Source organism: Capra hircus, chromosome 3 (genome assembly GCF_001704415.2).
Source record: "Capra hircus breed San Clemente chromosome 3, ASM170441v1, whole genome shotgun sequence".
Lineage (NCBI taxonomy): Eukaryota > Metazoa > Chordata > Mammalia > Artiodactyla > Bovidae > Capra > Capra hircus.
The window spans coordinates 79,567,913-79,640,001 of record NC_030810.1 but is presented as its reverse complement, the minus strand read 5'-3'; the positions used below and the strand labels follow the sequence as shown (position 1 = coordinate 79,640,001).

The 72,089-nt window shown below is 36.0% G+C and overlaps 1 pseudogene; it reads left to right on the top strand.

Annotated features, from left to right (window-relative positions):
* On the top strand, positions 31,373–68,238 carry LOC102175640 (annotated as a pseudogene).

The following is a 72,089-nucleotide window of genomic DNA, read 5'->3' as shown; positions in this document are numbered from 1 at the left end:
GTTTTCCCATCTTTTTCCAGTTATTCTCAGTGGATTCATTGATTTTTGAACTTACTCCAGTCTGCCTAGAAACAAAAGTCCTTCCGCATTCATTCACATTTCCTAGCATATAGATATGGAGATAGAGACAGATTGATATTTTTCAGACAAATATGAAACATGATATTTCCCTTAATGTTTTTGCACTGGTACTTTAAAAAATTTTTACTTAAATTCTTCAAATAAATTCACGACATGCTTACAAACTCAGGTATATTTTCAACTTTGTTTAGTTTCACTCATATGCCTGAAAAAAAAGTTACACGCTTCATCCTATATATGTTTCATACTTCTTAAGATATGTTTCATTGTTTGTTCTCATTTTTCTCCTTCTTCTTTATTGTAATTTGCATAAATATATATATTTATATATATATACACACATATTTGAAGACAAATATTTCTTCCAGTGTCTAAAATTAAATAATAATGTAAAACCATTATGTTACTTTTGGCACTAATTCCATACTCCATACACATTGTTTGAAAGTCTTGTGATTTTAGATGCAGATTATTATAGTAAATTTGATTTTAATATTATATACCTTACATTAAGTAATTATATCTTAACATACGCATTAATTATCATACTGAAAAAATAATTTAAATATTAACTTCAAGTTTTACTGGTTTTAATGTTTACATCATTTCTTTGATATGTTGTTGTTGTTCAGTTGCTCAGGCCTGTCAGACTCTTTGCAACTCCATAACTGCAGCAAGCCAGGGTTCTCTGCACTTCACCATCTCCTGGAGCTTGCTCAAACTCATGTTTATTGAGTCAGTGATGCCATCCAATCATCTCATCCTCTATTGTCCCCTTCTCCTATGCCTTCAATCCTTTCCAACATCAGAATCTTTTCAAATGAGTCAGCTCTTTGCATCAGATGGCCAAAGTATTGGAGTTTCAGATTTAGCATCAATCCTGCCAATGAATATTTAAGATTGATTTCCTTTAGGATTGACTGGTTTGATTTCCTGGCAGTCCAAAAGACTCTCAAGAGTCTTCTCCAACACCACAGTTCAAAAGCATCAATTCTGCAGTGCTCAGCTTTCTTTATAGTCCAATTCTCATATCCACATGTGACTACTGTAAAAACCATGACTTTGAATAGATAAACCTTTGTCAGCAAAGTAACATCTCTGCTTTTTAATATGCTGTCTAGGTTGGTCATAGCTTTTCTTCCAAGGAGCAAGTGTCTTTTAATTTTGTGGCTTCTGTCACCATCTGCAGTGATTTTGGAGCCCAAGAAAACAGTCTCTCACTGTTTCCATTGTTTTTCCATCTATTTGCCATGAACTGATGGGACTGGATGCCATGATTTTTGTTTTTTGAATGTTGAGTTTTAAGCCAGCTTTTTCACTCTCATCCTTCATCTTCATCAAGAGGCTCTTTAGTTCTTAGCTTTCTACCATAAGGGTGGTGTCATCTGCACATCTGAGGTTATTAGTATTTCTCCTGGCAATCTTGATTCCATCTTGTGCTTAATCCATCCCAGCATTTTGCATAATGTGCTCTGCATAGAATTTAAACAAGCAGGGTGACCATAGACAGCCTTGACGTACTCCTTTTCTGATTTGGAACCAATTCGTTGTTCCATGTCTGGTTCTAACTGTTGTTTCTTGATCTGCATACAGGTTTCACAGGAGACAAGTAAGGTGGTGTGGTATTCCTATCCCTTTAAGAATTTTCCACAGTTTGTTGTGATCCACACAAAGGCTTTAACATAATCTATGAAACAGAAGTAGATGTTTTTCTGAAACACTCTTGCTTTATCAGTGATCCAATAGATGCTGGGAATTTGATCTCTGCTTCCTCTGCATTTTGTAAATCCAGCTTAAACATTTGGGAGTTCTTGGTTTACATAGTGTTGAAGCCTGGTTTGGAGAATTTTGAGCATTACTTTGCTAGCATGTGAAATGAGTGCAATTGTGGGGTAGTTTCAACATTTTTTTGGCATTGCCCTTCTTTTGGATTGGAATGAAAGCTGAATTTTTCCAGTCCTGTGGCCACTGTTGCCTTTTCCATATTTCCTGGCATATTGTGTGCAGCACCTTAACAGCATCTTCTTTTAGGATTTGAAATAGCTCAGCTAGTGTTTCACCACTTCCACCTGCTTAGTTTGTAGTGATGTTTCCTAAGGCCCACTTGACTTTGCACTCCAAGATGTCTGGCTCTAGGTTAGTGATCACACCGTCGTGGTTATTGGTCATTAAGAGCTTTTTTTTTGTATAGGTCTTGTATTCTTGTCACCTCTTCCCTATATCTTCTGCTTTTATATGTAACATTCCTTAGTGTTGAGTTTTCTATGTGATTTATTCCTCAAAATACTAGCATTTTTCAAATACTATTTGACATTTTTATTTATCAGAAGTGTAATGATTCCTAGTCTTTTGTATTAACTTGTTTCACAAATGTATATTAGCCTGGCTGCATATATAATATTTTCCACAGTATTTTATAGGGGGAAGAAATGTTGTAGATATATGGCTCTGAAGTGCTCCCTGTGCACCATTCACCACCCTGGATTTCCTGAATATTTGAAGGATATTTACCCTGCATTAACAGCAGTGGTACCTAATTGCAGTGGCTTTCTAATGCTAAATTTCTACATAGAGGATAATTCATTAGCTATCGTGGGAGAGTTGAGCTTAGTGTAATTTCCCAGGAGTTTTACTTATGTTCCCTTTTGATGTTTGAAGAAAGGAAAAATAATTGTTATGGCTTACTTACTATGGATTTGTATTTACAAAGAAGAAAATTGGGGTGTGTCAGAGCAAGGGAGTTACATATGGATATCTTTTTAATCTATATGCTTGTCACTAAGCAACATTTCAATTCATTTTACAAATTAGTGCTTTCTTCTGTAAGATAATGACCTGATTTATTTCATATTACTTATTGGAACAAATCTCTTAAAGACTATGTGATCTTTCTTTAGAAAGAGCCACTGCCCAAATTTGGACTCTAGTGACACACTCTGGCTATGCATTCTGTAACGCTATGTAAGTGAAGTACAGAGAGGATCAGATGGTGTCAGCAGGTCATTGCAGAGTGAGCAAGCCATGGTGTAAGTGCTGATGGCATTTGCTTTACCTTCCAAAAAAGGTCTTTGCTTCACCACTGAATGCATGTATTGTTTCTCGGAGCCTGCGGTTTTGGTAGCAGCAGTGGTGGAGGGGTGGTTCTGCTGGGGAAGGATTTCATCTTCTCAATTCCCAGGCAATTTTTTTTTAAGCAAGTAATTTGGTTAGTATTTCACACTATGCATTTCCATGTGAAATGCATAAGCCTGTCTTAAAATTTCTGGCATGTTTTGTCATCTCTCAGTTTTTCACTATATTCAGCTTGAAGTGACTGAAGTTAAATATGTAGGTTCAAATAGAAATCCTAAATATAATCATACACCTTGAAAATAACTAGATATTAATAAACTTTCCTACATATGGTTAGGTTTTGGGGGGGAGTTATTTTGTGATCATTTTATTTCTGCTTAGATTTGATGTTAAAATACATACCAGTATCTAAAGAATAATGATTATATCCTTTCCACTTACATGTAGGAAAAGATAGAAAGTAAATCCATGGTTTTCAAAGGAGTAAAGAAAAACTACAGTGGTCTTACTATAATGATTACACATTATAGAAGTTGATTAACTGATCAATTAATTCCACCAACATTTATTGCATACTTTATGTATGGAGCACATTATAAAGTGCTGAAATACAGAGATAATAATATACATGATTAACTTTGGCACTGTTATTCAACATGTACATTGTTCATTGTCATTTAACTGCTTCTTTCATGTACTGTAAAATTTTAGATTTTAGCTTCAGAATATTATAATTATATTAAGAATATTTTGTTTAATATTTTTCATTATTTTGACTGCTTCATTTTCAGAAATAAGGTGTGTTTTTTTTTAATACTAACCAGTCAACACTCTAGTAACATTCTTTATGACTTTTACTTTGAATGTTACTTGCTACACTAAAGGCAATGAAGACTTTTCAGATAGAAATTAAATATTTTACATTTTCACTTCCAAGTGGACTAGGATGAATTTTTTTCAAGAATATTGGTTTTTATTACAATTTCAGATGTCCAATAATTAGAGCAGACTAATTTTTTATAAAATGCCTTCAACGTTTATTAGCTTTTGTGAGATACTCAGGAAGAAAAATTTGTCTCCTTTAACATAGAATCAAGAAGGATTGATATGTTCACCTGAAAAATCAGAGTAATCTGATTGTCTACTGTATTGAACACTTGATTAATGTGAAACTTTACATAGTGTCATTAAAGTGAGACAATATGATTGATTAGATCAGGACAACTATGCATTTCACCAGTCTGTGCCATTTATGGAGTAGTGGGTGTATGAATGAATGGTGAATGAAAGCAATTAATGTCACAGGTAAATAAATTTCAGCTGGAAATCTAGATTGATATAACATTTATAGAAACTGATAGATGTGATGAAATTTGAATTAAAACGCAAAAAAATGGAACATTGAAAATTTTGGGGACTTTAAATAGAGGTAAATACATCACTAATAGTTGGCAAACTATTTGGAAAATATTTCAGATTTATGAAAGCTACTTGAAAGATATTCCTGCATTTGAATTATGAAAAATCACATGTAGATACTGAAACATTTTGCTATTATTTACTTCAATTTAAGCTATCATGGATGTTAGATAGCATTCTGAGCTAACTGGCAAAGAGTCAATGACAAATGAATCAATGAAGTATTCATTAGAGGAATTCAGTAGGAATCCTTAACCATCTCCAACCCTATTAAAATTTGCAAAATACTTCTGTGCTCTACTTCCAATCCTTTCAAAAGGTTATGAAAAACATCAATTTTAAATTAGGACATGGCTGCTAAGATTTCATGATTGCTCAGAGCAATATTGGTCTTTATGGTGTCTAACAATGTCATGAGAGCAGCAACAGTATGATCCCAAAGTAAATCACAAGATTAAACTTTTGCTCAGGACTTTTGGGTTGCTCCATCATGTTGCATAGAGTATCTTGTCTATTTAATCATCAAATGACCACAAATCTTTAAGGGATAAAATTATTATAAAACAAGCATAAGAAAGCTATCTCATTTCTTTCCTTACTTTCTTCATTTATGAGAAAAAAAAAGTCCATTTATTTATAGAGTGTACATTCCATTCTAGGTTTTGTTGTTACTGTTATTACTGGTAATTCATTCATAATAATTCAGAATGTTAAAAAAGAACTTCTATCCTGATGGGACTCCTTACAGAAAGAGATAGAAACATATGTATTCTATTAAATATTGGCAAGTGGTGAGAAGAAAAGGAATGCATCAGCAAAGAAGTATGTATGGGTTGAAAGGTTAGTATAGGCAAGAAAAGTTTCTCTAAAAAGCGAATTTCTCATAAATCTTAAATATAAGTTCCCTCTCACAAGTCTGGCATGTTCAATGAAAATGAGAATGTCTGCCTGGGTGCAGACTGTGAGACTGGAGTAGAAGAAATGAGACTAGAGAAATAAGAGAGCGAGGGAGCAACCAGAGGAGCTCTAGAGATGTTGTAAGGACTTTGTTCTTTACTCTGAGCAAAAACAAAACAAAACAAACAAACAAAAAAAACAAACTATTATTAGCAGCTTTCAAGCAAAGAGTGACACAGTGTGACGTGTATACTACTCTCCCCGTGGAGAGTTCTTCTCACTTTGGGTTTATGAAATCATTCATTTATACAGTTAAATCTTTAGATTTACATGCATGTGTGCTCTCTTCAGTTGTGTCTGACTCTGTGACCATGTGGACTCTCCATGGGATTCTCTAGGCAAGAACACTGGAGTGGGTCTCCAAGGCCTCCTCCAGGGGATCTTCTCAACCCAAGGACTGAACCCACATCTCTTATGTCTTCTGCACTGGCAGACAGGTCCTTTACTACTAGCACCACCATAGATCTTCCAAATTCTTGATGCCAGTCGTATATATCTCAAATTTATTAACATATAATACATCCAGTGTTTCTAGAATTTACATGTCTTACTTATATGATCAACACTGTTACAGAATTTCTGTGCAGAAAAAAAGATAAAGTTTAAAGAATGTAGTCTTAAGAAACTAAGTTAATTAGTTTAATGCTGCAGGGCAAAGTTAACCAGAAAGCTAGAAAAACCATGAATTACAGAAATTTTGTAAATGCAAAACAAAAATCTTGAGAAATCAAGCCAACATCTATTATTAAATCCTTAATAATGTATACAGGCTGCCATTAATTTCTATAAACTTTTTCTTCAGTTTTACTTTTATACTTAGTGCTTTTTTGTGCACTAAGAAATCTTTGCCACATGATAGTGAAATTTTATCCTATGCCATTTTCCTACAACCTTTATAGCATTAGCTTGCTTTTAGGTCTTGTAATTATGTATGTGAGAGTGTGTGTGAGTGTATCGTGAGGTAAGGTTCAAATCTATTTTTTTTTCTTGAATATATCCAGTTGTTTAAGCTCCATTTATTGAAAATCTCTTTTCTCACATTAAATTGCATTGGTTATTTTATTGAGAAATGATTGCCACATATATTCATTTGTTAATGGACACTCTATTCTCTTCCCTTCCATTGATTTATTTATACCATGTCAGCATACTTGTCTTGAGAACCCCATGAATGGTATGAAAAGGCAAAAAGATAGAACACTGAAAGATGAACTCCCAAGGTTGGTAGGTGCCCAGTATGCTACTGGAGATCAGTGAAGAAATAATTCCAGAAAGAACGAAGAGTTGTGGTCAAAGCAAAAACAATACCTGGTTGTGAATGTGACTAAAGTGGATGGAAGTAAAGTCCGATGCTGTAAAGAGCAATATTGCATAGGAGCCTGGAATGGTTAGGTCCATGAATCAAGGCAAATTGGAAGTGATCAATCAGGAGATGGTAAGAGTGAACATCAACATTTTAGGAATCAGCAAACTAAAATGGACTAAAATGGGTGAAATTAACTCAGATGACCATTGTATCTACTACTGTGGGCAAGAATCCCTTAAAAGAAATGCAGTAGCCTTCACAGTCAACAAAAGAGTCTGAAAGGCAGTACTTGGATGCAATCTCAAAAACAACAGAATGATCTCTTTTCATTTCCAAGGCAAATCATTCAACATCATGATAATCCAAGTCTATGCCCCAACAAGTAATGCTGAAGAAGCTGAAATTGAATGGTAATATGAAGACCTACAAAACCTTCTAAAACTAACACCCCCAAAAGATGTCCTTTTCATTATAGGCAACTGGAATGCAAAAGTAGGAAGTCAAGAAACACCTGGAGTAATGGGCAAATTTGGCCTTGGAGTACAGAATGAAGGGCAAAGGCTAATAGAGTTTTGCCAAGAGAACACACTGGTCATAGCAAACACCCTCGTCAGCTCTATACAGTCAGCAAAAACAAGACTAGAAGCTGACCGTGGCTCAGATCATGAATTCCTTATTTGTTAAATTCAAACTTAAATTGAAGAAAATAGGGAAAACCATGAGACCATTCAGGTATGACCTCAATCAAATCACCTATGATTATACAATGGAAGTGAGAAATAGATTTAAAGCATAGATCTGATAGACAGGATACCTGCACAACTATGGATGGAGATTTGTGACACTGTACAGGAGGTAGTGATCAAGATCATCCCCAAGACAAAGAAATGCAAAAAGGCAAAATGGTTGTCCAAGGAAGCCTTACAAATAGCTGTGAAAAGAAGAGAAGTGAAAGGCAAAGGAGAAAAGAAGAGTATACCCATTTGAATGCAGAGTTCCAAAGAATAGCAAAGAGAGATAAGAAAGCCTTCCTAAGGGATCAATGCAAAGAAACAGAGGAAAACAATAGAATGAGAAAGACTAGAGACCTCTTCAAGAAAATTAAAGATACCAAGGGAGCATTTCATGCAAAGATGGGTTCAATAAAGGATAGAAATGGTATGAACCTAACATAAGCAGAAGATATTAAGAAGAGGTGACAAGAATACACAGAAGAACTATACATAAAAGATCTTAATGACCCAGATAACGACTATGGTGTAATCACTAACCTAGAATCAGACATCCTGCAATGTGAAGTCAAGTGGGCATTAGAAAACATCACTACGAACAAAGCTAGTGGAGGTGACGCAATTCCAATTGAGCTATTTCAAATCATAAAAGATGATGCTGTGAAAGTGTTGCACTCAATATGCCAGCAAGTTTGGAAAACCCAGCAGAGGCCACAAGACTGGAAAAGGTCAGTTTTCATTCTAATCCCAAAGAAGGGCAATGCCAAAGAATAATCAAACTACCTCACAATTGCACTAATCTTACAAGCTAGCAAAGCAGTGCTCAAAATTCTCCAAGCCAGGCTTCAACAATACGTGAAACATGATCTTCCAGATGTTCAAGGTGGTTTTAGAAAAAGCAGGAGAACTCTAGGTCAAATGCCAACATCTGCTGGATTATCAAAAAACAAAAGAGTTCCAGAAAAACATCTGTTTCTGCTTTATTGACTATGCCAAAGCCTTTCACTGTGTGGATCACAAAAAATTGTGGAAATTTCTGAAAGAGATGGGCATACTAGACCAGCTGATCTGCCTCTTGAGAAATCTGTATGCAGGACAGGAAGTAAGAGTTAGAAGTGGACATGGAACAACAGACTGGTTCCAAATAGGAAAAGGAGTACGTCAAGGCTGTATATTGTCACCCTTCTTATTTAACTTATATGCAGATTACATCATGAGAAAAACCTGGGCTGGGGGAAGCACAAGCTGGAATCAAGATTGCCGGGAGAAATATCAATAACCTAAGATATGCAGATGACACCACACTAATGGAAGAAAGTGAATAAGAAATAAAGAGCCTTTTGATGAAAGTGAAAGAAGAGAATGAAAATGTTAGCTTAAAACTCAACATTCAGAAAACTAAGGTCATGGCATCTGGTCCTATCACTTCATGGCAAATACATGGAGAAACAATGAAAACAGTGAGAGACTTTATTTTGGGGGGGCTCCAAATCACTGCACATGGTGACTGCAGCCATGAAATTAAAAAGCTGCAGCCAGCTTACTCCCAGAAGAAAAGCTATGACCAAACTAGACAGCGTTTTTAAAAGCCGAGACTTTACTTCGCTAACAAACGCCCATCTAGTCAAGGCTATGCTTTTTCCAGCGGTCATGTATGGGTGTGAGAGTTGGACTATAAAGAAAACTGTGCACCAAAGAATTGATGCTTTTGAACTGTGGTTGTTGGAGAAGACCCTTGAAGGTCCCTTTGACTGAAAAGACATCCAACCAGTCTATCCTAAAGGAGATCAGTCCTGAGTGTTCATTGGAAGGACTGATGCTAAACCTGAAACTCCAATACTTTGGCCATCTGTTGCGAAGAACTGACTTATTTAAAAAGACACTGATGCTGAGAAATATTGAAGGTGAGAGGAGAAGGGGATGACAGAGGATGAGATGGTTCGATTGCATCACTTGCTCAGTGGAAATGAGTTTGAGTAAACTGCATGTCAGGAAACAACAGTTAGAACTGGACATGGAACAACAGACTGGTTCTAAATAGGAAAAGGAGTGCATCAAGGCTGTATATTGCCACCCTGCTTATTCAACTTATATGCAGAATACATCATGAAAAATGCTGGACTGGAAGAAGCACAAGCTGGGATCAAGATTGCCGGGAGAAATCTCAATAACCTCAGATATGCAGATGACATCACCCTTAAGGCAGAAAGTGAAGAAGAACTAAAAAGCCTCTTGATGAAAGTGAAAGAGGAGAGTGAAAAAGTTGACTTAAAGCTCAACATTCAGAAAATGAAGATCATGGCATCTGGTCCCATCACTTCATGGGAAATAAATAGGGAAACAGTGGAAACAGTGTCAGACTTTATTTTTTGGGGCTCCAAAATCACTGCAGATGGTGACTGCAGCCATGAAATTAAAAGACGCTTACTCCTTGGAAGAAAAGTTGTGAGCAACCTAGATAGCATATTCAAAAGCAGAGACATTACTTTGCCGACGAAGGTCCGTCTAGTCAAGGCTATGATTTTTCCAGTGGTCATGTATGGATGTGAGAGTTGGACTGTAAAGAAAGCTGAGCACTGAAGAACTGATGCTGTTGAACTGTGGTGTTGGAGAAGACTCTTGAGGGTCCCTTGGACTGCAAGGAGATCCAACCAGTCCATTCTGAAGGAGATCAGCCCTAGGATTTCTTTGGAAGGAATGATGCTAAAGCTGAAACTCCAGTACTTTGGCCACCTCATGAGAAGAGTTGACTCATTGGAAAAGACTGATGCTGGGAGGGATTGGGGGCAGGAGGAGAAGGGGACGACAGAGGGTGAGATGGCTGGATGGCATCACTGACTCGATGGATGTGAATCTGAGTGAACTCCGGGAGTTGGTGCTGGACAGGGAAGCCTGGTGTGCTGTGATTCATGGGGTCGCTAAGTGTCAGACACGACTGAGAGACTGAACTGAAGCTCCGGGAGTTGGTGATACACAGGGAAGTCTGGCATGCTGCAGTCCATGGGATTGCAAAGAGTCAGACACAAATGAGCGACTGAACTGAACTGATGACAATACTAAGATATCTTGATTATTGAAGGTATATAGTATTTCTGAAACATTAGTTGAGTCCTCCTAAGTTTTTTTCATCTTTTTGCTTATTATTTGTTTATTTAGGATTTTTGCAATTCTATTTGGAAAATGTAGTAGTTTATGTTTGGATTGGTAGGATTGAAGGATCTTTATTTGGCCTAAGTAGGGGATATTCTGTGGGGTTATGCAATTGCATTCAAAAGGATGAGGTGAGCAGGTGACTGAAAAAGAATACAGGATGTTTTTATATATGTGTTATCATGTATTGAGGCTTCCCTGGTGGCTCAGACAGTAAAGAATCTGCCTGCAATGTGGGGGACCCTGGTTCTATCCCCTGGAGAAGGGAATGGCAACCCACTCCCATATTCTTGCCTGAAAAATTCCATGGACAGAGGAGCCTGGTGGGCTACAGTCCTTAGGATTGCAAAGAGTCAGACACAACTGAAGCAACTGAGCACAGGGCAAAGTAGTGATTATGTGATTTAAGACTAGCATAAGATATGCTTCAGCAGTTGAGTGACAAACACATTATTATGTAATACATTCACATGTTTTAGAGGTACTTACATTTTTTGTCAGTTGTTTTTCTTAGGTTCAGTTCTAGGTATGTGCTGTTGTTTGATATAATGTACACGTATCTTTACATAAAAGGCATATTCTAAATCTTTTGTTATAAACATAGACTGATACAAATTTATATAAACAAGTTGATTTTAAATGACCTTCTGGCTAGCCAGTGAAGTTATCTGGATCAAAAGGTTTCTTTGAGGATATTTGAATTACAGTTTCAGTTTCCTTAATAGCTTTAGAAAAAAATTTTGTTTTCCATTTCTTGTAACAATTTTGATAAATTGTGTTTATTGGGAACTTGTATTTGAAAAACATATTTACTTAAATGTGCTTATATGTTGATATAAACTATCCCTAATATATACTCATGACTTTTTAAAAGTCTAAATAATCTGTAACATTACCATTTTCTAAACCTGTTACTGGCAACATACATTCCTCTTTTCTTATGATTAGTCTTGGGAGGTATTTTTAATTATGTATTATTTATACAGAGCACTATGTATATATATGTATATATGTATAATTAAAATCAATTTTCTTTAAAACTAATTTTCTGGGCATCACTATATATATATATTATACAGGGATCAAGCCATCTCCAAGAAAAACAAATGCAAAAAAGCAAAATGGCTCTCTGTAGAGGCCTTACAAATAGCTGTGAAAAGAAGAGAAGTGAAAAGCAAAGGAGAGAAGGAAAGATATACCCATTTGTATGCAGATCCAAAGAATAACAAGGAGAGATAAGAAAGCCTTCCTCAATGATCAGTACAAAGAAAAAGAGGAAAACAATAGAATGGGAAAGAAACACTAGAGATCTTTTCAAGAAAATTAGAGATTCCAAGGGAACTTTTCATGCAAAGATGGGCTCAATAAAGGACAAAAATGGTACGAACTTAACAGAAACAGAAGATATTAAAAAGAGGTGGCAAGAACACAGAAGAACTGTACAAATAAGATCTTCACAACCCAGATAATCAGGATGGTTATCACTAGAGCCAGACATCCTGGAATGTAAAGTCAACTGAGCCTTAGGAAGCATCACTACGAACAAACCTAGTGGAGGCGGTGGAATTCCACTTGAGCTATTTCAGTTCCTAAAAGACGATGCGATGAAAGTGCTGCACTCAATATGCCAGCAAATTTGGAAAACTCAGCAGTGGCCACAAGACTGGAAAAGGTCAGTTTTCATTCCAATCTCAAAGAAAGGCAATGCCAAAGAATGCTCAAACTGCCACACAATTACACTCATCTCACACGCTAGTAATGTAATGCTCAAAATTCTCCAAACCCGGCTTCAACAATATGTGAATCATGAACTACCATGTGTTCAAGCTGGTTTTAGAAAAGGGAGAGGAACCAGAGATCAAATCATCAAATCTGCTGGAACTGTGGTGTTAGAGAAGACTCTTGAGAGTCCCTTGGACTGCAAGGAGATCCAACCAGTCCATCATAAAGGAGATCAGTACTGGGTGTTCATTGGAAGGACTGATGCTGACGCTGAAACTCCAATACTTTGGCAGCCTCATGCACAGAGTTGACTCATTGGAAAAGACTCTGATGCTGGGAGGGATTGGGGGCAGGAGGAGAAGGGAACAACAGAGGATGAGATGGCTGGATGGCATCACTGACTCGATGGACATGAGTTTGAGTGAACTCCGGGAGTTGGTGATGGACAGGGAGGCCTGACTTGCTGTGATTCATGGGGTTGCAAGGATTCGGACATGACTGAGCGACTGAACTGAACTGAGCCAATATTTTTGTATTTCCTTCAATAATAATTAATCAGAAAAGACTAATTTTGTCATGATTTGTTGAAACACTTAAAGAAAATGTTTATTAGCCGATTTTGAAAAAATAACTCATTTTCATGCAGATTACCACTAATTTATCAGAATAAATTGTAGGACTTAAATATGCCTCTGTGTTGCTTCATCAGAGCTATAAGCACATCAACTGAAAGTACTTAAAATGAATTAGTTTGATTTTTTTGTCATTTTCCTATGGCATTTAAACATTTGATATTTTTTTAAATATACATTATCAAACACATATATAAATATGTTATACTAAAGATTTTGTTTATTTCATACTAGCAAAACAATATTTATATTATAGCATTATGCTGATTATACTTCATACATGACTTTGCATTGTTATAGTTATGATGACTTGTAAATAGGACCTAATACACTATTCTTGCCTCTAAAATTCCATGGACAGAGGAGCCTGGCAGACTATAGTCCATGGGGTCACAAAAGAGTCAGACACAACTTAGTGACCAAACAACAACAAATAAAAATAGGCATATAGATCAATCATTGGAATATTTATTTTCCAAATATGTATTATAGATATTCTTTTGAACCATAGGTCCTACCCTTTGAAGACTTTCCAGATTCAATCTTTAAATGATTTTACATTACTTTTAATAGATGTAGATTAAAGATCATTTGCAAAGCTCCTTTGTTTGAGGCACTGCCAAAGTGCTGGAAGTTCAGTTGTGAAAATAAAATGTCTCCAAAATATTGGGGGTAGACAGGTAATAAACAAGTAAATGCATAAAGTAAATTTTAGGTGGAAATAAAAGCCACAGAATAACAGGATGATATGGTAAAAAGCATCATGGTTTGGGGTGAGGTTATCTGAGATAGATACTCAAGAAATGTCATCTGAAAAGGCAATATTGAACGGAGGATAGAATAATAGAAAAAGAAAAACTGTCCAGTAAAGAATTAGGAATAAGTCAGCAAATTTTGGGTTCATAGTGAAGGACATTGTAGGCATAGGGAGAGATAGATATGAGGTAAGAGTGGAAAGCTAGACAAGAGATGCACAATTTTTACACCATCATAAGCTAAAACAATTTAATACCATAGTTAAGTATACACAGTGCGGTTGTCAGTAGGTGATTGTTTAACAAGACTGGAGTCACTAGCATAAGTCAGTGTGAAACCACAGGGCTAACTAAGATTCTCAGGGGATACTACACAAACAGAGGGAAAAGAAAAGGGTCCAGATTTCATTCTTTAAACTAAGATATTATATTAAAAGCTATATAGACACAATGAATTCTGAGTAGTATCTGAAATTTATCAAATTGCCATTGACCTAATATATGTAATACTGCCTCTTGAACAATAATAATTGCTAAAATACACTAATTATGTGCCCAACACTGTTTTAAGTGTTTTATTTATTTAAACTAAACACAAGTATGTGGTATGTTCTAAAGTCAACTGCATTTAAAGGATGGATGAAGCCAGGCTAAGGAGGATAAATCACTTCAAATATGCTCAGCTTGTAAGTTTTAGAAACAGGACTAGAATCCAGGCAGTTTGACACCAGAGCTCACTATCTAATTCTACTTCAAAAGACATGTATATATATTGGGCTTATCTTTCCAAAGGCCTAGCATTAAATTTCCTGGAGACATGAAGATTTTTGGTGAACTGGTTAAAAATCTGGAGCAAATTTTCTACCTATATCCATGTTGAAATGTGACTGTTGAAATGTGACTGTTGAAATATGACTTTGTAACTTAATTCCTCACATCAAGAGTCTATCTCTCTTGAAACTGTGAGGTTCATGTGATTGTGAATCAGGAAAATATAAACAGAATATCACTCTTCACAAATATTAGGGCAATGGCAATCTGATTAATTTCAGATCTTACTGAGAAAACATTCTGCCTATAAGCTCTTAAGGTTGTTGTTTACTTGCTAAGTCATGTCTGACTTTTTTGAGACCCCCATGTACTGTAGATCACCAGACTCCTCTGTCCATGGGATTTCCCAGGCAAGGATGCTACAGTGGGTCACCATTTCCTTTTCCAGGGCATCTTCCCAACCCAAGGATAGAACCTGTGTCTCCTGCATTGGCAGGCAGATTGTTTTTAACCACTGAGCCACATCCGAGGCCCATAAGCTCTTAATATAGAAAAGCAAATTAAAGAGAGGTATTCTTTCTCTGTGTGCTTTTATAGATGGCTGGTGCTGGCAGAAGTGACTGGGTAACAGATCAGGCCTCAGGAGTCCTGGCATACTTCTACTCTCTCAGGACTTTGCCACCAACAAACAGCAAGTCTGTACTCATCAGGTGGAGGATGAGAAAACAGATGGAGGCAAACCCAACAGTTCACACTGAGGTCACTCTAAATCACTCAAAGGCAGTGGAAAATGTAAGTTTAACATTTGAAATGTAAATTATTTAACTATACTATCAATATTGGGGGAGAAAATCACAGGATCATCTCAGAGGAAAAAATCTTGATGAAACCTTTTAGCAAGTCTATGGAAAGGGAACTTACTTTTATAAACTGTACCTATAAAATGTAAACAAAATTTGAAAAATGAACAACATATTTTATCACTAACTTTTTAAGGGTTAGCAAGAATAAATCAATAAGGTACATATAAAAATAAGATAAAAATGACTTATTTTTACCAATTCTGCCACATTTAGATAAAAGCCTTAGTTAACATAATAGGGCACACAAAATGAAAAGTCATATGAAATGGATGATAATAAATAAAAGTCTTATTTTATGTAGATTGTATGTGTTGAAGATGTGAAAGTATCCAAAAGACACTTAGACTTATAAGGCTAAGTAAGTGAGTACAGCGCAAGCATTGGTTGTGGTCTTGGCAGGAAAGACTTGGCAGTTTCACAAGTGGTAACTGAAAAGTTTAATGAAGAAACTATCTCAATGGCTGCAAGCAACCTCAAGAGAAGTTAACAAGATATGGGCTTCCCTTGTGGTTCAGCTGGTAAAAATCTGCTGATATGGTGAAACTTGCAGTGAGGGACAAGAGTAGGAAGCCTAACTTGAAGGGGCCAAAGAATGGGAAATATTACCAGTATCTGAGAACTGCAGCTGTAGTGTAGGGCCACTACACATTATCTGTTTTCTTTAGTAAGGGAATATGGCTACATTTAAACCATAGCTTAAAAGGGATAGAGCCTATAAGATAAATCCCCATGCCTGTGTTTCCTCCTGCTCTCCTCTCTCCTGATAGCGCCTCCTATGAGTGGGTCCCCCAAAGGTAAAGGGATTAGGAAACCAGTTAATGCTATCCATGAATATCAGATTTTAAAAACAAAGAAATGGGAGTTTGGGATGTATATTGGATCTGTAAGGGCAGAATTTGTCAGAGAATATGCAACAACATGGGGCTTCTCTGATAGTTCAGCTGGTAAAGAACACTTCTGCAATGCAGGAGACCTCAGTTTGATTTCTGGGATGGGAGGATCCCCTAGAGAAGGGATAGGCTACCCACTCGAGTACTCTTGGGCTTCCCCTGTGGCTCAGATGGTAAAGAATCTGCCTGCAATAAGTAAGACCTGGGCTTGATCCCTGGGTTGGAAGATCCCCTGGAGGAGGTCATGGCAACCCACTCCAGTTTTCTTGCCTGGAGAAATCCCATGGACAGAGGATCCTGGTGGATTCCAGTCCATGGAGTCACAAAGAATAGGATGTGACTGAGTGACTAAGCACAGCACAGCACGTTCAACATCAACAACAAAAGTACATTCATTTTCTGTAAAAGTCCAATATAAAAAGATAGTTGTATTTTTATATCTATCAGTGATGGGTTAAATAGTGTCCCCCAAAATTCATGTCCACCTAGAATCTCAGAGTGACACTTTATTTGGAAATGTCTTTGGAGGTGAATTAAAGATCTTGAGACAGTATCATACTAGATTTATGGTGGGCCCTAAATTCAATAACTGCTGTTGCTGCTGCTGCTAAGTCGCTTCAGTCGTGTCCAACTCTGTGCGACCCCATAGACCACAGCCCACCAAGCTCCGCCATCCCTGGGATTCTCCAGGTAAGAACACTGAAGTGGGTTGCCATTTCCTTCTCCAATGCGTGAAAATGAAGTCGCTCAGTTGTGCCTGACTCTTAGCGACCCCATGGACTGCAGGCTACCGGGCTCCTCCATCCATGAGATTTTCCAGGCAAGAGTACTGGAGTGGGTTGCCATTAGTGTCCTTCTAAGAAGAGGAAAGGAAACAGAGAGACATAGGGAAAGAGGCCCTGTAAAGACAGACGTAGAGACTGAAGCTATGCTTCCACAAGCCAACGTACACCAGGAGCCATCAGATATTGGAAAAGGCAAGTAAGGGATTATCTCCCAAGCCTCTCATTAGTCCTGCCAACACTTCGATTTTGTCCTTCTGATCTCCAGAATTCTAAGAGAATAAATTGCTCTTTTTTTTAATTAAACAGCCCAGTTTGGGGTAATTTGGTTTTTCACCCGTGAAAAAATAATAAATGTACCAAGAGTTATATTTGAAACTGAAATTGAGAATGAAATTAATCAATTGAATGCCCAACTAAACTTCTAAATAGAAAGCTATAAAGGTAAATTTAAAAATAAAATTTAAAAATTAAGTAAATGGAGGGACACAGAGAAAAATGGGTTAAAATCTTAACTTTTGTAAAAACACCAATTTCCCTCTAAGTTATATCGATTTTAAACATATTACCAAGCAAAATTTCAGTAGATATCTTTGTTGAACTAGATAAACCCTTCACAAACCTTGCATGTAAATGATCAAGAATAGCAAAGACACTTTGAAAAAATTGGAGCAAAACAGGAGCAATTTCTCTACTGAATTTCAATAATTATAAACCTGCTAATTAGGTCATGTGATATTAATACTGATTAAATACATTCAAGAATAAACCAATAGACCATTGAAAAATAATTGAGGGCCTAAGAAAGACTTATATACAAATAAATTCTTGATTTACAGTCAATGGAGTATTGTTCAATAGAGTAGTGAGATAATAATTGTTATTTCAATAAACTGTGCTGCCTATATTGACATCCTTCTGCATGATTAAAAACAAAAAAAACCAAAAAACTGGCTTTGAGCTTCCAAAATTTGCAAAATCAATTTCAGTTTGATTGGATCCTTAAGTGTGAAAGGCAAAAAAATAATATATATATGTATATACATATATATACACACATATATATACATGCTGCTGCTGCTGCTAAGTCGCTTCAGTCATGTCCGACTCTGTGTGACCCCATAAGATGGCAGCCTACCAGGTTCCCCCATCCCTGGGATTCTCCAGGCAAGAACACTGGAGTGGGTTGCCATTTCTTTCTCCAATGCCTGAAAGTGAAAAGTGAAAGTGAAGTCACTCAGTCGTGTCCGACTTTTTGTGACCCCATGGACTGCACCCTTCCAGACTCCTCCGCCCATGGGATTTTCCAGACAAGAGTACTGGAGTGGGGTGCCATTGCCTTCTCCAATATATATATATATATATCTTTCTGGAGAGGATATTAGAAAATAAAATTATCTTGAACAAAAGAAAGAGTTCTTAAATAAGACAGAAAATCACCAAATATGAAGATAAAGCTTGATAAAGTAAACTATATTAAAATTAAGAGCTCTTGACAATCAAATTATGCCCTGTTGTGCTGTCCAAAATGATAACCAATAGCCACATATGACTGTTAAATTTTAAATTAGATAAATTTTATATAAATTTACAAATTTATTTTCTTAGGTGCACTAGCCACATTTTAGGTGCTAATGGCTAAGTCATATAGGAGAGTGGAGAAAAATCTGTGAAAAACGCAGTTTAGTAGCTGCTTTAAGTAAGTAAGTAAGTAAAATCACTCAGTCATGTCCGACTCTGTGTGACCCTGTGGACTGCAGCCCACCAGCCTCCTCAGTTCATGGGATTCTCCAGGCAAGAATACTGGATTGGGTTGCCCTTTCCTTCTCCAGGGGATCTTCCCCACCCAGGGATCGAACCCGCATTGGAGGCAGACACTTTAACCTCTGAGCCGCCATAGCTGCTGCTCTTGAGTGAGTTAAATAAAAAAGACACACAGTTGAGGAAGCTTTTTAAAATACATAAAATTCTTGTAACCAGAATATATAAAAACTTCTACAAATCAACACATAAGAAAGCATAATAATGAACAACAGACTTCAGACTCTAAACCTAGGGAATACCTTGCATACAGAAAGGACTAAGTAGCAAAAAGAGCTATAGAAAATGAGATTAGTGAGATAACCAGTGGGAAACAACAGCAGGACATTACATTTTAAATGTGATGAGAAAACACACCCGGAAGATTGTAAATGAGAAGTGGCATGGACTGTTGTCATTTTTAAGGATCTCTCTGGCTGTGTGTGTAGACTGAGGGTTATAAAAGTGGAAATCCAGAGATTAGTGAGGATACAATATACCTGTGAGATATAACATAGGTTTGGACTAGATGGGGAAACATGAAGTTAGAAATGACTAGGATCAAGACATATTTTGAGAATAGTTCTGATAGTATTTGTTGTTTGATTTAAGTATATGAATGGATTCTGGAATAACTAACATAAAAAAATGGAGAAGAATGAGTGATTTGAGAGGATGGCTCTATGGATCTAAGTCCTGCTTTGGACTTATTTTGGTTTATAGAATCAATTTTTCTGGAAGACATTTGGATATATGAGCTTGAAAATTAAGAGAATCATAGATAAAGAAAAATATATAGGAGCCATCTTAATTTTGCCTAATTTGAAGATGTGCAGATGGAATATTCAGAAATATTTGCAAACTGCATATCAGATAAGGGAATAATATCCAACACATTGAAGGAACTCTAACAACTCAATAACAAAGCAAAATAAAATAATCCAAACTGAAAAAAAAAATGGGCAAAGGACCTGAATAGATGTATTTTCCAAAGAGCACATACAATGGCCCAACAGGTACATGAAAAGATGCTCAACCGCACTAATCATCAGGCAAATACAAGTGAAAAAAACACAGTTGACATCACATCACACCTGTTAAAATGGCTACTATCAAAAAGACAAGCAGATACAGGTTGGTAAGGATGTGAAAAAAAGGGAACCCTTATGTACCATTAGTGGGAATATAATTTGGCACAACCGCTATGGAAAACTGGAGTATGGAAGTTTCTCAGAAAATTAAAAGCAAAAATAACATTTTACATAGCAACTGTTACTTCTGGTGTATATTTGAAGAAAGTGAAATCACTATGTTGGAGAGATATCTGCACCTCCTATGTTTGCTGCTGCTGCTGCTGCTAAGTCACTTCATCGTGTCCGACTCTGTGCGACCCCATAGACGGCTGCCCACCAGGCTCCCCGTCCCTGGGATTCTCCAGGCAAGAACACTGGAGTGGGTTGCCATTTCCATCTCCAGTGCATGAAATTGAAAAGTGAAAGTGAAATTGCTCAGTTGTGTCCGACTCTTAGCGATCACATGGACTGCAGCCCACCAGGCTCCTCCGTCCATGGGATTTTCCAGGCAAGAGTACTGGAGTGGGGTGCCATCACTATGATGGAGAGATATCTGCACCTCCTATGTTTACTGCAACATTATTCATGAAGCCAAGATCCGGAAATACCTTACAGGTCTACCAACCAAGGATTGTATAATAAAAATGTAGCCTCTCCCTTTCTATCAATATGCCATATTTTATACATACAATGGAATATTTATTATTGCTGTTTAGTCTCTAAGTCATGTCCAACTCTTTGCAGCCCCATGGATGGTAGCCTCCCAATCTCCTCTGTCCATGGGATTTCCCAGGCAAGAATACTGGAGTAGCTTGCCATTTCCTTCTCCAAAGGATCTCTCTGACCCGGGGGTCACGCTTTCATCTCCTGCATTGGTGGGAGGATTCTTTATCACTGAGCCACCAGCGAAGCATAATGAAATATTACTCAGCCATAAAAATGAAATCCTGCCATTTGAGACAATGTGTATTAACTGTGAGGGCATTTTGCAGATTGAAAAAAGTCTAATAGAGAAAGATGAAAACTGTAAGATCTCACATACATATGGGATCTTAAAAAAAAAGCTGAACTCATAGAAACAGAGAGTAAAATGATAGTTAAGAGGGCCCAGGAATAGAGGAAATGGGGAGATTTTAAAGGGTACAAACTTCCAGTAGTAAGAATAATAAATTCTGGGGATCTAATATTCAGAATTGTGTCTATAATTGTATTATATACTTAAAAATTGCTAAGAGAATAAATCTTAAGTGTGCTTACCTCACACACACACACACACACACAGATAATTATGTGAGGTGATGGAAGTATTGACTAACCCTGTTACAGCAATCATTTCTAAATTGATTCATGTGTATATTCGACACATCATATGACTGGAACTTAGTGTTATGTTTGTTGTCTCTCAATAAGTCATAAAACTGAGGGGGAGAAAAACAACAACAACAACAACAAAAAGCACCAAAATTTACTGTGAAATTTTGGCTTACCCAGTGGGTGCGGATGTTCATTAACTAAGGTATAGAAAGAGAGCCTGATGAGGTACAGTCCATGGGGATGTATGAGCTAGATACAACTTGGCAGCTAAACCACAAACCACCAGCAAGCACAAAGAAGGAGCAAGTGTGCTGGACCTTCTATAGCAGGTGGAGCGAGAGCAAATGAGAATTTCATGTTAGCGGTATCTCTCGCACTTCTTGTTTCTTGTTTGCCCTCTGCTTGGTTCTTTTATTCCAAGAGCAATAAAAATGTCAGTACCAGGAGATGACATGAAATGATACAGCTGCTTGGCATCAAACAAAACAGGCAAAAGCTAGAGAGATTAAGAAAATTGTGTTGCAATTATTTATTTTTTTTCTCCTGCTAGCTATCATTTTTAAGTTGCATGTCTTTTGCCCTCCATTTTGATTGTTATCCCCTAGCCTCTTGCCTTTCCCTTTTGCATTTATTGTTAGTATTTCCATCATATTCTGTTTTCATCTTTATTTATGATATTTAAAAGTAATTTTCTGTAGTTATGTTCGTTTGCAATCCTCAAGTTGTTTCCTTAGTTTATAAATGCTCTTCAACTCTCATTCTACTCTTCTTAAAGATTACTGCTTTGAGTCCTTATTTTTTTGATTTCATAACTGGAGCAATTTATTTCTATAACATACAATACTTGTTTAAAAGACTAGTGTTTTGATTACTTTTGCTTATTCTTTGAGTTACATTTTTCTATAGCCTGAATTTTTCATCTTCTTTGAACACATTAGTGTTTGTCATTTTGTTATTTTTCTGTATCATTGCATAATTGTCTTGCCATTCGTAATTTTGTTCTTGTTTAAACTGACTTGCTCTTTCTAAGGTACCAGTTAGTCCTCTGCAAAACAAAGTTGAATTCCTTTATCTGAATGTTTTCAATACAATGTGAGGGCTGGAAATTGTATAAATCTACCCATTTGGAGTCCAAAGGCATAAACCCCTTCTTGAGGACTTGATTTTGATCTCTCTTTTGAGGTGTTTTTCTTCTTTTTTCTGTGTGATGTATAATTGTTCCATTTATATCAGGATATTCTAACACAATAGGTGGATGCTCCTAACCTTGCAGTAATTTCCCAGTGTTCATGCCTTGTTTAGCCAATGCCTACCTTAGAGTTTATTGTCATTTTTCAGCATCACATGAGTTCCCTCACCCATCATAACAATTTCAAAAATGAAAAGCCTAGGGCACCTATTGGTTTTGATCCAGTTTTTTGTAGTATATGACAGGAGCAGAGAGTCTCACCTAGATTTCTCAATGAGTTTCTTTGTTTGATACTCCTTTTTTCTCTGGGGATTCTAGAATATTTACTTTCTCTTCACAGTATTTATCAGTTACTATGTATTGTAGGAAAAACTGGCTCCCTGTGGTTATAATAACTGCATTTTCTCTTTCTGCAATTCTCCCAAACTGGAGAGGGAACATTGTGAGCAGCTATATTCCTTTTGTCTCTGTTGAGATAGTTTAGTATTGATTCTTAGACATTTTTCAGGGACTTTTCCATGAATATTGGGGAGAATTGCTGGATTTTGTCAACCCACCTTCATTTTAAAGTGTAGATTCTGGGAAGGAAGGGCTTACATTTTTAAAATTAAAAATAATTAATAAAATCTATTAATAGATTTTATTTAATATCTAACCAAGCCCTTCATGTTTTTCTTGAAACGACACTTAGGATTATTTCATTTCCAGGAAACTTCTGTTAGGCCTATACCTTATGAAGTTTTAATTAATACAAGCTTAACATTTCTATCTTAATATGTAACTTTCACTAGTTTATAGAAATATTTAGACTTACACAGCTTTTGGTTTCAGCTGAGCTTTCCTGGAAAAATTATTTTAAGTGGTTCACCAGAATTTATTTTTGTTTCATATATAATGAATGCAGTCCTCCAATTGCCCATTAATTTTTTTACAGAGATAATCAAAATGGTTAAAGGTTATTTGTTACAGCTGGGTAACATTAAAAAGAAAAAAGAACTACTAATTATAATAATTAGAGAAGGAAATTGAGAGAAAACAGTGTGATATATTGGACTTATTGCTGTTTATTTAAAGATACACTTTAGATGATCTATTAAAGATTATTTAATTAAGAGGAATAAGATTTCCTGATCACAGACTTGAGTCAATTTGAACAAAGAAATAGCTATGTTGAAACTGCTGTTCAGTTAATGAGAAAAAGGCTGATCCAAACACAATATGAAGAGGAAATATTAGAGTTACAAACTCAGTCTCCCAGGCTTATTAATTACATGTATATTTATAGAATCTGTACATTTTCCCAAACTCAACCTTACATTCCCTCTTTAAACACTATTATTCCAAAAGTTCTTAAAATTTCTCTGTCTGTGATGCCCTTATGGTGTACATTTTTTTTATGACATCCATAGGGCAAAAGAAATCATCATTCTGTTTGTTTAATAGGTTAAAAAAAAACTTAAAACTGTTCATATTCTAAAATGTACTAGCAATTTGAAAAACAAATATGCATAAACTGAAAAATAATTTTATTTCATGCTTAAAATATTCACTAACTTGTTAATGGGTTATGTGTATCTATTTCAACCCTTGAATTAGATTGGATGTCACCATCCTAATTCTCTTCCAAATTGATTTTTGAGTGGCAGTTGTTAAAAATATTTTTTCTATTATTAATGTATTAAGAGTTTATTTTCAGAGCAGTTTTAGACTTACAGCAAATTTGAAGGAAATACAGAGATTTCCTATGTATTTCCTCACCCTACACATGCAAAACATTCTGCATTATCAACATTCACCACCATAGCATTTGTTTTAATTGATGAATGTATGCTGAGAAGTCATCCATAGTCCATATTGACATTAAGGTTCACTTGATGTTGTATATTCTATACTTTTGGACAAATGTATAATGATATAAATCCATCATTATATAATAATACGTAGAATTTTCACCGCTCTAAAATCCTACATGATCCAACTGTTCATCTCTCTCCCCTTCCCCAAGCCCCACCAACCAGTGACTTTTTTATTGTCTCTATAATTTGTATAATTCAGAATTTCATATAATTAAAAACATACAATATATAGATTTAAAAAATTAAATTGCCTTTCACTTAGTAATATGCATTTATGGTTCCTCCATGTCTTTTCATGACTTGAGAGCTTATTTTCTTTTTAGTGCTGAGTAATATTCCATTGTCTGGATGTACCAAACAAGGATATCATGGTTGCTTCCAAGTTTTGGCAATTATGAGTAAAATAACACTCCTTTAGACATCCGTTTGCAAGTTTTTCTGTTGACAGAAGTTTTAAACTCTTTTGGGTAAATACTAATGAGCATGACTATCATATCACATGGTAAGAGTAAGTTTAATTTTGTAATAAAATGCCAAACAGTGGCAGTGGCATTTTGCATTCTTACCAGCAATGAATGAGAGGTACTGTTGCTCCACATCTTGGCCAGCATTTGGGGCTGTCAGTGCCTAGATATTGGGTGTTCTAATAGGTATGTAGCAGTATTTCATTGTTGTTTTAATTTGCATTTCCCTGATGATCTATGACATGGAACATCTTTTCATATGCTTATTTGCCATCTGTGTATCTTCTTTGATGAGGAATCTGTTAAAGTCTTTAACATTTTAAAAATCAGATAGTTTGCTTTCTTATTACTGAATTTTAAGAGTTCTTTGTGTGTTTTGGATACAAATTCATGATCAGATGTCTTTTACAAATATTTTCTCCAAACCTGTTTTATCTTCTGATTATTTTAATATTGTCTTTCACAGAGTGTAAGTTTTTACATTTAATGAAGTCCAGCTTATCAATTCTTTCTTTCATGGATATTGCCCTTGGTATTATATGAAAGAAATCATCACCATATCTAAGGTCATCCATATTTTCTCATATTTTATTTCTAGAAGTTTTATAGTTTTGAGTTTTACCTTTATACCTGTGATCAACTTTAACTTAATTTTTGTGAAGGGTATAAGGTATACATCTAGATTGGTAGTTATATTTTATCACAAAAAACACTAGAAATCTAGCTTGCAAAAATGTCTTATTATTCTAAAGAATGTAGAACAATATAATGCTGAAATTGTTAACTTCCTCAAGCTAGTATTTCACACATTGTTCAATAGATGTTCAGCATTGCTGAATTTCCTTTGAAAATTTGACATATCCTACAGCATTCCCATGAGTTCAGGTGGTATACTGAAGTGTCACAAGATACACTTTGGGAATTGTGGGTACCTACGATTGATAGAAAAACCAAGGGTCTCAAATGTAAAAAAAAAAAAAAAAATTACAGACATTATTAAAGCAAAAATCCTAAGTAGCAGAAGATATTTGAAGTACAACTTATGGGCTGGGAGAAAATATTTGCCAATGATGTTCCTGATGAGGGCTTAATTCCCAAAATATAAAAATAGCTCATACAATTCAATAACAACAACCACCACCACAAACCAACCTACTCAAAAAATGGGCAGAAGACCTAAATAGACATTTCTTCAAAGAAGGCACACAGATGACCAACAGGCACATAAAAAGATGCTCGACATTGCTAACTATTAGAGGCATGCAAATCCAAACTACAATGTAGTGCCACCTCACACCAGTCAGAAGGGCCATCATAAGGTGTCTACCAATAATGAATGCTGGAGAAGGTGTGGAGAAAAGGAAACTCTCTTACACTGTTGGTAGGAATATAAGCTGGTGCAGCCACAATGGAAAAATGGTATGAAGATTCCTCAAAAAACTGAAAACAGAGTTACTGTATGATCCAGCAATTCCACTCCTGGGCATTACAGCCAAAAACTATAATTCAAAAGATTCATGAATCCTATGTTTATAGCAGTACTATTCACGATAGCCAAGGCATAGAAACAACCTAAATGTCCATCAATATACGGACAGATAAAGATGTACAGATATACATACATACAATGGAATAGTACTCAGACAAAATAAAGAATGAAATGTCATTTGCAACAACACAGATGGACCTATTATACTAAGGGAAGTAAGTCAGAAAAACAAAGACAAATACCATATGATATCTCTTGCACATGGAATCTAAAATATGACAAAAATGAACTTATAGAGGAAACGGACTCACACATATAGAAAACAGACTTGTGGTCGCTGAAGGAAGGGGGTGGGAGAAGACGAATGGGAGTTTGGGATTGGCAGATGCAAACTATTATATACAGAATGGATAAACAACAAGGTCTTAATGCAGAGCACAAGGGACTATATTCAATATCCTATGATAGACCATAGTGGAAAAGAATATGAAAAATGTCTATATATTAATTATTAGTATGTATAATTGAATCACTTTGATGTACAGAAGAAATTAACACAACATTGTAAATCAACTGAACTTGAATAAAATAAATTTAAAGCAATTCTACAGCAATGATAAAAGAAAAATAATTCAACAGGAAAAAAATGAGTAAATGCCATAGCTTTGTAATGAAATATTTCTAAATTTTTTATAGGAGAAATATATGAAAATGCAATTGATTTCTACAGCAAAAAGTGAATACAAAATAAAACTAATACATGCCATCATATACTCACTGTAGTGACTTAGCAATACATTGAAATCATCAACAAGTTCTATTTTTCCAAAAGTAGAGAATGATGGAATTTTTATATACTCCTTGTGGGAGTGCAAACTAATACATGGACTATGGAAATGAGTTTGGTCATTAGAAATTCATATATTCTCCAAAATGTGACTCCACTCCAAGTATATACTCTAGACACACGCATGCTCAATTACACAGATGTTGCTCACATTGAGAAAAACTGGAAACAAACTGAATCTCTAATAAAATAAGGAATTAAATTGTATATTCATGAAATGGCATATTGCACAGGAAGGAAATGAACAATATTGAACACAGGAAGGAAATAAAAAATAAAATGTCAAATCAAAGCCAGATACATAAAACCTAGTATGTGAGGCCACTGATGTAAATTTCAAAATTAGACAAAATTAAATGATTTTTCATGGATCGCTGGAGGTAAACTCAACAAACCAAGTTACTGATTTCCACAGGTTTCAGAGTAGGGATGGTTTAGAGAGTAAGATACTGTGGGCTTCCCTCATGGCTCAGAAGGTAAAGAATCTGCCCACAATGCTGGAGTCCTGGGTTTGATCCCTGTGTTGGGAAGATCCCCTGGAGAAGGGAACAGTTACCCACTCCAGTATTCTTGTCTGGAGAATTCCAAGGACAGAGGAGCCTGACAGGTTATAGTCCATGGGGTCACAAAGAGTCAGATATGACTGAGACACTTTCACTTTCAAGATGTTGTGAGGAAGAGACAATTGGGAACAATTTAGAAGATTCTAACAATGTTACATATTTTGATCTGGGAGATAGATATACAATGTTCACTTTGTAATAACTTGTTTAACTGCAAATTTTGTTTTACACTCTTTTCTATGAATGTATTACATGTCTGAATTTAAAAAAAATGGTTAAAAAACTAGGAAACACAAAATGAAAATGTTAAAAACTGATTAAAATGGAATTCAGTATCTTTTTTTTTTAATTAGGTGAAAAGTTTAGATAGCAAAAATTAGCATTTAAAAATTTGGGTGGAGAGAGATGATTAGTAGTTGCATTTTCTACATTTCTGCTGTGTTTTTTCTCAAGATGTATTAACAATAAACAAACAAAAAAATCAAAACAGACCACGTATACTAACAAAGTATACTTACTCTCTAATACCTTCTGTAGTTGTCCCTACTGTATAGCATATTGTATAATATAATGATGTTTTACTGGTAGTTTTTCCAGGTTTTCCAGGTTGTAGAGTCACATGAGACAAAAGCAAAAGACTTGTCTGCAGATTAATGGATTGCATTACTATCTAGAGTAGAATGCATAATAGAAAAGGGAAGAATGGCAGGTCTAATTGGGAAAAGCAGAACAAACTTGAGAAGATGCCTGTGGAAATAAATTACATTGCTAAGATCAGGCTGTTTCACCATTACAAAAAAGTTAGAAGAAAAGTTTAATTTTATTTAAAATTCATTTGTTAGGCTACAGAGAGGGGAGATCTATACTTTGCAAGTGAATATGATATGAGATGTAAATTTTATAAATGTTTGTGAGCCAATGAAACAAGTATAATCAATTGTTATTACCTAGGCTTTAAATGTCTTCATCATATAATTTTGACTGAGGGGCTAAAATGAGCAAGAAATTAAAAAAAAATTTTTAAACAATTTCTGAAATGGGAAACTGGTTTTAGTGTACACTATGTGTGTGTGTGTGTGTGTGTGTGTGTGTTCAGCCATATCTGACTCTTTGTGACCCCATGGACTGTAGCCTGCCAAGATCCTCTGTCCATGGAATTTTCCAGCTAAGAATACTGGAGTGGGTTGCCATTGTCTACTCCAGGGGATCTTCCTGACCCAGGGATCATACCCGTGTCTTTTGCGTCTCCTACATTGTCAGGCAAATTCTTTGTTACTATGCCACCTGTGAAGCTTATTGCATCGCAGACACACCAAAAACACATATTAAAAAAAAATAATAATCATAAGATTTTTTTCTTGAAAACAGCCATACAACCTCCACCTGCCAATGTAGAAGAGTCAGGAGTTGTGGGATGGATCCCTGGGTCAGGAAGATCCTCTGGGTTAGGAAATGGCAGCCTACTCCAGGGCTCTTGCCTGGGAAATCGCATGGACAGAGGAGCCTGGTGGGGTCACAAAGAGTCAAACACTACTGAGTGACTGAACATGCACACACAACCTAAAGCAAAATTTTAAAATGTTTTCTATATTGACAATGTAAATATTTAAAATAAAATACAAGTTTTTTTTTTTTTTTTTTTTTTTTTTTACTTGTGTCATAATCTATTCTAAGACATTTTCTGTAGTGCTCCTGCAAAAGTGGCCATGTTCAGAGTAATGTTCCAGCAAACTCTCTTAATTCTGGTAGTAGGTTGCACCAGTAGGGATTGAAGAGCAAATGGACTGGGGAAAAGAAGTTGTGCATAGCTCTGGTCAGCCCATAGGTAACTTTTTTGTGTGTTTTTGAAAATTTAAAAGAAATTCCTCCTTTTTTTATCAAAGGGAATTTGGCTTTATCCCACCCCCCATCACTCCACTCCATACCCACTTCGCATAAGCTGGGTGTCTTGTGCAATGTACAGTATGCAAAACCATACTCGATTACTCTGAAGTTGAGGGACTCCAGGTTCAAGATTATTTTATGGCGGTATTTTTTTAAGTCACTGTTAATTTGACAAGTTAGGTTAAATCTTATTTATAAATATATATATGAATGAAATTGTTTACTTAAAAACACACAAATTAAAGAAAAAACTTCAGGCTAATTAATTTAGTAAAAGTTCAACTAAATATTTTAATGTGAAATACTGTTTTCAACAATTTCTGTTTATACCAATAGATCAGGCTGTTCTGTTTCCATCTCTCTTAATAAGTTTAGTATCACAATTATATTGTAGTGCAATTTATTTTGCCAAGATTTCCTTTTAATGTTATGAATTGTGTTGCTTGTGATATGACATATTTGTTAAAAATGAATACTTTTGTGTGAAATGAAGTAATGTACATAATACAAGCTGTGTGTCCTACAGGAAAGCAATACTATCATACCTCAAAGTCCTGTGAGGACTTTTGTTTCCTATTTTAAAAGCAAAAATAGTTTATGGCACCATAAACAGTATGTAATAAATATTTTTCATGATGTGACTAAGTGAATACTGGTCACAATAAATATATTATTGTCCTAATACTCACAGCTCATTGGAGAAATGCTGCCAGTTTGTAAACAAATATGCAAGCCATCAAACTTTAAGGCCAAACTTGATCAGCAGAAGAATTTTAATTAGAAATGGTTCAACTCCCAGATCACAGATATGAAAAAAATAGTATAAAATGTGAGCCTTGAAACAGAAGGAAATTTTATTTCCCTGATTTCTTTAAGCTATTCCATCTACAATATATTGTTCTTGGCTTCTTGGAAGGAGACTAAAAGCAAGAATGCTTGAGTGATTAGGATTGTTTCCATAGGAAATAATAGATTGTTATTAATTATAACATCAAATGCAAAACAAGAAATGATTTTTTATTTCTATTTTTGATGCTAGATTAAGGTGGGTGAAAATTAAATTTGCTTTTCAGATGACAGCAGGGGAAATTTCACTATGTCAGATCACTGGTTACTCTCTATTAATTTTCAAAATATTCTATAAGTTAATATAAAGTACTTAAATGTTAGTTTTTGTAGAATCTTGTTTCTGAATAAATATACTCCATTGTTCTTTAGGACGATGATGTCTTTCAATTTTTTGACTGAGAACACACATGAAAATATATTTTCCATCATGATGTAACATATATGGATGAATTATGTATGTGTGCATAAGCAAAAGTTCACACACAAACACTGAATGGCCTTTATAAGTGTAAAAAGCTTCCTTATAATCTGCACTATGCTTTCCTGGAGGTGCAGATGGTAAGAATCTGCCTGCAACACTGCAGTGCAGGAGAGTCAGGTTTCATCTCTGTGTCAGGAAGATCCCCTGGAGAAAGGAATGGCAAACCACTTCAGTATTCTTGCTTGGAGAATTCCATGGACAGAGGATCCTGGCAGGCTCCAGTCCCTGGAGTCACAAAGAGTCATAGATGATAGAGTGAGTAACACACACATGCTATTTTTATCTATTCTATAATTTTTAATAATAATAATACCATTTTATTATTTTTCATTAAGAAAAAAATAAATTAAGATCTCAAATCTCCTCAAATTAATGTTACTGACTTTACTAACAGTTTGAAAAACATCCCCTTTCTCTTTCCCAGCTGGAACCATGGAGGGTGCAGAAGAGAAGAAAAAGCAGGTTCCTATTGTGCCAGAAACCCTTAAGATAAAGGGAAAGGATTTCAGAGAGATTAAGATCAAGTGCTTTAGAAAGAAATTTGCCCAAAAGATGCTTCGAAAGGCCAGGAGGAAGCTTATCCATGAAAAAGCTAACCATTTCACAAGGAATACAGGCATATGTGAACTGCATTTGAACTGAAATTTGAATGGCTATAGTGGCAAGACAAGTTTTCAACTTCTATGTACCCATGGAACCCAAATTGGTATTTGTCATCAGGATCAGAGGTGTCAATGAATTGAGCACAAAGTTTCCGAAGGTATTGCAGCTTCTTTCTTTTTGTCAGATCTTCAGTGGTACCTTTGTGAAGTCAACAAGGTTTCAATTAACATCCTGAGAATTGTGGAATCAGACATTGCATGCTGCTGCTGCCAACTCGCTTCAGTCGTGTCCGACTGTGCGACCCCATAGACCGCAGCCCACCAGGCTTCCCCGCCCCTGGGATTCTCCAGGCAGGAACACTGGAGTAGGTTGCCATTTCCTTCTCCAGTGCATGAAAGTGAAAAGTGAAAGTAAAGTCGCTCAGTCGCGTCCGACTCCTTGCGACCCCATGGACTGTAGTCTACGAGGCTCCTCAGTCCATGGGATTTTCCAGGCAAGAGTACTGGAGTGGGTTGCCATTGCCTTCTCCATACATTGCATACGGGAACCCAAATCTGAAGTCTGTAAATGAATTGATCTACAGCATGGTTATGGCAAAATCAACAAGAAGCAAATTGCCTTGATGGATAATGTATTGATTTCTCAACCTCTTGGCAAATATAACCTCATCTGCATAGAGTATCTGGTCCATGAGATCTGTCCTGTTGGAAAATGTTTCAAAGAAGCAAACAGCTTCCTGTGGCCCTTTAAATTTTCTTCTCCATGAGGCAGAATGAAGAAAAAGACCACCTATCTTGTAGAAGGTGGAGATGTTGGCAACCAGAAATACCAGATCAACAGGCTTATTAGAAGGATGAAGGAAGCTATCTACCATAATTATTTTTGCAATCTGGTCAGTTAATAAATACTGATTGTTTTTAAATTGAAAAAAAAAAGAAAAGAAAAACATCCCTTTTGACAAACTTAAATTTCTGCTGTTTAGTTTAATGCTTCAGAGCATGTGCCTACCATAGCAAGAAACACTCAATAAACACTAATGAATGAATGAATAGATGATGCCTAACATTTCTCTGTTGCATTCACAATCTAGCCCTACCTTTCTGAGAAAACATCTCTGTGCTTTATTGGGATTTGGGGTATTTTCCAAAGTCCCAAGGATTCATTTATATCCACTCTCTTGAGTTACTTCTACAGGGAGTTGTTGCAGTTAAGTGTTCATTCTATTATTTTATTATTATTATTATTTAAGAAAGGGCACAATTTAAGGCTGAAGCAGGGAAAGACAGAACTTTATTTTAATTCTATCTCTACCATGTATTATTTGTTAATTTCTGAGACTGCTTTCTTATTTACAAATCAAACAATTGATATCCATGTTTGTTATACAGATTAAATTTTATGATGAATACAAAGCACTAAATTTCAAAAAGTCAATAAATGTTAAATGATGTTAACGCTAATGGCTGTCTTACAATATACAGCACTTCTACAAATAATTTTGATGGTGTTCTGCTAGCCTTCTTGCTTTATCACATCTTTCCTCCTTTTATTTTAATCTTATAAACTGAAGCAATTTACCCAACTGCCATGAACCCATTGACATGACTCCTGTTCTTTGATTTAAACAATTTATCTATAAAATGTATAATCATAATCTTAACTTTATCATGTCAGGAAAGCATTGGTAATAATGCTAAGTAAAATAGTGATAGATTACATGGAATTTTCTACAAAGTCACACATGTATAACTCTGTTAGACACATACAAAAATAAGTCATCTTTGAGGGGGAATACCAAAGGGAATTATAGGATCAGTATGTTACACTCATTTAACAATTATTTTCCATTCTTCAGAAAACAGAAACTTTGTATACGGCAACTTTCCATAAACAAAAAAATATGTATCTAGCCAAAATAAAGGAACGAGGGTATTCCATTAATATTTTCTCAAATACAAACCTGACATGGAAGTACTGCATCTTACAAACCCTGCACTATGTTCTCATTTTTTATTTCTGCACTTGAGAGATGTCAGCCTTCTGATTCTGACTAATACAGAGTAGCTTATTTCAGACCAAACAGTCCATATGAATAATGATTAAGAATTTTAAAACAAAAATATTTAAAGACAGTAGAGAGTGACCGGGACAGCTAGGCCTTGTGCCAAAATCACAAAGAGGAAAATAATGCATTGAAAGAATCAGATTTTTTGCTACTTCTTCCACTTGGGGCATTGACTGGTTCTCTGTTCAGGCTTTTTATACTCATTATAATTATTTAAGTGTAGTGACGTCACTTAGTCGTGTCCGACTCTTTGGGACCCCATGGACCGTAGCCTACCAGGCTCCTCTGTCCATGGGATTTTCCAGGCAATAGTCCTGGAGTGGATTGCCATTTTCTTCTCCAGGGGATCTTCCCAACCCAGGGATCGAACCCAGGTCTCCGGCATTGTAGACAGACACTTTACTGTCTGAGCCACATAATTATTTAGAGATTAATCTATTTTGCTGCATGTGGTTGTTACTTTTTTTTTTTTTTTTTGGGTAGTATTCTGTTGGAAAAGGCAATGGCAACCCACTCCAGTACTCTTGCCTGGCTAATCCCATGGACAGAGGAGCCTGGTAGGCTGCAGTCCATGGAGTCACTAGGAGTCGGACACAACTGAATGACTTCACTTTCACTTTTCACTTTCATCCATTGGAGAAGGAAATGGAAGCCCACTCCAGTATTCTTGCCTGGAGGATCCCAGGGACGGGGGAGCCTGCTGGGCTGTCATCTATGGGGTCACAAAGAGTTGGTCACAACTAAAGCGACTTAGCAACAGCAGCAGCAGTATCCTGTTGCCTAGACAATATCAGCTGGTTTATCTATTCATCTGCTGATGACATTTTTTCTTTTTCCAGTATTTAGCTATTATATTATATTTGGCTATTATATGGTTAATTCCCCCCATGGAAAGTGATAGATGCTCAGTCGTGTCCAACTCTTTGTGACCCCATGGACTGTAGCTTGCCAGGCTCTGCTGTCCATGGGATTTTCCAGGCAATAATACTGGAGTGAGCAACCATTCCCTTCTCCAGAGGATCCTCCCAAACCTGGGTCTCCTACATTGCAGGCAGATTCTGAGCCAACAGTGAAACCCACTATATTATATTGTTAAAGTTGCTTTAAACATTTAGGAAAAGTCTTTCTTTTAAGGAATTGTCCATTTCATATAAGTTGTTGGATTATGGACAAAAAGTTGTTCGTGATTATAACAGACAGTCTTACGGCATCTATAATTCTTACCTCTTAATGTTCTTGCCCTTTATAATACCCTCCCTTGCTGCATGGATAAGACCTGTGACTTTCTTCCAGCCAATAGCACAAGGCAAAATTTTGTGCAGAAAGAATTGTGCAACTGTAAAATTTCCATCATAAATCTAAGGCAGAGTGTTTCTTTTAGGCAGGTAAATGAGGCAATCATAGGTTCACCTCATTTTTTCCCATCTCCCTAGGATTACTTCTTAATATCCACTGTCACGAAAACCCTTTTCCTCCCTAGATTTTGCTTTTTTTTTTTTTCTTGTGGAAGGAAAAATCTGGTCCCTGTTCCTCCAACTTGGTCAGAGGCAAAAGTCCCCTTATATGTTTTGAAATATAAATTTTTGAGAGATTATGTCTGCTTCAGAATCTTGTTCATAAAATTTTATTATGGTTTCTTGAAGTAAAACTATAAGGTAGTGCCATTGCATATCAAAAACATTTATAATTAAGTAACAATTTAAGTTTTCATTTTCATATTAGTTAAACATTGAAACTTTATACTAAAAAATTAGTGATCATATTGCTCCTGTTGTTCAGATCCTCAGGCATGTCCAACTCTTTGAGACCCCATGGACTGCAACACAGCAAGTTTTTCTGTTCTTCACTATCTCCTGGAGTTTGCTGGAACTTATGTCCATTGTTTTTTCTACCTTCTTTTACAGGTCTGATACCTTTATTTATTCATTTTCTCAGATGCTTCTATTTTAATATCCTCTTAAAATCTGTTAATAGGTGTTGGATGTCTCTGTCTCCTCTCCTCTGTTGATGATGCTGAATCAGTACATAGGGGCCACAGAGGAAAAAGATTCTCATCATACACTGTACATTTCAAAGACTGAAGACACAACCAAACTTAAGGACTGCTTTGGGAATGTTATTCACTGATTTCAGAACCTGAAATAAACAAACAAAAAAGTCTAGCGCACTTCTACAGACAGAGATAAATTTTCTTCTCCAAATGCCCTGGACCCTGGTGGAATAAATCTCCTTGAATATTTTTTTTAATTGCCTTGTTTATTAAAGATAGAAGACCATTGTGGGGCTGTGACTGTGGTACTCAGCACAGAAAGACACAATGACACAAATATTATGTGCACATTTAGCCCTGTAATTTACTATAGTTGTAGTAGGTTGCTATAAATAATTTAATACTGAAGGGATTCTATGTTGTTGCTTAGTTGCTAAGTCATGTCTTACTCCTTTGTGATCCCATAGACTGTAGCTCACCAGGCTCCTCTATCCATGGGATTTCCTAGGCAAGAATACTGGAGTAGGTTGCCATTTCCTTCCCCAGGGGATCTTTACAACCCCGGGTTTGAACCCATATCTCCTGCTTGGCTTGTCGATTCTCTATCACTGAGCCACATGGGCAGCTGTAATAATTAAGCTCTAACTATATTTTTTTTCTTAAGTTTATGTTCACTTATAGTTATGGAACCAAGAAACACCCTGTAGGGTCATCCCCCAGGTAAAGATCTCTCCATGCCCCGTCTCCTGTTTGTAGAAAAGCTGAAATCTCTCAGGCTTCCCTGAGTCAAAAAAAGAACAGGCTCAAGCAGTTAATGATTAGGAAAATAGAATCACAGACTCACTGTCTAATGTCCATTCCTGAGTTGTTTTACAGATACTATAATTGCCACCAGAGGGAAAAAGCTAACTGCATGACGACCAGACTACATCCAATACATAAGCCGTTCCATCTTGAGTAGTATTGAGTCTATGGCTAGCACAATTCTGAGAACTGGCCTTAAAATGATGGGATTAACAGTATTTCTCACAATAATCTACATATTTGTGGGTATTAAAATGATTGTAGCTTGCTCCATACATGTAAGTGGGCAATTAAAACTGTCAGCAAAGAGATTCTTCAAATCCAGGTCAATGTCTTTTTTTCTAAGACTTCAATACCCTTTCTCAGTATGAGGCTGTTACAGGAGACAGACCTTTGTCCCTAATCCCATAGAAACTAAATGAAATGATATCTGCTGGGGGTGGGTGGGGGGATTTGTAAGCAGCTCTTGCAGGGAACTACCCTCAGCAAGAAATCCCTTTTCCTCACCACTTTAGCAAAGCTATATTGCAGCTAAACTTAAACCAGACACCTCTATTCTCTGCTCATTTCCAGTCCAAGCACACTTTTCAAATCATTTGATCACGCAATACTTTACATAACCTGTTGTTTCTTCCTGTAGATCAAAGCAATAGACATGAAGAATAATGTAATTAACAGAAGACCAAACCTTTTCCTAGCTTCCCCTTCAGTAATCTTATGAAAAAACTGTGTAAACAAACTATGAGCAAGGTTAGCATCTAAAGAAACATCGTAAGAAGTTAACAAGCTTGCACTTAGTGTGGATGACAATGGCTCTGCCCTCTGTCTCAATGATTAACTGAGATTTACTTCCACTTTTCCCTTTAAAATTTTCATAGCTAAGCAGAATCTTCAGAGATGGTTTTTGGGTGGATACTGAGTTCACCATCTCTCTAGACTTAAAGTGATCTTATTAAAAGCAACTTTCTTTTCTACCAATAACTGCCTCTTGGGTATTGATTTTTGAGTGGCAAGCAGCCAGACATGAGTTCAGTAATAGCTAAAAAGTTATAACCATCCTATAATTATTATTTAACTTTATTCAAGAGAGACCTAAAGTTTTCCATTAGCTATCATTTACAAAATCAACTAATAAATTATTGTTAATTATTTGCTGGAATAATTAGTTAACTAATTAACCAACTCATTAAGTTGTCAATTAAGCTTATCATAGAGCAAATAGAACTGCTTGTGAAAAACCATGGTGTTAAAAGTGAAGACATGCAGGGAATACTCTTCATAGAACAGAAATGATAGACTCATGCTTGACAAGAGAAAAAATATTGCTATCACTGGACTTCTTTTCCCTTAAGCTTTTTAGACCAAGACTAAGGATTTTTTTTTTTTTTTTAATAAGTCATAGCAAAGTTTCCTCCAGGGGGTAAAAATAACAAGTTTCAGAATATAGAGTAAGTGAAAAATTTGTGAACTCTGAAAATTTTTATTTTCAGCAACACTTGATATTATTATATTCTAATTAGTGTGTAAACATTTACAAAATTATTTTAAAACAACTTGCATATGTCATTTACCATAATATGAAATACTTGGACATATACAGTTTCTTTTTTTAAAAAATAATATTAAATTACTGTTATTTCTATTAGTAGTGTGCCTTGTTGGCTCAATTTCAATACATGTAGGTAAGTGTAGTAGTTTATCAAGCCAGTGACAAAGAAAGTGACACAATTATTAACAAGTTCAAAATTTCATATGTTAACTTTTTATCATTACAGTGGGGGAAAAAGTAAATGATCAGATTTTTAAATGCATTAAACACCAATTATATCTTCATATCTTTGCATATTTTATGCTCTTCAAAGATAATGATAAGCATTATTATGTAAAGTATCATTATGTAATAAGAAAAATCTGCATTATGTAATTTATTTATAATTACTACATAATTATATAATTCTTTTATATAATTCATTTTCAAAAAGTATTATATGAATACAGCAGACTGTGCATAAATATTACCCTTTTCAGCCAATATTCCTTGAAATAACATAAAATGAACTTTAAGAAGAAAATATTTCCATAGCAGCACTGAAAAAGAAATCTATGATCAGTGGAATAAATATATTGAGATATGTATCACAGCCTGAAAAATTCAAGATAGGAAAAATATACAGGTGCAAATATGAAGATAAAATCAAAACTTCTTTTTGATGCCTCAGTTCATTTTCTTTTTTCTTTTTCCTCTTGCACATATAAAAAATATAGCATAATACAGGAAAATGCTGAAATCATACCTGTATAGCTGAACAAATATTTGCAAAATGAACTCACCCATGTAATTAGAACCCAGAGAAAAGAGCCCACTATTACCAGTATCCCAGCATACTTACTACTAGTATCTCCCTCCAGTTACTAATCTCATCAGCAATAACTATTTCCCTTCTGGCAAAGAGACTGTGGTAACTCATTGTGTTTTATATTTGCTTGCATATGTTACAGTTTTCACATACTTATTGGCCATTTCCTTTTGTGAAATCACAGTCAAATATTTTGTGCATTCCTAAAATTGGATTGGCCTTCCCAGGGATACTTTATGTCCTATTACTGTTTGTGACTTCATTTTTTACCACCTTAATACTGTCTTTTGATAAGCAGAGGTTTTTAATTTCAGTGACATCCAGTTTGTGGATGATGATTTTTATGTCTTAGACATTACTTCAAACTGCTGCAGATATATTATCATCCAATTGGTCACAATAGTCATTTCTAATCATTTTGATATCTTGAGTATCTTTTGTAATGTAATTTTTAATTTTTGATATTCAAAACATGTCTTTTCTCCCTTTTTTTCTCAATTAATTTCTCTAGAGGTAAGTTAAATAGGCTAATTGCTTAAAGGACCAGTGTTTAGTTCATTTTCTCAAATGTATATTTTCTATTTTGTTTAATCTTCTATTCTTTTACTATATCTTTACTTGAATTTATTTGTGCTTAATTCATTTTTTTCCTCCAGTTTCATAAGCTAAAGCCCTTTATATTTTTATTCAAGCTTTTATTTTTTTTATTTTATTCATTTAAAGATATGGCTTTTTCTCTGAACACTGGCTTAATTTCATCTCCCAAATGTTCACGTGTTTTAATTCCATTATCACTGAATTCAAAATGGTTTCTAACTTGGCTTGTGTGTTGTTGTTGTTGTTTTTTTTCATTTGACCCATGGGTACATAAAAATGTGTGCCTTTATTTTCTCACATGGGGGGAATTTTAAGTTACCTATTAGTGAGCTCTGAATTAATTTAGTGTTCACTAATACTTGGTAAATATATCCCATATTATAATTCTCTGTAGCATACCATTTTGTTTCCTTTCTCATTTTCCTATTCATGTACTTTAAAGATATTATTATAGTGACTACTGTGGGGATTACAATTAATATCCTAAATTTATAACAACTGAGATTGAATTGATATTAAATTTAACTTCAATAGCATGCAAAATCTATTCCTATTCATCTTTGTTTTTTCCCCTTTATACTGTTATAGTCACAACTTACCTTTACAAACACTGTGTGTGCTTGTTAATGTAGTATTACAATTATTGTTTTATACATTTTCCCTTTAAATCATATAGGAAGTAAATTGAAGATTTACAAGCTAAAAAATAAAATATTGACTTTTATGTTTACCTATAGTGTTATCTTTACCAGAACTCTTAATTATTCACATATCTTTGAGTTATTGCTTATTATCTTTTGTTTCAGCCTGGACTCCTGATAGCATTTCTTATAGGATAGATCTACTAGTGAAAAACTACGTTAGTTTTTGTTTAGCTATTTGTCTAACTATTCTAATTTCTCCTTCATTTTTGAAGGATAGTATTGTCAGATATGGCATATCTCATTTTATTGCACTTTGATTTATTGCACTTCACAAGTGTTTCATTATTTTTTTCTTTTTACAAATTGAAGGTTTGTAGGAGCCCTGCATTAAGCAAGTCTATTAGTGCCAGTTTTCCAACAGTATTATTTTTAAATTAAGGTATGTATGTGTTTTTATAGATATAACGTTATTGGACACTTAATAGACTACAATATAGTGTCCACATAAGTTTTGTATGCACTGGGAAATAAAAAATATTTGTGTGACTCACTTTATTGTGATGTTTGCTTTATTATCATGGTCTGGAATCTAATATATACTATCTCTGAGATTTGCCTATATAGGATTGTTGGTTGACAGATTTTTCCAACTTGACCACCTTAAAACTGTCATTCCACTCGCTTTTGGCATCTAAGATTATAGATTAGAAATATGCTGTTAATATTGAGGATTCCTTGTAACTCATTTTATTGGTTTGCAGGTTCTTTACCACTAGCGCCACCTGGGAAGTCCACTATTATTTTACTATATCTTTACTTCCACTGTCTTTGTGCTTAATTTGATGCATTCAAGATTATAACCTTGTCTCCATTTTTGAAAAATTGATTATAAAGAGTCATAATTTGTGGACCTCTTTGAGTTTACTCTGTTGGAGTTCATTTAACTTCCTGAATATGTAGATTTGTGTGTGTGTTTTTGACTCTGTGTGTGTCTGTTTTAGATTAAATTCAGGGAGTTTTCTGCCATTATTTTTCCAGTTGCTCTTTCTGTCCTTTCATCTATTTCTTGTTCTTCTAGGATTCCGATTATGTCTATATTCTCTTGGGCTTCCCTTGTAGTTAAGTTGATGAAGAATCTGCTTGCAATGCAGAAGACCCAGGTTTGATCTCTGGGTCAGAAAGATCCTCTGGAGAAGGAAATGGCAACCAACTCTAGTATTCTTGCCTGGAGAATCCATGGGCAGAGGAGCCTGGCAGGCTACAGTCCATGGGGTCCCAAGAGTTGGACATGACTTAGCTACTAAACCACCACCACCCATGTCTCTTAGACTGTGCATTTTTTTCTTCATTCTTTTTCCTTTATGCTCAGACTAGACAATTGCTCTGTCTTCAGGTTCTCTTATATATTATACTTTCTGCTAAAATCTACTACTGAACTTTTATGGTGAATTTTTCATTTGTTACTATACATCTCAGTTCTAGTATGTGTGTCTTTTTTTTTCTTTTTCTTTTTTACATTTTTAAAAATTTCTCTTCATATTCTCTATTTTTCATATAGTGATCTCTTGGTTTCCTTTAGCTTTTTGGCTGCGGTTCTCTTTAGCTCTTTGAGAATATTTAAGATAGTTGATTCAAAGTATTTGCCTAGTAAGTCAGTCCAATGTCATACTTTCTTAAAAACAATCTTTGTGAATTTTTTATTTGAGTGTGTTACATTTTCTTATTAAAGAAATGTTTTCTCTGTTGAAAACTTGCTTTTTTGAATATTATAATGTGGTAACCCTGGAAATACAATTATTTCCGTCTTCACAGTTTTTGTGTATTGCTTTCTGTGCCCTGTAGATGTTTGTTTAGTGACTTTTCCGAATTATTTTTGTAAAGAGTGTGTTCTTTGTCATGTTTGATCTCTCAAGTCTCTTCTTATTAGTGTTTGGCAGAATTTCCTTGAATACCATCCCTCTTCCACCTAGGGGAAAAACAAACAAACAAACAGAAAAATAGAGATAGAAGAAAGAAAGCAGATAAACAACAACAAAATAAGAAAAAAATGATCTCTCATAATCTTTGCAAATTTACTCTGTGCTGGGAGCACTCCATCACCCTTCAATTCTTAGCAAGGGTCTTTACAATTCTGCCTTACCTTTACTTCTTACCTACATGCACTAAGCCTAAAGATGAAAGTTTAGGGTCTTTACAGGTCTTTTCTGAGCATGTGGTATGCCTGGGTGTGAATGTCATTTTCTATGTTTCCCAGAATGCACGGGTTTTGGCATGCCCTAATTTCCCCAAATAACATTCTTTCTAGCTTTTCCTCTGTGACTTTCAATCTCTATAATTTGTTTGAACTTTAGTCTTTTTCCCCTAGGCAAGAGAAATGCCTGCCACTTTTCTATCCTGAATGAGTTCTAAGTTAGGCAAAATGAAGACAGATGTTTCTCCTGAATTGTTCAGGTTCATACAAGCACAATTCTTTGGTAATAAAGTCTGCTCTACTCCCTACAGATTCAGGAAACTGCTTTCCAAGCTCGAATCTAGGCTATTGCAAAACCAGGCAGGCTGGTGAAGCAATGGCAATTAAAAATAACATAATGCTTTCCAACGGTTTCTTTGTTTAAATTTTTTTAATTTATTATTTTGTATTTGTCTGTGCTGGGCCTTCTTTGCCATACTCAGGCTGTCTCTAGTTGCTGCAAAGCACAGGCTTTGATCAACCAGGGATCAAATCTATATTCTCTGCACTGAAAAGCAGATTCTTAACCACTGGACCACCAAGGAAGTCCCTCCAGTTGTTTTTAAGTTTTTTGCTTGATTAATATTTGCTTGGTTGCTGTAAACCTTTTATTATATCCACTTGTTCTCCAGTTTCTGTGATGAGATAGATCCTAGATGCTACCTACTCTATCATTTTCACTAAAATCACTGAGCACTTATTTTAAAATTATACCTTATGCAGGATTCTGATATGTCAAAATACTGCTCTTTTAAACTGGAGCAATTTGGAATGTGAAGGAGGAAACAGAGTCATTACAGTCACCCCTTTCTAGGATTTGTCTTTGGAAGTGGTTCTTTTAACATCTAAGTATTTTTGCTAAACTGCTTGAAAAATTGGTGATATAAACCCATTTTGCAGACAAGAAAATTGTAGTTCCTAGACATGAAGTAAAATCTTCTAACATTACAAATAAGATAAGAAAAACCTGAGACCCAGATCTAGCTATTTTGGCTTCTTTTACATTGTTCTTCCCACCATGCTTTTTTCTCACCTTTCCTCTAAGGCACCTTTTAATAAAGAACTATGACACTGTTAGGGGACGCACACTGACTGAAACCACCCACCCTGGCCAGACACCATAGTAACCATTTGCATGAGCTGTTTTATGAGACGACCACCCACCAGAAGAGTTCAAGAAATGTCAAAAGGAGACATCACATGTCCAACCACCTCCCAGAATCCTTCACGCTGCCATGCATCTTGGCTGAACAAGGTTGGACCACCAGGAAGGACCCTGAGTCAGAATGATTGCTAAAGACAACCCAGAAACTAATCCCATCACCATGGAACCAGAGACTGTCAGCCACATGGCAGAGCAGTTCTCCTGGGTTCTCTTACCCTATTGCTCTCCCCACTGGGCACCTTTTCCAATAAAATCTCTTGCTTCTTCAGCACACATGTCTCCTTGGACAATTCATTTCTAGGTGTTAGACAAGAGCCCAATTTCAGGCCCTGGAAGGAGTCCCCCTTTGTGCAACAATACCAATGAATTTTCATTTAATTTATATATATATTGAAAATAAAAATATGTGTGAAATAGAAAAATATGGATGATATCAATGAAAAACTATGAATTCAGAAAAGTAACAGATCACCTGATATGAAGAACTGACTCATTTGAAAAGACCCTGGTGCTGGGAAAGATTGCAGGCAGGAGGAGAAGGGGACGACAGAGGATGAGATAGTTGGATGGCATCACCGACTCAATAGACATGAGTTTGAGTAACCTCCGGGAGTTGGTGATGGACAGGGAGGCCTGACATGCTGCAGTCCATGGGATAGCAAAGAGTCAGACTCGACTGAACAACCGAACTGAGCTGAACTGAACAGATAAATAAAATATTAAGTAAGCTGACAAGAATTAAGGTGAAATAGATTCAGAATAAAAACTAAAGTTTGAGGATTGAACTAGTTCATACATCCATGCTCTCTAACTTCTTACCTGGGATACATTCTACTGCCAAATTAATACTAATATTGAATCCTGAGTTTGCCTTAAAAGGCTTATATAATGAAAAGTTTGCCTGAAAGACTGAAATAATGAAATTTGAATAGCATACAATACCCACAACTTTATATGAATTTTTTCTAATAGCCCAAAAGGTTTTACTTCTTGCTCCAAATAATGACACAAATTTCTAACCCTCCATGTGGACTCATGAGGTCTTGTGCCTGCGTACATGAGTGCATGCTCAGTGGTGTGGGACTTTCTGTCCATAACAAACTGCCCCCCACTCCACCCACCACCATTAGCTTTTTTAATTGTATTTAATACTTCTCTCAAGGAACTTCAGCTTAATGCAGTGAAAGTTTCCAAACCCACAGTTATCTTGGCTTATTGTGAACTCTAGTTATATTGTCAATATTTGTGTCATTTATTATTCTGTGTAAACTATATAAGGTTCTTGCTCCATTATTCTAGTTACTTATTGCCAAGCTATTATTGCTATTTTCCAGGGAAGCCTCCACCAATTCATGCAGCAAATTAATAATCAAATTACACAAAAGTGGAAAGCCAAAAGCAAACTAAAAAATCCCTAAATTACATATCATGATATGCTTTTGTATATGCATTTGACTGAAAGTCAAAGTGAAAGTCGCTCAGTTGTGTCTGACTCTTTGTGACCCATTTCATTATATTCCTATAAGTTTTGTTAAAGGCACACTTGTTTCTCACCATATCTTTATACACAGACATTGAATTGGTACATCATTTCATAAATCTCATTGGAGAAAATATTATAAGATATAAGAACAAATATAATATGGGTTCTAATTTATTACAGCAAGTTTTAAGTGATTTTTCCATTTTCCCAAAAGCAATGGACTTCTCTTGAAAACATTTATCTTTATCATCTCCTCTAAATTTTCTGCTTTATAATCATTTCTCACATCACCTTAGCTCTCCACAAGCAATGTGACATTATAAAGATTATCTAAATATATGTAAATGTGGAAGATATTCACATTTAAATTCATTCTGAGATTGTGATCATGCATTTTTCTTGGGATTCCATTGTCTGCTGGAAACGAGAAGTCCCTCAAAATAGCTTTGCAACTGCTATTCAGTATTCATTCTCTGGAAATGGTACAATGAGAAAACCACATGATGAAACTCTGTGCGGAAAGAACCAAATATTCTGTGTAATTCAGGAAGAAGAGTGCATCTTAAAAGACATACACTAAATTAATGGAAGCATGAATTTTAAAAGATTTATTTTAGCATTTTGTATTGTAGTGTTTCATACCACTACAGCAAGTGGGCTATTTCCCTAACCAAGGATGGAGCTTAGGCCCCCTGCATTGGGAGCCTGAAGTCTTAGCCACAGGACCACCAGGGAAGTCCCTTGATTGGCTGATGTATTTGGGATGGACAGGTACACACTGCTACATTTAAAATGGATAACCAACAAGGACCTACTGTACAGCACATGAAATGCTGCCTAATGTTATGTGGCAACCTGCATGGGAAGGAAATTTCGGGGAGAATGAATACATGTGTATGTACAGCTAAGTCCCTTTACTGTTCACTTGAAACTCACAACATTGCTAATCAGCTATACCCCAGTACAAAATAAAAGGTTTAAAAATAAAAACACTGTAAAAACATGAAAAAAAAATAAAAGCAATTAACATAAGTAAAGAATTTTATGGCAGCTTAATGCCAGAGACCTGAGTTCGATTCCTGGGTCAGGAAGATCCCCTGGAGAAGAAAATGGCAACCCACTCCAGTAATCTTGCCTGGAAAATCGCATGGAATGAGTAGCATGGTAGGCTACAGTCCATAGAGTAGAAAAGAGTCAGAAACAACTGAATGACTTCACTTTCACTTTTAACTACCACTAAAATCAGATTCCTAAATAATTTAGGTATGATGTTTTCAGAATATGGCATTTACTTTGATATTATCAATGATGAGAATGTAAGGAGCCTAAGAAGCTTCTGATATTCATAGATAGAAGTTCTAACAGCATATTATTACATCTTTCTCAATATGCTTAAAACTGCTTTGTTAAAACCTGCATCATTGTCATTACTAAAAGGTAAATATACACTATTTTAAAAACTGCATTACAGATACAAAATTTCTTTTTTTTTCCTTGTAATATCCAATCTATTTGTCTGTACTGCAGGCAAAGGTGATTATCTGGCCACATATTGTTTGGCATTTCCTTTTTAGAAAAATTTGGTTTGCAAATACATAAAAACAAAAAAGAGGTCTAACATCATAATAAAATTCATGGGGAAATCTGAAATGTAAGAATAAAATTTACTAAAAATCTTAACTGTCAATTTAAAAGACTGGTGACCATAATTTATCATTTCATTAAGCTGGTTTTAGAAAAGGCAGAAGAACCAGAGATCAAATTCCCAACATCCGCTGGATCATCAAAAAAGCAAGAGAGTTCCAGAAAAATATCTATTTCTGCTTTATTGACTATACCAAAGCCTTTGACTGTGTGCATCACAATAAACTGTGGAAAATTCTGAAAGAGATGGGAATACCAGACCACCTCACCTGCCTCTTGAGAAACCTATGTGGAGGTCAGGAAGCAACAGTTAGAAGAGGACATGGAACAACAGACTGGTTCCAAATAGGAAAAGGAGTACATCAAGGCTGTATGTTGTCACCCTGCTTATGTAACTTATATGCAGAGTACATCATGAGAAACGCTGGGCTGGAAGAAGCACAAGCTGGAATCAAGATTGCTGGGAGAAATATCAATAACCTCAGATATGAAGATGACACCACCCTCATGGCAGAAACTGAAGAACTAAAGAGCTTCTTGATGAAAGTGAAAGAGGAGAGTGAAAAAGTTGGCTTAAAGCTCAACATTCAGAAACCAAAGATCATGGCACATGGTCCCATCACTTCACGGGAAATAGATGGGGAAACAGTGGCTGACTTTATTTTTCTTGGCTCCAAAATCACTGCATATGGTGATTGCAGCCATGAAATTAAAAGATACTTACTCCTTGGAAGAAAAGTTATAACCAACCTAGACAGCATATTAAAAAGCAGAGACATTACTTTGCCAACAGAGTCTATCTAGTCAAGGCTATGGTTTTTCCAGTTGTCATGTATGGATGTGAGAGTTGGACCATAAAGAAAGCTGAGCACTGAAGAATTGATGCGTTTGAACTGTGGAGTTGGAGAAGACTCTTGAGAGTCCCTTGTACTGCAAGGAGATCCAACCAGTCCATCTTAAAGGAGATCAGTCCTGAGTGTTCATTGGAAGACCAATGTTGAAGCTGAAACTCCAATACTTTGGCCACCTGATGTGAAGAGCTGACTCATTTGAAAGGACCCTGATGCTGGGAAAGATTGAGGGCAGGAGGAGAAGCGGGCGATAGAGGATGAGATGGTTGGAATGCATCACTGACTGACACAGACGTGGTCTTGGGTGGACTCTGGGAGTTGGTGATGAACAGGGAGGCCTAACGTGCTGTGGTCATGGGGTTGCAAAGAGTTGGACATGACTGAGCGACTGAACTGAACTGATATTTCATGAAATTATAAATTAAAATGCAAAGACATTAAGCTTTTATGTCTAATTGGAGAAGAATGGGATAAAATAAAGATAGTCTTAGCTTAAAGATAAATCCAAATTCAATCCCTTTCTTTGAAAATCCTTTACTGTGTTTAATATAAGCAAGTAATTTACCTTCTGTGAATTTCAGATTCATCATTTCTTAAGTGAGGATAATAATACCTAACAGATAGTTCTATGAAGTTTATAAATGATAAGCTTTTAAATGGTAGATATAAAAATTGTTTTGTTGATAGAGCAATGCTTAAATTAAAATCACTGAAAGGCTTTAGTTTTATTTACTATAAATAATATATTGATTCAAGTATCATATTCAAATAACATTTCAAAATGTTTTGGAAATTCTACTGTAAATAGCATATTTATATTAGCCATTGTTTACTAAGTATTGGGAACTGTGCCAAATTAATCCTTGTGGCAAGCAGATCAGGTAGTTTTCATTAATCACATATAATAAACAATTTTAGCAAAAATTAGGGGGTTTAATTTAGTTGCTGAAAGTCCCAGAGCAATTGAGTGGTAGAGCCAAGATTTATGCTAAACTTTTGCTCAACATACAATCAAGGTGTTGAAAAACCAAGCCACACAGAATCCCAATAACGTTCTTGGTGTTTGGGTAGGATATCCTTTTCTACATTTAGCTGGGGAAAAAGTTCTTGTAAACAAAAGTATTTCTCTCATTAAGATGAAAAATAAGAAAGAAATTTAAAATTCAGTTAGATATAGATGTCTGCATCATATTGGTTACACAGAGATGTCCAATAATTCCAGAACCATTTGCTGAAATAATTCTTTTAAAACTGAATGTCCTTGGCACCTATGTCAAATATAAATTGAATACCAACTGTGTGCCTGATCTACACTCTATTCTCTCCCATTTATTTCTATGCCTACCCTAAAAGCAATGGACTTCTCTGGTGGTTCAGGTGGTAAAGAATCTGCCTGCAATGCAGGAGATCTGGGTTTGATCCCTGGGTTGGATTCCTGGGTTGAGAAGATACCACACTATTTTGGTTACTCGAGGTTTACATTAAACCTTAGAAATCAAATAATGTGAGTTCTCCAAATGTGTTCTTTCTGATAATTGTTTTGTCTCTTCTAGGCTCAATCCGCTTCATATAAATTTTAGGATCAGTCTATCAATTTCTACCAAAAGAAACCTTCCAGGATTGTGATTGAAATTGCGTATATCCACAGATAAATTTGGGCAGAATTGATATCTTGACAATTTTGAATCTTCTGAATTATGAACACAGTGCATTTTTCAATTTTTGAGGTTTCCTTTGATCAGTCAAACTTTGTAGTTCAATAAGTATTGTACATATTTTGTTATATTTCTACCTAAATAGTTCATTTTTCGTTAATATTATACATGACACTTTTATTTCAGTTTTCACTTTTTCATTGCTAGTATATTAATAGTCTATTGATTTTTTTTTTTGTATACTTAAATCATTCTATGTTTACCCCAAACTGCTTAGTAGTTCTGGCAGCATAATTGGAGACTTTTCTAAATAGTCAAATTGTTTATTAATACAGGGTCTTATTTCCTTTTCCATAAGTAAGCACTTAATATCTTTATTATACTGATTACATACTCTGGTAAATAGAAAAAGTGAAATTAGATTTCATTGTCTTGTTCCCAAAATTACAGGGGGAGAAATAAGATTTTATTGAAAATTGGAATATGAACTTTAGTTTTTCTGAAACTGTTCTGTAAGAATGAGAATGTTCTTTACAGATCTTATTGTGCTGACAGTTTTCAAACACATTTATGCATTTATTGTACTGAGATGATCATACTGTTTCGTTGTTATTGCAGTTGTGTTTTTGTTTTCTTTTAACTTTTTTATTTTGTACTAGGGTATGGTTGCTTAACAATGTTGTAATTGACTTAGTCATACATACATCTATTCTCCCCAAACTCCCCTCCCATTCACAACATTAGGCAAAGTTCCATGTGCTATACAATAGGTATTTGTTGGTCATCCATTTTAAGTAGAGTAGACTGTGCATGTCCATCCCAAACTCCCTATCCCTTTCCCCATCCTTCCATCTTTCTCCAGGCAATTTTAAGTTTGATCTCTAAGTCTGTGAGTTGGTTTCTGTTTTATAAGCTCATTTGTGTCATTTCTTTTTTTTTAGATTCCACATTTAAAGGATGTCATACAATATTTTACCTTCTCTCTCTAACTTACTTCACTCAGTATGACAATCTCTATGTCCATCCATGTTGCTGCTAATGGTGTTATTTCATTCTTTTTAATGGCTGAGTAATATTCCATTATCTTCTTTATTTGTTCCTCTGTTGATGGATATTTAGGTTGTTTCCATATTTTGGCCACTGTCAACAGCGTTGTAATGAGCACTGGGGTGCATGTATCCTTTCAGATCATGTTTCTCTGACTATATGCCCAGGAATAGGATTGCAGTGTCATAAGGTAACATTATTTTTACTTTTTTAAGGAATCTCTTTACTGTTCTCCCTAGTGGCTGTACCAATTTACATTCCCAACAACAGTGTTAGGAGGGTTCTTTTCTCTCCACATCCTCTCAAGCATTCATTTTTTGTGGATTTAAAAAAAAAATTTTAATGACAACCATTCTGGTTGGTGTGAGGGGACATCTTATTATAGTTTTGATTTGCATTTCTCTAATAACTAGTGGTGTTGAACATCCTTTCATGTGCCTGTTGGCCATCTGTATGCCTTCTTTGGAAATATGTCTATTTAGCTCTTCAGCTTATTTGTTGATTGAGTTATTGTTTGATATTGTTAAGCATTATGAGCCATTTGTATGATCATACTGTTTTGTTTATTCAGTCTAGCCTGTTATTATGGTGACATATTGACTGATTTATCAAATACTGGACAATTTTTTTCCCCTAGGATAAACCCTACTTGGTCATTGTCATATTATGATATAATAAGAAATACATATTTTGGTCTTCATCCATAGTTTCTGGCACTTAGCTCCTAAATCTCTTGCCATTTCCTCAGTGATACAGCTCTAGGGAAAACTTCTGTTATGATCTTCATGTGTTTGTTCCTGAAAGAAAAAACTGAAATGGATATGTTTTTATTCCTAATAAGCCCTTTTCAATCACATCTGAGTTTATGATAATGAAGTGATTTTTGGAAAGTTCCTAGGTAAGAACAGGATGAGTGCTGTTTGCCTAAAATAATCATGTGATTAGAGAGATGGAATTTTAAACCCAGTCTCCTGATCTCTGGAGAGAGGAAAGGAGCTGGAGGCTGAATTAACTCCTAATGGCCAGTGACCTAATCAATCATGCCTATACAATGAAGTATCCTTAAAACTCCCTAAACTACAGGATTTGGTGAGTTTCTGGGTTGGTGAACACAGGAAGTACTGAGAGAGCCATGTGTGTGAAACAGGCATAGACCTCTATGCCTCTTCCTCCAAACTCTGACCTATACACCCCTTACTGCCAAATTCAGACTTAAAGTGAAGAAAGTAGGTAAAACCACTAGACCATTCAGGTATGACCTAAATCAAATCCCTTATGATTATACAGTGGAAGTGAGAAATAGATTTAAGGACCTAGATCTGATAGATAGAGTGCCTGATGAACTATGGACGGAGGTTCCTGACGTTGTACGAGACAGGGATCAAGACCATCCCCACGGAAAATAAATGCAAAAAAGCAAAATGGCTGTCTGGGAAGGCCTTACAAATAGCTGTGAAAAGAAAAGAAGCAAAAAGCAAAGGAGAAAAGGAAAGATATAAGCATCTGAATGCAGAGTTTCAAAGAATAGCAAGAAGAGATAAGAAAGCCTTCCTCAGCGATCAATGCAAAGAAACAGAGGAAAACAATAGAATGGAAAAGACCAGAGATCTCTTCAAGAAAATTAGAGATACCAAAGGAACATTTCATGCAAAGATGGGCTCGATAAGGACAGAAATGGTCTGGACCTAACAGAAGCGGAAGATATTAAGAAGAGGTGGCGAGAATACACAGAAGAACTGTACAGAAAAGATCTTCATGACCAAGATAATCACGATGGTGTGATTGCTAACCTAGAGTCAGACATCCTGGAATGTGAAGTTAAGTGGGCCTTAGAAAGCATCACTGCGAACAAAGCTAGTGGAGGTGATGGAATTCCAGTTGAGCTGTTTCAAATCCTGAAAGCTGATGCTGTGAAAGTGCTGCACTCAATATGCCAGCAAATTTGGAAAACTCAGCAGTGGCCACAGGACTGGAAAAGGTCAGTTTTCATTCCAATCCCAAACAAAGGCAATGCCAAAGAATGCTCAAACTACCACACAATTGCACTCATCTCACACGCTAGTAAAGTAATGCTCAAAATTCTCCAAGCCAGGCTTCAGCAATACGTGAACCATTAACTTCCAGATGTTCAAGCTGGTTTTAGAAAAGGCAGAGGAACGAGAGATCAAATTGCCAACCTCTACTGGATCATGGAAAAAGCAAGAGATTTCCAGAAAAACATCTCTTTCTGCTTTATTGACTATGCCAAAGCCTTTGACTGTGTGGATCACAATAAACTGTGGAAAATTCTGAAAGAGATGGGAATACCAGACCACCTGACCTGCCTCTTGAGAAATCTGTATGCAGGTTAGGAAGAAACAATTTGAACTGAACATGGAACAACAGACTGGTTCCAAATAGGTAAAGGAGTATGCCAAGGCTGTATATTGTCACCCTGCTTTGTTTACTTACATGCAGAGTACATCATGAGAAAAGCTGGACTGGAAGAAGAACAAGCTGGAATCAAGATTGCCGGGAGAAATATCAATAACCTCAGATATGAAGATGACACCACCCTTATGGCAGAAAGTGAAGAGGAACTAAAAAGCCTCTTGATGAAACTGAAAGAGAAGAGTGAGCAAGTTGGCTTAAAGCTCAAAATTCAGAAAACGAAGATCATGGCATTTGATCCCATCACTTCATGGGAAACCGATGGGGAAACAGTGGAAACAGTGTCAGACTTTATCTTTTTGGGCTCCAAAATCACTGCAGATGGTGATTGCAGCCATGAAATTAAAAGACACTTACTCCTTGGAAGGAAAGTTATGAGCAAACTAGATAGCATATTGAAAAGCAGAGATATTACTTTGCCAACAAAGGTCCATCTAGTAAGGCTATGGTTTTTCCAGTGGTCATGTATGGATGTGAGAGTTGGACTGTGAAGAAAGCTGAGTGCTGAAGAATGATGCTTTTGAACTGTGGTGTTGGAGAAGACTCTTGAGAGCCCCTTGACCTACAAGGAGATCCAACCAGTCCATTCTAAAGGAAATCAGTCTTGGATGTTCTTTGGAAGGACTTATGCTAAAGCTGAAACTCCAATACCTTAGCCACCTCATGTGCAGAGTTGACTCATTGGAAAAGACTTTTATACTGGGAGGGCTTGGGGGTGGGAAGAGAAGGCGACAACAAGAGATGGCTGGATGGCATCACCAACTCGATGTATTTGATTTCAAGTGAACTCCACGAGCTGGTGATGGACTGGGTGTCCTGGCATGCTGCAATTCATGGGGTCGCAAAGAGTCAGACACGACTGAGCAAATGAACTGAACTAAACTCCTATGTTAGCCTTCCCTGGTGACTCATCAGTAAAGAAACTTCTTGCAATGCAGGGGATTTGGTTTCAATTCTTGGATTCAGTGTCCTGGGAAAACCCATGGACAGAGGAACCTGGTGGGCTACAGTCCATGGGGTCTCAAGATTCAGATATGACTTAGCCAATAAGCCACCACCACTACCACTCCTGTGTTGTGTCCTTTTATAATAAAGTGGCAAGCTAGTAAGAAAATCATTTTTTCTGAGTTCTGTGACCCACTATAGCAAATTACTGAACATTAGGGGGAAGTCATAGGAATCTCCAATTCACAGCAAGTTGATCAGGAGCATAGGTGACTTGTGATTGGTAGCTGAAGTAAGGGGTGGGGGGCAGTTTTGGGGACTGAGCCCTTAATTTGATTCTTGGGGAACAAGGTGAGCTACCCCCAAATGTGCCATAATGGCATACTGATTATTTTGAATTAAAATTACTTAAAATGCTTGAGGGACACTGTGACACTCCTTTCTGTCTCTTGATAGCAAGAAATAAACCTTTAATGTGAAATGTGCACTCCTGCATCTGAAGAAATAAAGATACACTTACTGCCAAACATAGGGAATTCAGAGAAACCTGTTTTTTCTTTAATTTACTGCCCCAAGCCCAAACTCTGTTAAGATGTTTCACCAAACTGAGCAACCAAGACCTAAATTTCTTTGTCCTGTCATTTTCTTACACATTTATTATTTGTCTAAAAATTGTAAAAGCTTCCTGCCTTGGCCACTTCTTAGGTCCCATTTCTAAGAGACCTCTGAACATATGAATTAAAATTGGTTTCTTTTTCTCCTGTTAATCTGTCTTGTGTTGATGCTATTCTTTGTCTAGTCTAAGAACTCAAGAGGGATAGAGGGGGAAAATTTCCCCTCCTGACATTTGTAAGATCTGATGTTATCTCCAGGTAGACAGTTGTTAGAATATAGTTTAATTGTAGAATACCCAGTTGATGTCAGAGAATTGCTTGCAGTATCAGAAGATCCATTCATTTTGTCAGAAGTGAGGTGGTAAGAGTAGTAGTAGGAGTGTAAAGAGAAACAAAAACTTTCTTTTCCCCTTTCCCTCATAATATGGTTTTCATTTATTGATAAATTCAATTTGCTACAACTATGCTGAATTTTGGGAGAAGGCAATGGCACCCCATTCCAGTACTCCTGCCTGGAAAATCCCATGGACGGAGAAGCCTGGTAGGCTGCAGTCTATGGGGTCGCTGAGGGTGACACGACTTAGCGACTTCACTTTCACTTTTCACTTTCATGCATTGGAGAAGGACATGGCAACCCACTCCAGTGTTCTTGCCTGGAGAATCTCAGGGATGGGGAAGCCTGGTGAGCTGCCGTCTCTGGGGTCAAACAGAGTCGGACAAGACTGAAGTGACTTCGCAACAGCAGCAGCATGTTGAGTTTTTTCTTTTTCTTTTTTTTTTTTTTCATTTATAATCCTGAGACCAGAAACATAGTTTTCTTTCCCTGTAATAACTTTTTCTGATTTGAGTTTGGGGGTTATGCTAGCCTCATAAAATATGTTGAAAAGTATTATTTTTATTTCTCTTTTCTGAATGAATGATTGTAGGATTAGTATTATTTCTTTCTTAACTGTTGGGCAGAAATGTACTGTGATGCATCTTTTCCTGGAGCTTCCTAGTTGGGGAATTTTAAACTATGATTTTAACATCTTTAATATATACTCAGCTATTCCAGTTATTTCCCTCTTCATAAGTGAGCTTTAGTACTTAATATTTATAGAGTCTGTTGCAATCTCTCATCTGTTTCTAACACTGTTATTTTCTATTAATATTTTTTTACTAATAAATCTTATCATTTCATCAATTTTTTTGATCAATTTCAAGACCCAGAATTATGATTAATTGATTTTTATTTTGCGTTTCTCTTCTCAGTTTCATTACTTTCTAATCTTACCTTTATTACTTCCTTCACTGTGCCTGTTCTGGAAATATCCTCCTATACCACTAGTAATATTCCTTGCTATAAAACCCACTTTGTATGATGTTAAAATAGCCACATCAGCTATTTTGGCTACTGTTTTCAAGACTTGACATTCTTGATCCTTTTATTCTCAGATGGTCTGTGACTTTACAATAAACAATGATAATTAGAATTAATTTACAACCAGATATCACATACATTTTCTTCAGTATATTTTATTTTTATGTCATAATTTATAGTTGAGTCTTTCCCACTAATTGCTTTTTGTTTTCTTTTGGCTGTGCCACATGGCCTATGAGGTCTTAGTTCCCTGACAAGGGACTGAACCTGTGCTCCCTGTATTGGAAGCATGAAGTCTTAAGCACTGGATCACTGGGGAAGCCCTTCTACTGACTGTTAGCATCATTTCTGTTACAATTTTCCGCAGATGTGTGTGTGCACATTTTTTTGAATCTATTTGACAATTAGCCTGTATTATTTCAAACTATCTACATTTTTATTGCATGATAGTGAATTCTGATATCAGAAGGAAATAATTGACATTTTTATAATACTGAATTTTCCCACCCACAAAGATAATGTAATTTTCCATTTATGTATCTAACCTTTATTTGATATTATTGAATATTTTAATTTTTCTATAAAGTCTAATTTTAGATAGGTTTATTCTTATGTGAGTGAGTGAGTGAAAGTCACTCATTCGTGTCTTTGCAACCTCGGTCACTCTTTGCAACCTCAACCTCATGGATGTAGTTTGTAATTTTATGCCATTATAAATTCTATCCCATTCATTTATATCATTTATCTGTTGTCTTATAAAATCTATTATTGGTTGTAGCATATTAATTTCATATCTTGTAAATTTAGAATATTTCTTACAATTTCACCAAACTTATCCATACATTTTCTTGGATTTTTCTTTGTAAAAATGGCAATGATTTCTTTTATTGTTTTATTTATCATGCTTTTCATTTTTCTGTTTTTTTTTTTCTTAAGTACTATTTAGCATTTACATTACAACGTTAAATAGAAATGCTGTTAATTTAACTGAGATAAATTCTAGGTTATAATATAACTCTTTTGTTAGATTTTAATTGCTTAATATTGTTTTTATTATTTAGATATTTAAAATTGAAGTTAATGGTGAGATTAGTCTTTACTTTTTTTCTTCACAGTATCTATGACTTAAAATTTGGCTGTCAAATCCTAACTGTAATTGATATCTTTTGTACACTTACTTACAGTATTGTCACATTATCTTTATTTCTGATGATAAACTCTTTTGTTTCCTTTATTCTTGCTTTTAAGAGCTCTAATTCTTCCCAAACTAATGGTAATGGCTATTTTAGTCGTATTGGTAATTTCTCGCACATTTATCAGTTTCGTTGCCCAGTCTTTAGTTCTGGGAAGTAAAATACTATGATTGAAACATTTCATAAGGTATCATGATTTTAGGTGAGAGGTGAAAGCAACTCTCCCTGCAAATAGGTCACGTGTCCCAGAATAATAAATGAGGAGGATTGAGTGAGTCAAATAATTGCTATCCCTTACAAATGCACAGGTTAGCTTCATTAACAACTGAAGAGCACCACCTTGAAAATAGGAGTCTATAAACTTACCATTGACTTTATTCTCAAGTAAGTTCTTAATCTTCGGATAAAAATAAAGCTTTTCTACTATTACTGACCTCAGGTACTCTATCTTTTAAAATATTATTTCTTCATATTTTATTTCCACGATTTGGTATTTTCCAGAAGCTAAAAAACACTTACCTCTTCTCATGATTTTTGAAAAACTCTCCTTCAAATTTGTCAGAGGAGTTTGGGGACTGGGATGCATAGAATAATCAAAAGAGCATGAGCTTTGAATCCAGATACACCAAGGATTAAGTCCCAACTCTATACCATTCTTATACTGTAACACAGTAAATGTGCCTAAACTTTCTGATCCTTAGCTCATCAACTTACAAAGTGAGTTAATATCTAACCTTGTGTTTTTGTATAGATTGAAATCCTCTACATGAAAATCCCAGCACCTGGTGTTACAAAGATCCTCAATAAATGAAAGTTTGTGTTATCTATATATCAATTGTATAGTCTCATAGGTACTGTTTAAAGAAATAACAGGCCCAAAATGAAATCACTTGTGCCCCATGTCAGCAAACCAAGACTTAACCCTGACTGAAGTTTTGGTTCCTCTTACAAATGTAGAAAATCAGTCTGGAAATCCTCTTAGAAAATCAATCTGGAGTTTCCTGATCAGCACTAGTTAGGAAATCCATCAGATTGGCCTCTTTCATTCTGTAAAGAAAGAGGAGGTAATCTACTCTTTCCTTGTCCCTTTGGCCTATAAAACCTTTCTATTTGCATACATGCTAAGGCTTCTTTTCACTTGTTAAATGGGATGCTGGTCAATTCATAAATCATTTAAAGAAGCCAATTTGATTTTCAAATTTACTCAGTTGATTTTTTTTTTTTTTTAATTTTTAACAATACTATCCTTTTTTCTCTCCTTCCAGGGCAGAGACCTGGTTCTACTCCTCTTCTGGTAGCACTGTGTAATCTGTGACTCAGAACAAGATAAGGCTTACTTCCTATCCCTTTTCCAGGAGTAAATAGCTTTTGATTCTATGACTTCTCAATCATTGCTTCAGCTTTGGGTCCTAGGATTAGGTTGCTTTCCTAATCCTCTGTCATAAATTTGTAAAATTCATGAGTGTTAGGTGAAACATGGGATTCTGCATGATTCCACAACAGCCCATAAGTGAAGCTGAAATAGAGAAGCTTATTTACAGATCCTGGAGACAGTACCCACATACTTCAAGGAGGCACATGCCTTTATTAAGATCTGTGGGTGCAGTGCTTTGGAGTTCCTGAGCTTAGGCTACACTGGCCAACTGAAATCTTAAAAGTGGGACTTTGATAAGTCCCATGGGGGTCTTGTCTAAGTGTACATAATGGGAAAGCATTGGGAGGCAGGAGAGAATCACAAAGGGCAGCTCACAAAGGGTAATGCGTAAGTTCTAAGGAACTTAAATTTACTTGTGACTCTGCCAGCTGCTATCTAGGGCATCTGCTTGTGTGAAGGGCTACTGTGAGGTTAAGGTCACTGCAGGCCATCTGCCAAATAAAATGAACACAGAGGCAGTAATACCATGGTGTAACTTAGCTATAATCACAACACCCGCCTTAAGTTTGTCTTCTACCCCTGTAACAGAAAGGTCTAGGAATGGCATTGATTTTTTCCTTGTGGTTGAGCTAAGATGGTTTTGAAGGGGAGCATAATATACTACTCCAAAATATACCTCTTTGGCATAAGAATTATATGTGGTTGATTATTTTTAAGAAACAACAGACAGGAAAAACTCTGAAACCTGAGATTAAGTTACCCCCTTTGTAGGAGACATTCACATTTATAAGGGAAATCTCTATTTCTAAGGGTGTCTCCCTGTTTGTACTAGAAAGAGAAGGGTGACTCTAATCTTTAAAAACTCATCAAAGGAGAAGACAGTGATTTACATTTGCATAACATCCATATTCTTGTTTATTGTGCTTTTCCTGGTAATCCCCCTAATTGGCCCTCCCTCCCCCAAATCTTCTTTAATCTTTATCTGGAGATGGTATTAAAGGTGATGGCTTGGGCCATTTTAGGGAGTTACTGTTTTCCTGGGTCTCTTCTATGTAAAAAGGAAGTGTACATGTTACAAAATTCTGTTTATTTTTCTCCTGTTAATCTGTCTTTTATTACAGAACGGTCTCAACCAAGATCTTAGAAGGGTAGAGGAAAAATAATTTTGTCTCTCTCACCAAACCTTCTGTTATGTTGTATTAGATACTCTAATATTGCCTCACAGGCCCTTGAAGCTCAGCTGATTTTTTTCAAAAAAATATATTTCCTCTTTCTTCTTCAAACTGGTAATTTTTATTGATATAAATTCCAGTTCACTGACTTTTCCTGATTCTCCTCAACTACTGCACAGGAAGATAGGTTAAGCAGCATAATATATACTTTGTTTTTAAAGTGAAAACTAATTTGCAGATAGCAGGCATTTTCCTTGATATTTATTAATGACTGCTTCTTTTTCAAAAGGTAGAATGCTTATATCCTAGGTAAAGTTATCATTCTGGTACTATATGATCAAGTTGCTTTTTGCTTTTTGATGCATGTGCTTTTGCAGAATGTGTTTCTCCCATAACCTCTTCTCTCCTGAGATGGCCCATACTCTGTCTATGGAGTGTGTATCTTTCGCTTTCTATGATCACTCTTGAATTCTTTCCTACATGAAGCTAAGAACCCACTATTGGAGGTCCATCTCAGTGACTCATCTGAGACCTGAAAAGTATCCTCTCTGGAAAGGTGACACATCCTGATTCCACAAAAAGAGGGTATGAAGCTCTCCATTTCTAGACCCTCCAGACCTTGCCCATGTGTCTTTGTTTGGATAGTTCTGATTTGTATCTTTTACAATATAATTCTAGTCATGAACATAACACTTTCCTGAGTTCTGTGAGTTATTCTGGTAAGTTATCAAACCTGAAGGCGTGGTGGGAATTCCTAAATCTGTACGTGGTTTGTCAGAAATGTGGGTAGCTTTGAGACCCTCAAACTTATGTCTGGCATATGAACTGTGGACAGTCTGTTTGGGACTGCATCCTCAATTTTGAAAGTCTGTACTAAATCCAAATGGTTTGTATCAGAATTGCATTGCAGTATTGTGATCTGTTAGGCATTTTAATACACATTAAATTTTTCTGATGAGACATGTTTCTTAGTCTACAGTCTATTCCTTATATATGTGAAAGTCTTGTATTTTCACTAATTATTACTTATGAGGATTAAATGGAAAAAATATATGTACTTAAGTCAGGTGCAATGTTTGGCTTTAAAAACAGATTCAATAAATGGAGAATATCTTTTTAAGTGATTAGCAAAAGTTAGGGCTTTCAAGATATCAATCCCCACATCCGTTGGAAACATGGGAGATTGACAGTATTGACAACAACATGGCAGGTTATTTCACTCACCAATTTGCAAAAGGTTGAGCTGATCTGAATTTAGAGCTTTGAATTCATTGGAGTTTTATACTCTAATGACTTGCATGCATTATAAATTTAAATGAGAAATTATGTAAGTGAATAAAATGATGTATTTTTTAGTTTGGTAAAGCTAAGTTGAGATATATATTATTCTCAATAAAACTTTGAGTGCAGGAAAAGAATGAGGAAAACAGAAATCACCATTAACTAACATAGCAGTGATTGCCATGAGGTAGATCTGATGGTTGCTAAAATTAACATCTAGAAATTTAAGCAAATGCAGAGTGCTTGCATGTTCATAAAGATCTTTCCCATTAGATTTATTACTAGATGCAAAGTGGGATTGGAGATTAGATCCTGGAATAGAGGCTGGTATAAAAATGGATGAAGTTTCAAAATATTCTGCTACTTACTTTATATACTATGCCAAAATTAATCTCCTAGTTTTCATCACCGTTCTATGATTATTGAAGATGTTTACATGAGAGGAAGATGGATGGACAGTATGTAAGAACTTAATATTATGCTTGCAATGTCATGTAACAGTAAAAGTATCTTAACTATAAACATTTTTTTAAAGCATAACTTATTACTGATTGCCAAGGTCTTTTTACTGGGGGAAGAGAATTGACTCCAAAGGGAACAAGGGCAATTTTGGGAGTGATGAGACTGTTAGACCTATGTAAATCAATTGTGCTTTGGTTACAGGACTATATTTAAAGTCCATCACATTATATGTCTATTTAGGTTGAATTTTTGTATATAAATTATACAAATAAATATTATAATATTTTTCCAGATATGATGGACTAAAAGGTTAATATGAGATTTTTAAAGCTACTACAATAAATTTGTAGTTTGCAATAGCTTATTCTATTTCTATACTGTTCAACTTGTTGAAATGCTCTTTTAATTTGGTTCACTATAGCAATTCTTCTATAAATATAGTGTAACTATGCACTGAGTCAATATATTACAAGCTAATTAGATATGGATTCAAAGAAAATGTCAGCCAAAGCCTATTTTTTCACATCCTGTGCCAGGAGAGTGTGTCAAACTCATAGATTAATTTTATTTAATTCTAATATAGCAATAACAAAAATAGCTTTCATTCACAGCATTCTCAGATTGAATCAAACATTGCACAGTTGATATGAAATATATTATTTAAAATGTCAGAACAATTAACAGGGATAGATATTATTGCTTCTAATTTAGAGATTACCATACTAAAGTTTTTAGAATTGAGGAAATTAATGAACCAGAGATTAAATTGCTGGCATTCACTGGATCATAGAGAAAGCTAGGGAATTCCAGAAAAATATCTACTTCTGTTTCATTGACTATGCCAAAGCCTTTGACTCTGTGGATCATAATAAACTATGGAAACCTCTTAAAGGAATACCGTGTCTCCTGAGAAACCTGAATGTGGGTCAAGGAGCAACAGTTAGAACCATATATGGAACAACTGATTGATTCAAGATTGAGAAAGGAGTACGACAGGGCTGTCTACTGTCACCCTGTTTATTTAACCTATATGCTAAACACATCATGAGAAATTCCAGGTTGGATGAGTTACTGGAATCAAGATAGGCAGGAGAAATTCCAACAAACTCAGATATATAGATGATACCACTCTAATGGCAGAAAGTGAAGAGGAACTAAAGAGCCTCTTGATGAGAGTGAAGAAAGAGAGTGAAAGAGACAGCTTAAAACTCAATATTAAACATAAAAAATAAAAATAAAAAACTAAGATCATGGCATCCAGCCCCATTACTTCATGGCAAATAGAAGGGGAAAAAAGTGGAAGTAGTGACAGATTCCTGCTTCTTGAGTTCTAAAATCACTGCAGATGATGACTGCAGCCATGAAGTCAGAAGACGTTTGCTTCTTGGCAGGAGAGCGATGACAAATCTAGACAGTGTGTTGAAGAGCAGAGACATTACTCTGTGGACAAAGGTCAGTATAGTCAAGGCTATGGTCTTTCCAGTGATCACGTTCAGTTGTGAGAACTAAACCACAAAGAAGGCAGAACGCCAAAGAATTGATGCCTTTGAACTGTGGTGCTGGAGAAGACTCCTGAGAGTTCCTCGGACAGCAAGATCAAACCAGTCAATTTTAAGGGAAATCAACCCTGAATACTCCTTTGAAAGACTGATGTTGATGCTGAAATTTCAGCATTTTGTTCATCTGATGAGAACAACTAACTCATTGAAAAATTCCCTGATGCTGGAGAAGATTGAGGGCAGAAGGAGAAGAGGGGATCAGAGGATGAGATCGTTGGATGGCATCACCGATGCAAAAGACATGAACTTGGGCAAACTTCAGGAGATGGTAAGGGATAGAGAGGCCTGATATGCTACAGTCCATGGGGTCGCAGGGAGTTGGACACAACTGGAAGACTGAACAGCGGCAATAAAATTCATGAATGCACCCAACTAGTGTGTGCTGGAGCCAAGATCCATACCAGAGTCTAAGACTTCACTCTTAGGCAATATAATGATCAAAATATGGGATTCCTTTTCTACTGTAGTTTAAAATATGTGACATTTTTCATTCTGTTTCTATCAGGTTACTGACATGCTAGTCTTATCCCCACACAGTACAATATTTCAAAGTATTTTCTAAAAGAATAGGATCCAAAATATTTTTTTTCCTGCTATTATCAAATCTAAAAATTACAACTGAAGAGAGAGGCAGTCAATTAAAGTTTAATTTACCTTGTTTCCTAGAAAACTAATTGCTAATTACAAAACTGTAACTGGCTTATTCAAACTATTATCATTTGATTAGAAACAACATTTGGGGTTAAGGTAGACCTCAGAATGTAAGCAGTAATGCAGCATGTTCAAATAGCCACAAGATTTGAGCTTCTTCTCTTTTTCTTTTTTTAATAATCCTGGCTTCAATAATGTCTGACCTCATAACAACATTTATATCTCATTCTTTATGCAAAGAAATATATTTAACTAATACAGGGGAAAGGAATCGGGCTTTCTCGATGGCTCAGTGGGTAGAGCCCACCTACAATGCAAGGAGCCGTGAGAGACATGGGTTTGATCCCTGGGTGGGGAAGATGCCCTGGAAAAGGAAATGGCAACCTACTCCAGTATTCTTGCCGGGATAATCCCATGGACAGAGGAGCCTGGATGGCTACAGTTATTGGGGTTGCAAAGAGTCAGATACAACTGAGCACACATGTCAGGGGAAAAGGATAAATTTATGTAGAAAACATTTGTGGTTAAAAATCACAGTTTGAGGATTTCAAAACTAAGACTTAAAAAAAGTAACCAAACTTATCCTATGAACAAATCCAAATGTATCCAATGCCTTGTTTTACCTTTCCCATTTAGCAAAACTTTACTCTATGTGTGCTAAGTCGCTTCAGTTCAGTACATTTCAGTCGCTCAGTTGTGTCCGACTCTTTGCGACCCCATGAATTGCAGCACACCAGGCCTCCCTGCCCATCACCAACTCCCAGAGTTCACTCAAACTCACATCCATCGAGTCGGTAATGCCATCAAGCCATCTCATCCTCTGTTGTCCCCTTCTCCTCCTGCTCCCAATCCCTCCCAGCATAAAGGTCTTTTCCAAAGAGTCAACTCTTCACATGAGGTGGCCAAAGTACTGGAGTTTCAGCTTTAGCATCATTCCTTCCAAAGAACACCCAGGACAGATCTCCTTTAGAATGGACTGGTTGGATCTCCTTGCAGTCCAGGGGACTCTCAAGAGTCTTCTCCAACACCACAGTTCAAAAGCATCAGTTCTTTGACGCTCAGCTTTCTTCACAGTCCAACTCTCACATCCATACATGACCACTGGAAAAACTATAGCCCTGACTAGACAGACCTTTGTTGGCAAAGTAATGTCTCTGCTTTTCAATATGCTATCTAGTTTGCTCATAACTTTCCTTCCAAAGAGTAAGCATTGTTTAATTTCATGGCTGCAATCACCATCTGCAGTGATTTTGGAGCCCCCCCAAAAATGAAGTCTGACACTGTTTCCACTGTTTCCCCATCTATTTCCCAAAGTGATGGGACCAGATGCCATGATCTTTGTTTTCTGAATGTTGAGCTTTAAGCCAACTTTTCACTCTCCTCTTTCACTTTCATCAAGAGCCTCTTTAGTTACTCTTCACTTTCTGCCATAAGGGTGGTGTCATCTGCATATATGAGTTTATTGATATTTCTCCCAGCAATCTTGATTCCAGCTTGTGCTTCTTCCAGCCCAGCGTTTCTCATGATATACTCTGCATATAAGTTAAATAAGCAGGGTAACAATATACAGCCTTGATGTACTCCTTTTCCTATTTGGAACCAGTCTGTTGTTCCATGTCCAGTTCTAACTGTTGCTTCCTGACCTGCATATAGGTTTCTCAAGAGGCAGGTAGTTTATTGTGATCCACACAGTCAAAGGCTTTGGCATAGTCAGTAAAGCAGAAATAGATGTTTTTCTGGAAATCTCTTGCTTTTTCCATGATCCAGTAAAGGTTGGCAGTTTTATCTCTGGTTCCTCTGTCTTTTCTAAAATCAGCTTGAACATCTGGAAGTTAACGGTTCACGTATTGCTGAAGCCTGGCTTGGAGAATTTTGAGCATTACTTTACTAGCGTGTGAGATGAGTCAGTTGTGTGGTAGTTTGAGCATTCTTTGGCATTGCCTTTCTTTGGGATTAGAATGAAAACCGACGTTTTCTGGTCCTGTGGCCACTGCTGAGTTTTGCAAATTTGCTGGCATATTGAGTGCAGCACTTTCACAGCATCATCTTTCAGGATTTGAAATAGCTCAACTGGAATTCCATCACAGTCATGTCCAACTCTTTGCAACCGTATGGACCATTGTCCACCAGATTCCTCCATCCATAGGATTCTCCAGGTAAGAATACTGGGGTGAGTTTTGCTCTGCCCGCCTCCAAAGGATCTTCCTGACCTAGGGATTGAACCCAAATCTCTTATGTCTCCTGTTTTGGCAGGTGAGTTCTTGACCACTAGTGCCACCTGGGAAGCCATTTATGCATTTTTAGTGCTGCTTTACTTAACATTTATTCAATGCTAGAAATTCTTAAGACTAGTGTAAAGCCCAGACTGTTTCTGAATATCTTAATAATGGCCTATTTATGTAAACACATGTTTATTTAGTACTTAAATGAAATCCATAAACAATATTAGATTAAATAAACCTTAAAATATTGTTCTTCTTCATTTAAAGAGTATGAGGTAAATTAGAGCAGTTAGACCCATTTCTAAATGTTATTCAAGTCATGTTTTTACCCAAGGATTATTTTTACTGCTATGCTAATGAGTAATGTATAATAATGAACTTGTTATAGTATAGATTCTTATCATTTATTTTGATATGCTGTTCCAATCTGCATATATATATAAATAATATATCTAATTACCATGCACGAAGTATAGCATGTTAGTCAAAACCTCAAGTTCTAGACACTTTTACCCTCAGTGATAACTTCATCTATTTTCAGCTGAGATTCCATGGTTCAGATTTATAATCACTTGCAAAACTCTGAACCTATTATCCCTTTGCCTGCCACAGTCATCTAACAAAAGTCCAACTCAATTTGTACCCACTTATCCGCCTATTTCATGTCTATACTTACAGAGGCTTATTGAGGCTGGAGTGAGTGTCTTAACTGATGAACTTGTCTCATGCTTCATGGTGAAAAAGCACAATCAAATATTCCTGTTGGGATGAAAAGCTAACCTATCCACAGTGCATAAAGTCCAATAGCCTTATATTTTCTCTAGAATGTTAGTTAAATAAGCATCTCTGCCCTTTGGTGTATCCAATACCCTATTTCACCTTGCTCATTTAGCAAAACTTTCCTACATCCCTTTTGTTAATTCCAATAGTCACTTCTCTCAAGAACATCTAATTTCTTCATTCACACTTTTTTAAATCTTTTTGTAGATGTTTTCCAGACCTTTTCTTCCAATACTTCTGTGTCAATGTATAGTAATGCTTCCTGTAAAAAATATGTTCATTGCCTTCCTTTTTGAAAAATCTATGTTGACAATATTTTCCTTTTGTTGATGTGCTAACCTAGTTACCTTTAATGTAATTTCTAAATGGACCACCTTAAATTTTTTTCTATTTGTTTCATATATTCTTTGAACTTTTATTCTTTCTTTTTTGATTTCTTTTTATTTGTTCAGTGTTTTTTTTACTTCTATTTCTCCTTTATTAGAATTTTATTTACATGATTTTTATTTTGCCTCTACCTCATAGACTTACTACAGTTTATCTCAATTTGACCATTTACTAACCAATGCTAGAAACTATTACTTAATCCAATTTAATTCCCCTACTCTTTGCACTACAAATCTCATAAATTATATTGATATATATTAATAACCTCACAGGACATTCAGTTCAGTTCAGTCCAGTTCAGTCACTCAGTCACGTTCGACTCTTTGTGACCCCATGAATCTCAGCACGCCAGGCCTCCCTGTCCATCACCAACTCCCGGAGTCCACTCAGATTCACGTCCATTGAGTCAGTGATGTCATCCAGCCATCTCATCCTCTGTCAACCCCTTCTCCTCCTGCCCCCAATCCCTCCCAGCATCAGAGTCTTTTCCAATGAGTCAATTATTCTCATGAGGTGGCCAAAGTACTGGAGTTTCAGCTTTAGCATCATTCCTTCCAAAGAAACCCTAGGGCTGATCTTCTTCAGAATGGACTGGTTGGATCTCCTTGCAGTCCAAGGGACTCTCAAGAGTCTTCTCCAACACACAGTTCAAAAGCATCAATTCTTCAGCGCTCAGCCTTCTTCACAGTCTAACTCTCACATCCACACATGACTACTGGAAAAACCATAGCCTTGACTAGATGGAGCTTTGTTGGCAAAGTAATGTCTCTGTTTTGTCATTAACATTTTTTGACATTTAAATTGTTTAAGTCTATGTTCACTTATTATTACTCTAATTTTAACTCTATAATGACCTTCATTTCAAAATTGAAAAGAAATGAAAAATAGGTAGCAAGGTCCTTTCCTGAGTTGTCTGCTATTTGTGCCTGGGTGATTAGGGGACATAATCTTTCTCCAGTGCTTTTTTATTATTCTTTACACAGAAACATAAGGTCAGAGGGGTGGGGATGGGAAAGCAGACAAAGGTCTTAACCTCTTTCCCTAAGGTCACTAGAGCCATTTTTAATAAACTCAGCTTATTCTCCACCGCGATTCTACATGGTTAAATTTTCTTGACCTTCAGAGAGAATGAGGAAAGCCTCCCATTGCTCCATTGGTTGAGAAGCCAGATCAGTGCTTCTGCATTCCTTGTAGAACCCATTCTTGCTCAGTCATTGCCAAATGTTGCATTGTTCTGTATTACCCAAGGTATTGGAAGAACAATATTCTTAATTGTGGGGTAAATTGTCTCCAGAATACAGAGGTCTACTAAGATTGTGTTTCCTTCTTCATAGCAGTGGTTACAAGAAGCAGTAATCGTCTCTTACTTTAGATTGGGATTTACTGGCACATTCGTGACACCTGAACCTCTGAAAACATTACTGAAGTGCAGTCTTTGATTCTTACAGGATTTATCACCTACCTTCTAGTGTGTATCTTGCTTACCACGATCTCTAGCATACTAGGAACTTTTGGTTGCCTTTCTGGGTCATGATGCTATCATTAATATATGGGATCAATGTGCTGTTCTGTAGTAGGACTAAATAATTCCGATCTCTGTGCATTATTTTGGTAGAGGATGCAAGATACTGGGCAACAAGAGGAGGCTGATACTCTGCAGGCTTTTTTAGCTGACTCTAACAATGACATGCTATCTGACAAGGTGGAAGATAAAGCTTCTAATGACTTGTGATAGTACATAGTCATTCTGAAGACACATTCAGTTTCTGATGGACAAGACTAGTAAACTTAATGGATATATAAAGAGTGGTCAGGACTATCTCCCTGAATTCTTTAGATCATTAAGGGTGGCTTAATCTCTACAGCTCCCCTGAAATTATATATATATATATAGCATTTACTATCCTGGTCAGGAATGGAGGGTTGCTAGTTTCAGATGCTAAAACATGATGAGGAAGATAGCACTATAGGCCAAGGACTCTATGGAGGGATTACTCTAGCAGCCAATTATGTGACTCTGGTGACCAGGTAGTTCTATGCAGTCACTTGATTCACTGTTGAGAATTTTAAACACAAATTCATTCATACCATTGTCTCCATCTGCTGCAACTATAAACTGAAGGACTATGATGATGCAAGTATCCATGTATCACTGTCAACTTGGACTGGGTGTTCAAAATGCTATATTCCTCTTTCCTATACAAATGGATAAATTTTATTACATTTGTCTATTTTTTCCGTTACTGTAAAGATCTTTCACATCCTTCCCATCCCAATGGAAGTAGACACTATTTAGTTTTTTTTAACATTGGTTTAGTTTAAACTAGCCAAGCAAAATATCTTTCCATACCAAAGATTCAGTTCAGTTCAGTTCAGTTCAGTTCAGTCGCTCAGTCGTGTCTGACTCTTTGCGACCCCATGAATCGCAGCACGCCAGACCTCCCTGTCCATCACCAACTCCAGGAGTTAGACTCACGTCCATCGAGTCATTGATGCCACCCAGCCATCTCATCCTCTGTCATCCCCTTCTCCTCCTGCCCCCAATCCCTCCTATCATCAGAGTCTTTTCTAATGAGTCAACTCTTCGCATGAGGTGGCCAAAGTGCTGGAGTTTCAGGTTTAGAATCATTCCTTCCAAAAAATCCCAGGGCTATCTCCTTCAAAATGGACTGGTTGGATCTCCTTGCAGTCCAAGGGACTCTCAAGAGTCTTCTCCAACACCACAGTTCAAAAGCATCAATTCTTCAGTGCTCAGCTTTTACCAACTGGTAATTACTTGACTTGTGATAGTACATAGTCATTCTCCAAGACACATTCAGTTACCAAATTTTCTATGCCTTTCTTTTGCTCCTAATTTTTGCATCCACTTTTTTTTTTTTTTTGCTGATAAAACTTGCACATCTGAACTATGCTCTTTCAGATGCATATTATCTGAATCATTTTGTCCCAGTTTATATTAGTACAGTTTAAAGTAAGGTATAACTGAAACTTACCTATTTCATTTGATGTGCTTGGTTGCTCAGTCTTGTCTGACTCTTTGTGATCCAATGTACTGTAGCCCACCTGGCTCATCTGTCCATGGGCATTCTCCAGGCAAAACTACTGGAGTGGGTTGCCATACCCTTCTCTAGGGGATCTTCCCAACCCAGGGATCGAACCCAGGTCTCCCACATGGCAGGCAGATTCTTTACTGTCTGAGCCACTAAGGAAGCCCTTTCATTTGATAGATGGATATTTTTTAAAGTGCATAGCTGACTCAATTAATTTAAGCAGCTTCCTAGTTCTCCTTGCCTCCTTTTCAGTGTTCCTTTTCCAGCTCGTGATCTAGTTTGCTAAGGAGAAAGATAAAAAAAGATACAGCTCATGAAATCACTCATTTTTCCAAGTGACTACTGGTCATTCCTATGGTTTTTTTAGCTATTAAAGCTTTGGGAAATATTTTTTTTTTTCTGTTAAATGAGTATAGTGATAGATATCTTTAAATATATGACAAATGTTGACAATATATCACATTTGATTGATTTCAGTACATACAATTTTTACATTTTAACCCACAGAAACTGGTATTAATTTTACATGGTATGACAGCTTAAAATTTCCTGCTAGCCAATTCAAATTTGTCATTTATTTAGTGAAAACTATATTAACACCCTCTTGGGTTTGAGTCAATGAAATGCAGAACAAGATTCTTATAACAGTTAACTTTTTGTTGTTGCTAATATTGTTAAGGCAAATTCAAATAACTTAAAGCAAGAAAGAACTTTCTGACACTCAGAAGTGATAGCTCAGATGTAGAATCATTAGACACAACTTTCTCTGGTAGTTCAAATGGTATAACAAGGGCTGTTTCTCCCCATCTTTCACCTCTGCTTCCTTAATACAGCTTTACTCTTTAGAATACATGTGGCATCTCCTTGTTCCCCAACCACATATTCACAACAATACCCTGTCCACATGGTGATTTCAAGATGTTCCTCACTGCATAGAAAATTGCAGCAGTTCTCAAATCGTCACAGCACAATGCTGAGAGTGAGAGACACAGATGATTTTTCACAGAAATTGGAATAATGTCACCTTGCTTATCTTTTCGCTTGAATAGCTTGCTTCCTCTTCCTGGATTAATTCACTATGGCTAGGGAAATGGAATGCATTGAATCGATTAAGGCAACCAGGGGCTACTAGAACCAATGCTAAGGTAAATCCCACACAACACAATTTGGTAAATTTATTAATTCATTGATTTTATCCCCATTACTCTTCTGAAAAATTCTAATGAAAGTTACCAAGTACTGCTATATAGCCAAATGATAATTAATTTATAGTCCTCATATTATTCATTTAGCCTAATTCCTCAGAGCTTACTACTCTGTCTAAAATACTTGATGAATTTTCGAGACAATGCTCTCTTGTTTTTCTTCCTATCGTACTAGATCCTTTTACCCATGCTCAAAGAATGTTTTGTTTTCACAAAAATAAGTCCAAATCACAAATTTTAACACATTTTTCTGTTTAGAAAGCCTTAATGCTAGGTCTGTTATCCTCTCTGCCCCCCCATTTATGCTTATTCTATGTGCGACTTCATCTATTATCATGGCTTTAAACACTCTTTCAGCACTAATGAATCCCAAATGTATGTAACCATCCGTGACCTCACTCTTGAATTTCAGATTGATATATTCAATAGCTGATGTGACATTTCACTTGGCAAACAAAAAATTCAAGCTCAATGTTACAAAAGTGTAACTGTTTCACTAATATCTACCTTTAACTCCAGTATTATTTTACCAGTAAGTGACATGAACATTCACTCATTTGCTCAAGAGCAGTATCCCACATCTGACTAATCTTCAGATTCTGTTGACTCTACAATCAAAATATATTCCAAATGCAACTATAAGTCACTGCTTGCCTAGAATCCACCTTAGTGAAAGTCATCATCTCTACTGGGATAATGTCAATTGATCACTCCCTAAACAACTTCTAGAATATATTATAAAGGAGGTAACCATTTTTGAAATTGTGACATTTTTCTGTTCAAAATCATCAAGTAGGTTTCTAATCATATTTAGAACAAATCTTAAGTAATCATTATAGTGTACAAGGAATTATGTAATGTCTATGCCTTGCTGAGGGCAACAGGAGAAGTAGGCAGTGGAAGATGAGATGGTTAGAAAGCATCACCAATTCAATGGACATGAGTTTGAGCAAACTCTGGAAGACAGTAAAGGACAGAGAACCCTGGCGGGTTACAGTTCATGGTGTCACAAAGAGTTGGACACAACTGAGTGACTGAACAACAATAGCAAATGCTTTTCTGGTATTATCCTTTATTTCCTGTGCTCTAGTCATACTGTTTTCCTCACTGTTTCTTGAAAATTCCCTGATTACTCCCTGAGGCTTTGCAGTTGCTGTTTCTTCTGTTTGGCCAGTGTGTGCATCCCCCAACACTTTTATGATTTATTTCTTCATGACATTCAGTTTCTGCACCTCTTGAGAAAGGCTTTCCCTCGTAGTTCTAAACAACATACTGTTTTATTCTTATTTATCACTCCTAACATGACCTGCCATTACACTTAGAGGTAT